The following is a 72089-nucleotide window of genomic DNA, read 5'->3' as shown; positions in this document are numbered from 1 at the left end:
TTTTTAATTAGTTCATGATATCATTCTATATACTTTTCTCTCCTTTTTGTAAACAAGTCTATGTTTTTAATATCTACATTTGTTGTTGTACATACATAGAATTCAGCACTTCTACCCACTATATAATATTTCATAGTATATGTCCATTGTGTTTCATTTATTAATCCACCACCTGATGAAAACTAAGGCTGCTTCCAATAATTTGTTACCATAAATAACAGTATGATATATCTATACTCATATGTATTTTCATAAAGTCTTTGTATGGATGTACACTTCCATTTCTTTTAGGTAAATAACTAGAAATGGAATGACTGGATCCTATGGTAAACATATATGTAACTTTCTTAGAAACTGCCAAACTGATAGATAACAGGTAATATCATTTTACATTCTCACCAGTAGTATATGAGAGTGACTTTGAATCTACAACAAAATTTTAAATTAATTCAGGAAGAATTAAATTATCTGATCATTAAATCAGTTCATTCATGAACATGGTATATCTTTACTTCTGAATTTCTTTTACATCCTTGACTAGAGTCCAAAATTTTTTACTATATTAAATATCCTAGACTAATTAAACATATGGGCATTTATTGTCCATTCTTTGAGTGTATTCTATAGAGGAAATTGTTGCCCCATGAGGATACATTTAGATTTTTTGAAATAAGATTTAATCAGAGTTAAATATACCAAATAAAGTTGGTGACAGGCTATTCAAATACATATTTGGAGGACAGCACAATTTTGGATGACATATTTTCTAAATGGAGCATGATGCAGAAAGAGAATATGGATTTCAGATTTGACAGACATGGGTTCTGATCCTAGTTCAACTGCATTATATGGGTTAAGAGCTATTTAACCTTTATTAACTCTGGGATAATAATACAGGAAAGAATATTGTTAGGAAAAGTGAAATAATATTTGGAAACAACTTGATGCATAGTTGGCATTCAAAATGTATTTTATTGAATTAATATGATTAACATAATTACTTTTAAATTATATCTAATGTTTATATGTTAAATTTTTTAAAATTAAATTTTATTATTTTTTAGATGTATGAAAGATGTCACTAGATTGTAAACATATTTCCACATAATAGACCTTGAGACATTGGTAGTTTGTATTAACACATTAATTTCCCTTGTATAAATGGGTTTATTTAAAAGACTAACACTAAATTTATCCTAAAAAGTAATGAGATATCTTAAATCTACTGTCTGTGCTATTAATGCTTAGCAAACCTCCATATATTTGCAATGATAATTCTCAGCCTTGTCTTTGTCCAAGTGATTGCTGATGACAGCATAGTAAATCATCAAGCTTTTTCCACTTGGCTGAATTGAACTATCCTCATGGAGCCAGTTTTTCATTTATTGTAGAAATTAATGGTTCTTGGCAAAAGAATAATTAAAAAACATATGAGGGGGAGAGGATTAAAGATGGTGAGCATGAGAGGTGAGACAGGGGCTTCCCCCTAAAACTGCATATAATACAAAAATATAATTAATACAACTAATTCTGAAAGAGCAACAGGAAAGATGGCTGTGCCAGACTGCATGCACGTGGAGAAAACAGACCTCACGGAACAGGGTAACATAACAAAGCCATGGTCCAGCAGGACCCAAGCACCCAAGCCCCTCCCTGACCCCAGCTCACTGGTGGGAGGAAGAGGAATGGACCAGGGAGGGAGTGGAAGCCTGGGACTGCTGAACATCTAGCTCTGGAGATCTGCTCTTGGAACAAAAACCTACATTTCATAGTGCTCTCATGATTAGGGGATTTGGAAAGCTAAGACAGGCAGAATACCTGGAGAGACAGAGATTCCAGCTGCTTGTGGAAAACAGGGATCCATATATCCAGCTGCTTTGGGACAAAAGAAATGCAGGCAGTCTGAAAGACTTCCTAACAGCAAGAGGGCTGCTAAAGGGGCAAGGATTGCACAGAGCTCACTGCTCAGGAGAAAGGACAGGCAGGCAAAACTGTCCAGGTGCACTTTGCCCAGCAGGTAGGGAACATTCACAATCTTCAGGTGCTCCAGCCCCCTGGCTGGCTATGCAGCTCCTAGCCCCCCATCCCCCAGATACACAGCCTGCTATGACTTCCTCCTGGCTAGACCCACCTGGCTTACAAACCAGCAAACCTATCTTGGCATTAGGCCAGCCAGAGGGAAGCCCCACCTACAGCAGCTATAAAGGCAAGCATAGAGGCTTATACCTGTGTGCTCGGCCCACTGGTTATGGCACTGGAGACAGTCATAGCAGCCGGAAAGCAGGAAACAGCTCTTTCCTTCCTCCAAGCACCAACACTGCTCTCCTGGGGCTGAGCAGCTCCAGAGAGTAGAGCTTCTGGGCAATAGAGGGGCCACATACAAATATCAAACGTCAAAGGAGTCTGGTTGAAAGCAAAGTTATGAATACACCAGAGAAAGAGTCCATTGACCTCATGAAACTTCTGGAAATATATTTCAAAATAAAAATTATTAACATGCTCATGGGGGTACAGAAAAATATTCAAGAACTCAGAACTGAATTATTACGGTCAAAGATGCAATCATTACAGACACAGTATCAGAAATGAAACATACAATAGAACATTTTTAAAGCAGGTTAGATATGATGAAGGAGATGATAAATAAAATAGAAATTAGAGAACAGGAATACAAAGAAGCTGAGGCACAGAGAGGAAAAAGGACCTCTAAGAATGAAACAATATTGAGAGAACTGTGTGACCAATCCAAATGGAACAATATTTGCATTATAGGGGTACCAGAAGAAGAAGAGAGAGAAAAAGGGATAGAAAGTGTCTTTGAGGAGGTAATTGCTGAAAACTTTCCCAATTTGGGGAAGGAGATAGTCTCTCAGGCCATGGAGGTGCACAGATCTCCCAACACAAGGGAACCAAGGAAGACAACAACAAGACATATACTAATTAAAATGGCAAAGATCGAGGATAAGGACAGAGTGTTAAAAGCATCCAGAGAGAGAAATAAGATCACATACAAAGGAACACCTATCAGGCTATCATCAGACTTCTCAGCAGAAACCTTACAGGCCAAAAGGGAGTGGCATGATATATTTAATGCAATGAAGCAGAAGGACCTTGTACCAAGAATACTCTACCTGGAAAGATTACCATTTAAATTTGAAGGAGGAATTAAACAATTTCCAGATAAGCAAAAGTTGAGAGAATTTACCTTGCACAAATTGCTCTACAGTGTATTTCGGAGGGACTGCTATAGATGGAAGTGTTCCCAAGATTTAATAGCTGTCACCAGAGGTAATAAAACCACAGTAAAGAAAGTAGAACAGTTATTTACTAAGCAAATGCAAATTTAAATTAGCTACCCCCAAAGTCAATCAAGAGATAGACAAAGAGTACAGAATATGATACCTAAAATATAAAGAATGGAGGAGGAAGAAAAAGGAGGAGAAAAAAAGAACCTTTAGATTGTGTTTGTAATAGCATACTAAGTGAATTAAATTAGGCTCTTAGATAGTAAGTAAGTTAACCTTGAACCTTTGGTAACCATGAATCTAAAGCCTGCAATGGCAATAAGTACATACCTATTGATAATCACCATAAAATGTAAATGGTCTGAATGCACCCATCAAAATACATAGTCACTGAATGGATAAGAAAACAAGACCCATCTATATGCTGCCAACAGGAGACTCATTTCAAACCCAAAGACATATACAGACTGAAAGTAAGGGGATAGAAAAATATATTTCGTGCAACTAAAAGGGAGAAAAAAGCAGGAGTTGCAGAACTTGTATCAGACAAAATAGACTTCAAAACAAAGAAAGTCACAAAAGACAAAGAAGGACATTACATAATGATAAAGGGTCAATCCAACAAAAAGATATAACCATTATAAGTATTTATGCACCCAACACAGAAGCACTGACATATGTTAAACAAATACCAACAGAATTAAAAGGGGAGGTAGAATGCAATGCATTCATTCTAGGAGACTTCAACACTCCACTCACTCCAAAGGACAGATTAACCAGACAGAAAATAAGTAAGGACACAGAGGCACTGAACAACACATTAGAACAGGTGGACCTAATGTACATCTACAGAAAACTTCATCCAAAAGAGCAGAATACACATTCTTCTTTAGTGCACATGGAACATTTTCAAGGATAGATCGTAAACTAGGCCACAAAAAGAGCCTCAGTAAATTAAAAAAGACTTAAATTGTGCCAACCAGCTTCTCAGATCACAAGGGTATGAAACTAGAAAAAAAGTAAGCAAAGAAAATGAAAAATCCCACAAACACATGGAGGCTTCACAACATGCTCCTGAATAACCAATGGATCAATGATCAAATAAAAACAGAGATCAAGCAATATATGGACACAAATGACAATAATAATTCAACACCCCAAAATCTGTGGGAAGCAGTGAAGGCTGTGCAAAGAGGAAAGTATATTGCAATACAGGTTTACCTCAGGAAAGAAGAACAATCCCATATGAACAGTCTAAATTCACAATTAATGAAACTAGAAAAAGAAGAACAAATGAGGCCCAATGTCAGTAGAAGGAGGGACATAATAAAGATTAGAGCAGAAATAAATAAAATCGAGAAGAATAAAATAATAGAAAAAAATCAATGAAAGCAAGAGCTGGTTCTTTGAGAAAATAAACAAAATAGATAAAACCCTAGAAGACTTATCAAGAATAAAAGAGTCTACACACATAAACAAAATCAGAAATGAGAAAGGAAAAATCACAACAGACACCACAGAAATACAAAGAATTATTAGAGAATACTATAAAAAATTATACGCTAACAAACTGGATAACATAAAAGAAATGGACAACTTTCTAGAAAAATAGAACATTCCAAGGCTGACCCAGAAAGAAACAGAACATCTGAACAGACCAATTACCAGCAATGAAATTGAATTGGTAATCAAAATACTACCAAAGAACAAAACTCCTGGACCAGATGGCTTCAATGCTGAATTTTATCAAACATTTAGTGAAGACCTATTACCCAACCTCCTTAAAATTTTCAAAAAAGTAGAAGAAGAGGGAATGCCTCCAAATTCATTTTCTATGAGGCCAGCATCACTCTAATACTGAAACCAGGTAATGACCCCACAAAAAAAGAAAATTACAGACCAATATCCCTGATGAACATAGATGCAAAAATACTCAACAGAACATTAGCAAACCAAATTCAAAAATACATCAAAAAGATCATCCATCATGATCAAGTAGGATTTATTCCAGGGGTGCAAAGATGGTACACTATTTGAAAATCCATTAACGTTATACACAACATCAACAAAAAGAAGGACAAAAACCACATGATCATCTCCATAGATGCACCAAAAGCATTCGAAAAAATTTAACATCCATTAATGATAAAAACTCTCAACAAAATGGGTATAGAGGGCAAGTACCTCAACATAATAAAGGCCATATATGACACACCCACAGCCAACATCACATTTAACAGCAAGAAGCTGAAAGCTTTTCCTTTAAGATTGGGAAAAAGACAAGGATGCCCACTCTCCCCACTTTTATTCAACATATTCCTGGAGGTCCTAGCCACAGCAATTGGACAACACAAAGAAATAAAAGGCATCCAGATTGGCAAGGAAGAAGTTAAACTGTCCCTGTTTGCAGATGACATGATAATGTACACAAAAAATGCTAAAGAATCCACTCCAAAACTACCAGGTCTAATATCTGAATTCAGCAAAGTTGTGGGATACAAAATTAATACACAGAAACCTGTTGCATTCCTATACACTAATGTGGACTAGCAAAAAGATAAATCAGGAAAACAATTCCATTCACAGTTGCATAAAAAAGAATAAAATACCTAGGAATAAACCTAACCAAGGAAGTGAAAGACCTATACTCTGAAAACTACAATACACTCACGAAAGAAATTAAAGAAGATACCAATAAATGGAAACACATCCCATGCTCATGGATAGGAAGAATTAATATTTTCAGAATGGTCATTCTGCCTAAAGCAATCTACAGATTCAATGCAATTCCTGTCAAAATACCAAAAGCATTCATCAATGAACTAGAGCAAATTGTTCTAAAATTCATATGGAACCACATAAGACCCTGAATAGCCAAAGCAATCCTGAGAAGTAAAAATAACGCTGGGGGTGGGGGTGATGCTCCCTAACTTCAAGCTCTACTACAAAGCCATAATAATCAAGAGAATTTGGTACTAGCACAAAAAAAGACCAATGGAACAGACTAGAGAGCTCTGATATAAACCCAACAATACATGGTCAATTAATATATGATAAAGGAGCCATGAACATACAATGGGGTAATGTCAGTTTCTTCAACAACTGGTTTTGGCAAAAATGGACAGCTACATTGAAGAGATTGAAAATGGATTATTGTTTAATCCCATACACAAAAGTAAACTTGAAATGGATCAAAGACTGAATGTAAGTCATGAAACCATAAAACTCTTAGAAGGCAACATAGGCAAAAATCTCCTGAATATAAACATGAGCAACTGCTTCCTGAATGCATCTCCTTTAGAAGGGGAAACAAAAGCAAAAATGAACACATGGGACTACATCAAACTAAAAAGCTTCTGTATGGCAAAGGACACCATCAACAGAACAAAAAGGCATCCTACAGTATGGGAGAGTATATTTGTAAATGACATATCTGATAAGGGGTTAACATCCAAAATATATAAAGAACTCACATGCTTCAACATCCAAAAAGTAAATAACCTGATTAAAAAATGGGTTGAGGGTATGAAGACACACTTCTCCAAAGAAGAAATTCAGATGGCCAAGAGACACATGAAAAGATGCTCCTCATTGCTAATTATCAGGGAAATGCAAATTAAAACCACAATGAGATATCACCTCACACCAGTAAGGATGGCCAGCTTCAAAAAGACTAAGAACAACAAATGCTGGTGAGGATGTGGAGAAAGGGTAACCCTCCTACACTGCTGGTGGGAATGTAAGCTAGTTCAACCATTGTAGAAAGCAATATGGAGATTCCTCAAAAAACTAAAAATAGAAATACCATTTGACCCAGGAATCCTACTCCTTGGAATTTACCCAAAGGATATAAGTTCTCAGATTCAAAAAGACATATGCACCCCTATATTTATTGCAGAACTATTTATAATAGCCAAGATATGGAAGCAGCCTAAGTGTCTATCAGTAGATGTATGAATAAAGATGTGGTACATACACACAATGGAATACTATTCAGCCGTAAGAAAGAAACTAATAATACCATTTGCAATAACGTGGATGAAGCTGGAGGATATTATGCTCTGTGAAATAAGCCAGGTGGAGAAAAATAAGTGCCAAATGATTTCCCTCATTTGTGCATTATTATAATGAAGCAAAACTGAAGGAATAAAACAGCAGCAGACTCACAGACTCCAAGAATGGACTAGCGGTTACCAAAGGGGAGGGGTTGGGGAGTGCGGGTGGGGAGGGAGGGAGAAGGGAATTGAGGGGTACTATGTTTATTGCACATGGTGTGAGGGGTCATGGGGAAAACAGTGTAGCACAGAGAAGGCAAATAGGGATTCTGTGGCATCTTACTACACTGAGGGACAGTGACTGCAATGGGGTATGGGTGGGGACTTGATAATATGGGTAAATGTAGTAACCACGTTGTTTTTTCATGTGAAACCTTCACAAGAGTGTATATCAATGATACCTTAATAAAAAATTAAAAACTAAACAACCTAAAACAGGCATAGTCTTAGGGGGGCTATCAGATGAGAAATCGGAGATCAACAGAGCTGAGGCTTAGAACCTCAACCCCACTGTTTTGAGAGAAATCTTCTGCATCCGTGGATGTTTTGTTGCCCTTGTCTAGCTTGGATTAATACTTAGTCTACAGGCACACACCTGATCATCTACATTTGCCCTCTTACAGCACTAAACTATGTTTTCTACCTTTATCTTGCATCTACCTACCACTTCAGCATTTTATTAAAAATAATAATAGTAATAATAATAAAGGGAGAAATGTGGGATCCACATATAAATCAAGTATAAAAATCAGACGAATATTCATATTTGACCTGATTGTTTATAGTTCATGATGCGTGATCAAAACCGAAAGTTTCTGTGATGACTGCCCTTGCACTGTTCACCATGTAAGAACTTATTCACTATGTAAGAACTTGTTCACCATGTAAAAACTTGTTCGTTATGCTTCAGAAGATTGGAGACTGTTGAGAATTAAGCTTAGGGTTGATTAATGATTGTGCATTGAGTCACCTGTACAGAATTTTATTGTTGTTAACAACAATATGATGAATAAATATGAGAGATGCCCTCTCAAAAAAAAAATTAAAAACTAAAACTAAAACATATGAGGACATTGTTGGAGATCATTGAATCTTGATTGGTTTTACTCTAGCTCAGTATACTTATTCCCCTTCCCTCAAACCCCTACTTCTGTCAATTGATTGGTTGCTTTGGAATAAATATAATATTTGTGGTGATAATAAGAATGGCTGACATTTGTTGAGCTCCTCTTATGTGCCAGACACTTTCCATACATCATGTCATTTAATTACTGGAAAACCCTATGTAGTAGGTACTACTAGTGTCTCCATTTTCCAGAACAAACAACTGAGGAATAAGAAGATGCAACAGTTTATTCAATGTCAGGAAATTTGTATCGGGGCCTACATTTAGAATAACAATAACTGGCATTTACTGAGAGTTTACTACACGCCAGAGACTAAGTGCATTCTATACGTGACCTTATTTTTATCATCTCAATGGCTCTATGACACAGGCACTATCATTTAACAAATGAAGAGATTGCAGCAGAGAACAGTTAAATAACTTGACCACATCACACAGCCACTAAGTGAAGGAGAGGGGATCAGGCTAGCTCCAGAACTTGTGCTCCTTAATATACTACCCCTTAATCTTCTCTCTCAACCAGACAAAAGTTTTACCAACTACTTAGTGCATGCACTGTAGACTGGGGAACAGTGAAGAAACAAAGTTTTGTTTTCTTAATTCTATGAACTTACTGACTTATCAGAGAAGTAAAATGAAGACAAATGAAACCATTAGTGGAAAGGGAGAATGCTGAACTCTAGGTTAGAAACTAGAAAGAATGGTTGAGAGAAGGGGAGGAGGCTATGGATTGGATGGTTCTGTGACATGTCAATGAACCAGGAGTGGCTGGGGCTGGACCTTTAAGTACTATGAGTGATGAGGAGGAAGGAAGAGAGAGAACATTCTGGAATGTGGAATAACCTATGAACTCTCCATATACAATCTGTTTCTAATTTCAGGGTTAAAATTCATTTATCTTGATATTTTTCCTCATTAGGGAAAAAAATCAGCCTTTCAATATCTTGCTATAGTCCTTTCTCATAAGATTAAATTAACTCTGTAGAGTTTTTCAAAAATCTTCCAATTCTTTATTCCATCAGAGTAAAAATGTTTCATGTCCAATGACATTAACTAGAAAAGCTAATTTCCTTTGCCTTTAATTTTGACAATACTTTCCTTTACATAAATAATGACAGGAAGAATAAAAATTCCTTGTGACACTTCAAATATAAATTTGATTAAAATGACATCTTTTTATGAACACAGTACATTTATATGTTTTGGATCAAAGACTTCTTTTGGCAAAATGAAAGAATTAGCAGGTTGGTTTAATGGTTGGGTTAAACAGTCATCTGTTTTTAAAAGCATATAATAGAAGATGGTTTTTCCTTTAATAACATTTAACTGGAAGACAGATCGATTTAATAACATATTCACTCAGCATATCCAGAACTAATGATCTTATTCCTCAAACCAGTTTCTTCTCCCGCACACCCTATCTCAGGTAGTTGCATATCCAGCCACCACTTCCTGAAGGTGAACCTGTCCTTCCTTCCTCATTCCACTCCCATCAACCACTGGGGCTGGTTGATTTTCTCAGATTATCTCAAATATCTCTCAAATGGACAGGTAAGATTCCTCAAGGGAGGAACAACCTAAGACAGGCACAGTCGCAGGGGGGGCCATCAGGTGAGAAATTGGGGATCAACAGAGCTGAGGCTTAGAACCTCACCCCCCCTGTTTTGAGAGAAATCTTCTGCATCCATGGATTTTTGTTGCCCTTGTCTAGCTTGGATTGATACTTAGTCTATAGGCACACACCTGATCATCTACATTTGCCCTCTTACAGCACTAAACTATGTTTTCTACCTTTATCTTGCATCTACCTACTACTTCAGCATTTTATTTAAAAAAATAATAATAATTATAAGGGAGAAATGTGGGATTCACATATAAATCAAGTATAAAAATCCAACAAATAATTATATTTGACCTGACTGTTTATAGTTCATGATGCGTGATCAAAACCGAAAGTTTCTGTGATGATTGCCCTTGCACTGTTCACCATGTAAGAACTTATTCACTATGTAAGAACTTGTTCACCATGTAAGAACTTGTTCATTATGCTTCAGAAGATTGGAGACTGTTGAGAATTAGGCTTGGGGTTGATTAATGATTGTGCATTGAGTCCCCTATACAGAATTTTATTGTTGTTAACAACCATATGATCAATAAATATGAGAGATGCCCTCTCAAAAAAAAAAGAATCTCTCAAATGCCTATAGACCCCAGATGGGTCAAATAATACAGGCTGGAAGGGATGTGGCCAGGAAGGGAAGAGCATGACTGTCTAAAGAAGAAAGCATGTGCTCCTTAACTGTCAGGGAGGGATGTGATAAGAGAATGTGGCTCCCTAGTGTGGGTTGTGGGTTTCTGAAGAAGAGTTGGAAATTTATATTTTATATAAAGTCTCTGGATTTTAAAATGTTTGCATTATTAAGCAAAACATTTGTGACAAGGTTGGATTTGCAAGCTCTCAGCTTGTGATGTTTTTTCTAATACTATCCATGTTTTCCATTCTCACTGCTCCTGCTCCAATTTAGGTCTGTACCATCTACCATCTTTCTTCTAAAATATTACAGCAGCTCCGTAAATGTTCTCCTTGACTTCTATCTTATTCCCATAAATCACCTTTCATCCTAGCTCCTGAGTAAAAAATTTAAAGCACAAATTTGTTTATATCACTTAACTATTAAAAACGCAAAGTAAGTCATCCTTGATGATTGCCATTGCTGTCAGGTTAATTGCAGACGGTCTGGCCTGTCTGGGCCTTCCAGGCCCAATGTAATGTGGGCCTTACCAACCTTCCTATACACTGTCCCTGTGGTTTCTCCAGTCAAAGCCTTGGTTCCAGCACACTGGAACATAAAATTTCAGCACACTTGAACTTGTCAAGATTCTCAGAACATGTAAGTTGTTCTTGTGTATTCCACATTTTGTCCCTTAGCAAACAGTATTTCTCTTAAGTCCTGCTTATCCTGCTTGATTCAAGTATAATTTTCCCTGTGGAGCTCAGTTCAGGGTATAGTGTGTGCTCAAAAAATGATTATTGAATGAATGACCAGAGAATAATTTCTCCGATCAGGCTCCATATCAGCCATTACCACTCTAGTAAAATTTACTCTTTTTTCATGTTTGTTTATATACTGTTAGGTGAGCACCTGCCACTCTCTGATTATGGTTAGAAGTACAGTATGCATGTCTGCTTCCTGTACTGAATCATGACCTTTCTCTATTTACAGACTGTAGCACAAGGCTTTACATATGATAATCAGCAAAGAGATACTGGGAGTATCATGATCTGGTTTATGCTCTAAGTGTTCACTCAACATCCTTGTGAAGGATGGAATGTAGAAACAAAGATGGAGGCAGCAAGACTGGGTACAAGGATGCTCTGGTGAGAGATGAGAGTGACTTGGGCAAAAGTGGTAGAATGAAGAGGCCAAGAAGTGCCCAGAATCACACTATATGTTAGCAGTAGAGCTAATAGAACTGGTTGATGGGTTGGAGAGGTTCTGAGGGGAAAAGGGGAATCAAGGATGACTCCTGGGCTTTTGGCCTGAGCAGCTAGATGGATTATGGTGCCGTTTATCAAGATGAAGGAGACTTGGTAACAGAGAATTAGGGAAGAGGGATAAGAATTGATAGTTCTTTTTGGTCTATGTGAAAGATGCAGTGATAATTAGACAAGTAGAGTTGTCAACGAGCATTAGATATATGAATCTAGAGCTTAAGATATTGGTCAAGCTGAAAATATGATTTTGAGAGTCATCAGTTTAGACATAATATTGAAAGGCACAGACTTGGTGAGAATACTCAGGGAAAGAATTACAGAGAGGAGATGATACAAGAAATATCTCAGGGCACTCCTAGGTTAGGAATTATGAGATAGCAGGAAAAGCCAGCAAAAAAGACTGACAAGGAGGACCACTGAGGAAATAAGAAAAGCCAACAGCTGCAGGGTTATGGAGGCTATGGCAGAGAATGTTTTGAGTAGGATGGAGTGATAAACAATGTCCAGTATTTTTTAGAGGCAAAGGAAAGGTAAACTGATGTTAACTTTGAAAAGATATAGTTTACTTGTGACCTTGATAAATGCAGTTGCAGTGAAAAATTAGGAATAGAAGCCCAAATGGAATGGATTAAGGAAGGAATAGGAGATGAGGAAGTGGGCCTATGCTGAGAAAAGAAAAAGAAATTGATGTTTTTAGAAATATTTAAGGATAAAACACATTTATAAACTGTCCTATCTACTCTCAAAACATCTTGCTATTCACAAATCTGCACGTAGGAGCTTGTCATTATTTATTTCAAATGTGATTTACTCAATATTTTTCTTGTCCTACAAAACTTGGATGTTTGTAGCCTTGTAAGTCACATGTCTTAGGTCATTTCCAAAAGAACTGACAACAAAGCTTAAGACACAAATGTAATTCTGAAAAATTCTTAGATAATTTTGCTTAGAACAATACATGAGAAATTATTAGTACATAAACTTTAGAAAGACAGTTTGACTAAATATCTTAGGTACTTAAGTAATGACCTTTTTTGTCATTCTGGTATTTTTTCCAGGTAATCTTTATTCTGGTTTTTCTGTTCTTTGGCAGCATTGTTTATATCATAAAGTACAGACACAGCATGACCTTTGCCCCTCCAACCAGATAGTTAGCATTTTCATCTGCCAATCAAACTCGAGGGTCTGCCCTGAAAGTAGAGACAATTGATCGATCATAGTTTGGACATTTGGGCAGGTCAACTAATTTTAGACTCCCAGGCTGGGCTGATGTGAGTGGTGACTGGCAAGGCACTTGTCCGAGGCCCAGCAAGGGATAGGGCTCTCCTTATGGTTAACAACTGCACAAATAGCATCAGGCTGAGTTTGTGAATGTAGTTTCAACAAATTATTTGAAGTATGAGGCTACCTCTTATCTGTATTTATTATTCCAGCTCTTGGCATAACCAGGAAGAAAAACTCTGTTTACTTTAAGCTTTTCCCATTAAAAGATTAGTGATGCTTTCACTTCCCTGCTGCATGTGTACATAACCAGCCATAGGCCTCGTCCAAGACACTGCCTAAGCAAAACCCCCAAACAGCTCCCCGCCCCCGCCCCAGGTGGGGTCTGTATGAAGAGCAAGTCTCCTTGGCTTTACCTTTCCTCCTTCATTCATTTTTGGGGGATAGGGAAGGAATGAGTGAAACCTTACCTTTAAATTGGAATAAATGCACTAGTAAACAAATACAGGAAGTGAAAGTTTGAGCGCTTTGGCAAGCCTTTCCCCTTCCCTGTGAAACGCTTCCCTTGTGAAGAAGCCTACCCAGGACTTCAGAGCAGTACAATGGGACTGTGTGTCTAGGTATCTTTGCAAAGGGCTCTGGGTGGGAATGTTTTTTGCCTTTCAGTGCCTGTACGTCGGACACTGGCAGCAGAGAATGACATGCAGAGAGATTTATTCAGGTTTTATGTGCTTTTGCTTGGCATACTCCCACCTGACTGCTATTGTCTTGGAAGCCAGAGAAATGTTGACATCCCAAGTATTTACTGGGTCCGTGGTTGCCAATAAAGCAGTTTCCTAGTTTTTCAAGTTTTTGTGCCCAGAGTCCCAGTAGTTGAGCTACAACTCACTGTTTCCAGGGTCTCTAAGTGCATGGTGTCCCTGAGGGCAACTGTCCCTTATTCATCTATTCTCAGCCAAGACTAAATTTATAGTTGACTAAAGCAATGTTTAAATAAACTCAAGGTGTTAAGAACACAAAATAGATGAATTTCGACCTTTAAATTTTTTAAGTATCAAAATATGATTGTGACAACTTAAGTACATTTTGAATTTTGAAGTTTCAATTATAAAAATAAATGCTCATTGCAAAATTTTAGAAAATACAGTGTATATCAAGTAAGAAATCTCCCTCTTTGCAGTCCCATTCTCCACTGACACCTTTAGGGTTTATCCTTGCAGAGATTTTATCCTATCTATATAACATCATGCTTGTGACTATATACATACACATATGTACATTCTATTATTTAAAATATAGAATTGAAATATCATGCAAATTTGCTATTTTTATTATGTTTATCATAAGCATTTCTCCATGACACACACAGCATGCAGAGAAAGATAAAAAGCTGTTTGTCCAGTTTTTCAAGGATAGTGCTATGCAAATGTGCAAATGAATGTGAGATGCAGACTTTGGATATTCATTCATTCATTCACAAACATTTATTGAGTCCCTTCTATATGTTAGGCAGAGATGAATCAGCTTGATTTCTCAGTCTGATAATTTTTCTATTCACTTTGTATGATGAAAGATGAGAATTTGGCTCTCTAGTTACTCTCAACATATTACACACACACACACACATTCACACTTCTCCACACATCTTGAAAATAGTTATATAATTTTGGTTTAATCAGAATTAAAATTTTTCATTATTCTGACCATGTCACTATTATAGTTGAGCCCCGTGGTATACTCTGCTTGCCTCTTATTTCTTTCCCCAGTGTTTCTGAGGGGAAGTGTAGCTGGACAGCAAGGCAGCCACTCTGGACTCAGGTTTCTGGATTCATGGCCCATCTCCTCCAGTCACTAACTGGAGTGACCATGGGCAAGAATTGCAACCTCTCTGTGTCTCAGTCTCTTCATAAGATTTGCATTTTCCTGATGATTAATGGTGTTGAACATCTTCTCATGTGTCTGTTGGCCATCTGTATGTCTTTTTTGGAAAAATGTCTACATCACGGGAATTCTGTAAGAAGTGTCTTACTGTATGTAAGATGCTTAGAGCATTGCCTGGCAAATACTGAACATCATGGAAGTATTTGTTATTCTCATCATTATATTCTTGCAAGAAAGGACATAAGGGAAGTAATTTTTTTAACCTTGTGTCTTTATTCGATATCCTCATTTGATTAACAATTTCCCTACATATAGAATCTAGGTTGAAAATTATGTTCTGTCTCTCAGAATTTGAAAGCATTTCTCATGCAGGAGAGGAAATTTGTCATTCAACCTTGCCCTGGCTCTTGGTTGTCTCACAAACCGTTGTGATTTTCTAAGCAGCCTGACTAATACTTGATAGGTCCTAGCTGTTGAGGGTATGCCAAGATCTGTTGGTGTCCAAACGAAGGACTCTCAATCAACACCTAGTTTCTGGCTGACTGGAAGCCAGACCCTGAGATAGTAGCTTTTTTATTGTTGTTGGGGCAGGGGGGCTACATTTTTTTAATTGAGGTACATACAATATAATGCACAAATCTTAATGTACAGATCAATGAATTTTCACATGTGTGTACATTCATGTAACCATTAGCTTGATCAAGATATCAAACATTCTCAGTACTTTTTCCCCTCACCTGCTTCAACCACCCTTTCACCCACTTCCCTTATACTAACCACCAGTCTGTTCTCTGTGTTTGAGTCTCTTTCCACTTGCTTGTTCATTATTTTGTTTTTTAGATTCCATGTATAAGTGAAATCATATGGTATTTGTCTTTCTCTGACCTACTTCACTTAGCATAATACCCTCTAGGACCATCCATACTGTCACAAATTGCAAGATTTCAGTCTTCTTATGGTTGAATAATATTTCATTGTAAAAATGTAACACATCTTTATCCATTCATCTATTGTTGGACATTTAGGTTGTTCCCATTTTTTGGAAATAGTAAATAATGCTTTGATAAACATAGAAGTGTATATATCTTTTCAGATTAGGAATTTTGTTTTCTTCAGGTGAATTCCCTGAAGTGGAATTGGGTCATATTGCTATTACTAATTTTAGTTTTCTGGGGAGCCTCCATACAGCTTTCCATAGTGGCTGCACCAATTTGCAATCCCACCAGCAGAACATAAGGATTCCCTTTTTTTCCACATCCTCACGGACACTTGCTGTTTCTTGTCTTGTTGATACTAACCATTCTGACTGGTGTGAGGTCATATCTCATTGTGGTTTTAATTTGCATTTCCCTGATGATTAATGGTGTTGAACATCTTTTCATGTGTCTGTTGGCTATCTGTATATCTTTTTTGGAAAAATGTCTGTTCAGTTCCTCTGCCCATTTTTAGATTATATTATTTGATTTTTGGTGTTGGGTTGTATGAATTCTTTGTATTTTTTGGATATTAGTCCCTTATCAGATGTATCATTTGCAAATATATTCGCCCATACTATAGGTTGCCTTTTCATTTTGTTGATGGTGTCCTTTGCTGTACAAAAGCTTTTTAATTTGATGTAGTCCCACTTGTTTATCTTTGCTTTTGTTTCCCTTGCCTGGAGAGACATCTAGAAAAAAAGTTACTAATGCTGATGTTTAAGAGTGTACTGACTATGTTTTTCTTCTAGGGGTTTTATAGTTTTAGGTCTTATTTTTATGTCTTTAATCCACCTTGAGTTTATTTTTGTGTATGATGCAACATAATGATTCAGTTTCATTCTTTTGCATGTAGATGTCCAGTTTTCCCAACACTATTTATTAATGAGACTGCCTTTTCCCCATTTTTGTATTCTCACCTCCTTTGAAATAGATGAATTAACCATATAGGAATGGGTTTATTTCTGGCTCTCTGTTCTGTTCCGTTCAGGCAGCAGCTTTTAAAGCATGCAATTAAACACAGTCTTGCAGGAGTACAATTGAAAATCCTCTGGCCTCCAGACGAGGAAATGTAGACATGTTCCCTGGGTGATGGTCACAAAAATTGGGGCCTTAAATGAGTGTATAAGCTCCTTTCTGGGAGGTACTGTCAATCTGTAGCTAGGCTGATAGAGAGCACAAAGATGGTGTCTCTTGGCCCATGTCGGCCGACACCACCGCAGCCTGTAGATATGTGGCAGACCTGAAGCCCACGCCTCAGGCTGAAGCTCCAGGACAAGGATACAGGCCTTCATACAGGAAGCCAGGAGGTGTCCTTCAGTCGGCTGTCTGTGCAGTGCCCAGTGGGTAGTAGTCTCCCAAGAACTGTCTTTCCAATTGTTTCAGACCTTTAGGATCATAAACACAACCTTCCTTGGCCACTAGAGCCAGGCCATCCTGAGTGTCCCTTCCGTGGACTGCATGTGCCTGTAGGCTTTTTAACAAGGTCGACTGAGAGCACAAAAATAGTGCCTGCCAGAGCCTCTGTCCCTGGAGAGAGTCTGCACAGGCCCCTGCTCCTCTGGTAGATGCTTTAAGACCGCAAATGAACTTCCTTCACTTACAGTCCACATGCTTTTCAAACTGCTGCTTTTGCACTGGGTCCAATGGTAAGTGAGTCTGTGTACAAGCCCTTTAAGAGCAGAATCTCAGATCCCAACAATACTTTGGGTCTCCCGGACATAAACCCCACTGGTTTTCAAAGCCAGATGTTTCAGGGGCTCAATTCTCTGGTGCAGGCTCAAAGGTTTGGGGTGCTCGATGTGGGGCACAAACCCCCCATTCCTCAGGAAGAAGGTGGTGAGATGTGAGTTGCTACACCAGGGGAGGGATTCTTGGCCTTACATATCTCTGCTTCTCCAACCTGTCTTGATGTGGCCCTTTTATCCTTTGTTATGAAGGAGAAGTTTTCAGGTCTTTTTCAGAGGGAATTCTTCCATATACAGCTGTAGAATGCAGTGTGCCTATGGGAAGAAGTGAGGTCAGGATTTTCCCACTCTGCCACCTTGAACTGCCTCTCTACAGCATTTCCCTGTTGACTTCCAGGGAGTAGTTTCCTTTTATGAAGTCTGATGATATTCCACATCTTCTTTTTTGTTATATAAACTATTTTCATTTTGGGTTTATTTACTTTTTCTTTGTTTTTTTGCTTTGTTTTGTTTCTCTGGAGTTTTTTAATATCTTCTCACACTATCCAGTTGATCCAATATTTCATGATGATATGCTTGAATATGTTATTGTTTGGGACACTTGGTGGACCCTTTTAAATGTGAAGATCACATCCTTTCATTTGTTAAAGTTTTCTCATATTATTTGTCTGGTTATTTAGTTTCCCTTAATTTTTCTGTGTGCTCTTTCTGGAAGTTCTATTAGTTACATTTTGATCCCCCTGAAGGAAACATTGACTTTTCATATCATTTGGTCCCTGTTTCTCATCTCTTTGTCTTCTTGTTTTAATTTGGAGTTATTTCCTCAACTTCATTTTCCAGCTCTTCTACTGAAATCTTTATTTTAATATGTTTTAAATTTCAAAGAATTTATTCTTCTTGGAATGGCTCTTATTATTTTTTAATGACCTTCTATTGGTTCTCAGCTGAAGTATTTTATCCCACTGACAGTATTAGGATTTAGAATGGTCCCATGTTTGTCCATTCTCTGTTTCCTCCAAGTCTATTTATTTTTGTTTGTCTTCCTGTCTTCCACATGAGAGGCTTCTCCACCTTCTTGGATCAAGGAGAGAACTTGAAATGTCCTCAGTATGGACTCTCTGTCAATCATCCCGTTTTTCAGTTCTGTCCCTGACTATGGCTTCCGCAGATACCTTGAACCTCCAATCCCTGGGCCTGTCTCCATTCAGTGGTATCAATTTCTTTTATCCCCATAGACACATAGGTTTCTTAATTCTCCACTCTGTGAAATCAATTTTCACTCTTCCTTTGAATTTCCTTCTTCAGTTATTTTGATGTCTTTGCTTTCATTTTCTCTGATATTTTTTTGTCCCTGTGGGTTATACCTTGTTTATTTATTTATTTGTTTGTTGCTTTACTCTCATTTCAGTGGCATTTTAGAAGGGAATAGAGATAAGTATTAGGTCTATCATTTTTAACCTGAAGTGCATGATAGTTTTCAATGGACATTAAAAAAATTTCAGGACATTTATTAGATGCCTACTCTATGCCAAACTCTTGGTTAGGAGCTGCTCCTTAAATTTTTAGTGTTTACAATACCAGTTTTCGAGCTCCCTAAGAATTTCTGCTGAGCAATAAATAAATAAATGACTCCTTTTGGCCTGTTAAAGTTACTAAATGTGTTTGGGAAGAAAAAGAATTAAATAGTATTGTAATAAATTTTTCATAAATAAGAAATTTTTGAACTAGTATAATACACAGTTTTTTCCTTTTATGTCTTCATGCTTGTGACTGTGTATATATGCAAGTATGTGTATGTGTACAAGAGTGTGCAGATGTGTGCGAGCATGGGTGTTTCTATGTGAGACTGTGTGTATATGTCTGTAAGCAATGTGTGTGTGAATGTGTGTGTATATGCTTGTGTGACTGTTGTGTGTATGTGTGTGTACACACATGTGTGTGTTCATAGCGCAGACAGAAAACAACTCTGCTGGTGACCCTTAACACCAAGGTCTCCATAATCCCTCCATGCTCCTGTTTCTCCACTAATAAAATTGGAATTACCATTCATCTTGTAGATATCAAAATGCATCATATTATAAAACACTTGGAAATAGCTCTATTAAACATCAAATAAACTGCTGCCTATAAAACTGGGATTATTGAAACATTAGAAGCAAAGGTGTTTTCACTCATGAGGCTTATGTTCCACTCAGGGAGGATTAGTGGGCCTGGATTTGTTCTTGCTTTCAGGAATTACACTGCTTTTCCAACTGAGAACGCAGTCTCCACTTAAAAAATTATGGTCATGAGCTGCCACAGGGTTGCCTTTCTTTTTTGCCCAGAAAGCTGGTGGCAAAAAGGAAAGAGAAAGAAGTTGGAAAGCAGATCATCTTCAATATAAAAGGCCATCCAGGGAGATCATTATAAAATTACATAAAAGTGAATAAATAAAACTTCCTTTAAAAACCTTGCTATGCAGCATCAGGAATGTTCACATAACTAACCGGCCATATAGTCTGCATTCAGAGATATAAGTAAAAGACTTCTTTCAACCCGATATCATAAGGTTTTAGATAGCAAATATGCCATCCTTCAGTCTGAAGTAAAGAAACACTTCATTCAACAGCTAAGCGAGTTGCTATCTGGCCCTCATTATATCTGATTTACAAGGACTGTGCAGGCCTGTGTTGCCCACGTCAGAGACCACCAATACAAAATGCACCAAATGGGATTTTTATCTTTCAGCATGCCTCAGAGTTGTTGCACAAGATACACTTCTCAGTCTGCATATAATCAGTCTAACGTAAACCATTATCTCTGCACAAAAGACAAAGATGAAAGCGCCTGTGCTCAGGATCATACTTCAACATGCCTGACATTCATGGCTCCCTGCATTCCTGCTAAACCCTGGGCCGTGCAAGATGCTCCATGCTGAGACAAAGCTGGGCTGGATGTGAGAGTAAAATGGACACTATCTCATGAGGACTTTGTTGAAAGGCAGGGGCGTGACCATTTCACCAAAAATCAAAGGGTGATTTGTTCCCAAGCTTCCAAATGAACTGGTAAATGCTGGCGTATCAGGAGTGGGATTATCTTTAAAGTGCAAACTCAAAGTGATTACTTTCTGTTCCTTGAAATTAAAGAGATACACATGAAGGTCTCATATTGCCTCATATTGCCTTTGTTGGCTAGCAATATTATTTAGATAGTTGAGAAGATAATTGAATTTATGCCTCTTTTACAAATAACAGGAATGACTCTTTTTTTTGGCAAAGGCCTGAATAGTGGGCAATTCACACTATTTTTTTGCTTTGTATATTTTTACATATTATTTTGCCCTTTAAGGTCCTTATTAAAAAACCATCTTCAGTTTGAATGTTCAACACATATTCTCATCTTTAATTCTTAGAATTAAATTGTCCCTTGAATCACTGCGCTTATTTTTCTCCTAAGGTAAGAAGAGCTTTGATAATTACAGTCAGCATGTCCACTGGATCTAAAGCTCCTAGCTCTCACTTTGTGATGAACGAATAAACGTCTTGATTTCACCAGTAAATGGCAAATGAAGCCTGAGGTTCTAGCAAGGTGTCTGGGAAGCCAGGCCACACATTAGATGCTCCATCAGGCAACTAGCTGGTCCATAAACTGTTGGGACAGGCCTTCTAATTGCACAAATGCACCCTCGTAGACATAAGGGAATCTAGAAAGGTGTGTGGGTGTGGATAAAACTTTATAAATTATCATTTTTTTTGTGAATACAATATATACCTTGTTTTGAGAGAAAGTGATAGCACATAATTTTTAAATCAATTTAGTTTACATTAAGATTGAAAATGGAACAGAAGGGATGGATCACTGCTATGGTTTCTTGGTTTCACAGGTAGCATCTGAGTTAATGTTGATACAGTAAGCTTTCTGGAAAGGATTGTTATAAAGAAAGAGAGAGAATAGATGAAATACATCAAATTCCTACAGATATCTGGAGTGTTAAATCAAAGAACTCAACATAATTGAGATAATCAAATCATTCGAGTAAAACACTTAACACCTTTGAAGACATACTTTTCATTTTTCAAATAATCTGAAAAAGTAGTTTTTCAAATGGCCTTTGGAAATTCTGTGTCAACTCCATTGTCTCTGGGGCATAACATGAAGAATGGACTCACAGCCTGGACAGGAATCTTTGACTTTTGTTTTCAACGACCTAAAAAGTCTTCACTGACCACTCTGTGTAAGTAAAAATGCCACAATATTTATTCCCAAATTGTTAAACTGGTTCTGGCCAGCTTCTATTTTAGGAAATAGCCTGTTGCCAACATAAAGAATTCCCCACATCGTTTCTCTTATAAAGCTATTCTTCATTTCCTGCCCTGTAGTGGGATTGTCCTTTCATTTGTCTTGGTTTTTGCTTTCTGTGCTTTTTAACCCATACAACTGGCTATCTTGTAGTGATGAGGGGGAGACAGTGATTCTTTTACTTTGAGGGCATTTTTCAGACAGTAAGCTGCTGAATTCATTTGTGTATTTTCCAAGAACCAGCATTCTTATACCTCACTCTGTAGCTGCCTAGGAGATACTCCAGAAACGTCATTTATTGGTACAATAAAACTCATGGCTCCAATGTAATTCTTTTCCTATAAAAATAAAGATATGTGGTATGGCAAGACATACTGGGGCAGCAAATGGGTGGATAAAAGGCTCACTGAAACTTCTCCTTCCACCCCGCTACGGACACCAGCAAAGCCAATTTGCTGGAAAATCATCATGGCTGGGTTGGTCAGTGGGACCACACCTTGACTATGACAATTACAACTCAATTCTGGGTTATTTAAATTCCAGTGTTTATTGTTCTGGTAGAGCTAAGAATGAACACAAACTTTGGTCCAGCCCAAAGTGACCAGCCACAGTGAAGCCATGTTCTCCTTTGACTGTTGAAACACAGTGACCAGCCTGATGGGAAACAAGTAGGGAATATAAAACTAAGATAAACGGCAGGCAGCCTTTATCACAGGGTCAGTACTTTCAAACCTGTCCTCAGTACTAAGCTTGCCCCTAACATTTCTGAGGTCCTAGCAAGATTACAAATGGAGGTCCATATACCACATATCTAAATATTTACAATATATAAAACTAATAAACCAATACATGATAAATTCTATCCTCCCACCTTGGCAAGTATACCTTCATGGTGGCATGAAAATCTGAGACTTTGTGGAGTTCATTTATACTATAATGTGAATGGCAGATTTGAGGGAGTGGCTTTTAAAGGGAAGAGGTGGGGCTGTGTCACAAAGTCTTGATAAAGGCTGCTGAGGAGAGATATAGATATGATGGGACAAGTACAGTACAGTGTAACTTTGTCAACTACTAGTTTTGCTGTGGTAATAAATTATTTCATTTGTCTTAAATCCTTAACAGACTGAGTATGGTGGGTACCTTGGTCCTATCATCTTTTTAGGCCCTATATCACTCTCTTCATCGGTGTTGTAATAATTAATTAATACATCCCTCTTGGAATATATTAATGTGCTTAGAAGATATTTTAAAATTAAATATGAATAAGTAGTGCAAGTTGGTGCTCCATGTCAAGGACCTTATCTTCTAGTTGAGGAGAAAATGTTAAAACAGAAGGCAGTGTAGAGGTAAATACTTGTTTCATCATCATTCTGTACATGTGTGATTAAAACTGGGTGACAACAATGGGTACATTTGGGATCTGGGGAGAAGGTCTGTGCGGGCTGCCGTGGCGGGAAAGGCTCCATAGAGGACTTGGGACATAAGCTTGGCCTTACAGGGTGGCACATGGCACATCGTAATAATAGTAGAAGCTATCATTTATTGAATGTATATTTTGTGCCAGGCAGGGTATCAAGCCCTTCAAATGCCTGATTTCATATAAGTTTTTTAATATTCCTCTATGGCAACTATTTGTATCTTCTTTCAAGTGTCGAGGTAACAGAAGCTTTAGCTGTAGAGTCATTAACTATCATCCCAAGATTGGGGCAGACATGGAATTTGAACCCTTGTTTCATGTTGTTTTCAGGAGTAAGTGCTGATAAATAGGAGGATGGAACAGTTTGCTGAATGAATAAGTAATCAAATAATAGCAAAAGGGGAAGGTAAAGCTGGGATAGGGCCTTACAGGGCACCATAACACTAGGCTATGAGAAGACTGGCTTTCAAGCTGCAAAGGGCTTAAAATGGGAAGTTTAGGAAAAGAAGCTTTATTCTCTACAGAAAAAGAAATAAAATGTGGATATTCACTCAACCCCAAACACTGGGGACTCTCCAGCACTCTTGTTACCCCAAGGCTTAGTCTTCCAATCAGATTTGTGGTGTTCATTTCATTACAGTTAAATTCCAAAATGCAGGGCCTCATAAATTCTGCAAGGACCCTGGTGGAGTGCCGTACGGACAGCAGGTAACAACGCCCACTACTGTTCGCTGACCACCATCAGCACCTCACTTTTAGGAAGAACTTTCACAAGTATTCTCTCATTCAACAAATATTAATGACAGCGATAATGACTATTAAGTTTCAAAAAGTACATTCTATTTGTAGCAAATTTGTCATTTTCAAAAGAAAAGTTGTGTTTTTTTTTTCATATTGATTATTGTTTCACTTTTGTTCTCCCTTTTGTGTGACAATTTCACCAGACTGGGTTCCTCTGATTACTCTCCTCATTGCCCTACAGTATGTGTTAATATAAAGTTAAGCGTGGAAAAAATAATCGCACCACAAATCCACAGACAATACCATAAACAAGAAAACATTACTTGTTACCATGACCACTAAGAACCATTCTTCCAAATATACCCTTTTGGACTTACCAAACAATCCTTCTTCCTTTCTTTTATAAAGGTAAAAGACAAACAAACAAACAAAAACTAGAATTTTGAAGGTCTTTTGTGAAGAGGGCATTAAGGAATTTCTCCCTAGGATTCTTGCAGTGTCTTGTGGAACGTACTAATTGCACATAAATGCAAGTAGAACTTCAGGTTACAGGCAGTATTTTATTACACAAGGAGAGAAAAGTGTAGTTGTTTCATTTTCCCAAGTTTGCCCTGTGGCATCTTGTTACAGAGCATCTGGTTATTTCTGTCATTGCATTCCACATTTCTGATGGATGACTTAACACATGTCTACTCTGGACATTTCAAACCTGGAAAAGTAAACTGCAGTGAGTTACCCACCAGCTACCCATCCATCACTGTGGCAAGCAGTTGTGCTTCACAGTACCATCTCCTTCGGAGTACTGCCAGACTGCAATATGGAATAGGCCTGTGGAAAAAAACAACAGAAAACTAAGGTTTTGTATAAGGAACTAGTTGACAATTCTCCTTAATAATCTTGTTACTTCAATATGTCAAGCCCTTTACACATGTACAAATTTAGAAGAGGAATGTGATGTGACTGTTTAAAAAAAAAGAAAAGAAATACTGGCCCTTAAATTTAAAGATTTTGTTACTCTGCAGGATTCATTTTGGTGTGGGTTAATATTGGTTTTTAATAGAGAAAAATCATGACATTGAAATATATCCATCCAGATTGTGAAAGTGATGGAGAGCTGGAGGGTGAACATTAAAGAGTAGGAAGGGAAAAACAGCTTTAGGGAAAGCTTTGGAGAAATCTAGAGAGAAAAAGGGTATTAAAAAAGAAAAATAGATATGCCTTGAATTTTTTTTATCAATATTAATGATATTGAGGATCATGTATTGGTTTAAATGCTTTGCAGGCAATATTCTATTTAGTCCTCACAACAATTCTTTAATGATTGGCTCTCTTTTATAAATAAAAAAAGTCAAGCATAGGGAATTTGCATGATTCCTCTCAACTCCCCCAGTTAGGGAGTGTGCAGATGGAGATGAGCTCAACATGACTGAGGGATGGTGGTTCTAGTCATTTCAACCTGTACATGCTCCTTAGAGGAAGATCAACTTATTTAAAAGAATTGCTCTACTAGAAATGCTCTCCTCAGTTGCTCAAGCAGGCTCACTCATGCCACACGTGGGGTAAATCCCGGATCCACCTTCCTGGGGCTGGGCCTAATGTCTCAGGTCAGGGCAAACAATGCGCAGCCAGCCTGTGCTCCTGAAAGTGGATACCAGGGGGCATGGTGGCTGTTGTTTGCAATCTCCAGAACTCTCAAAACAAATGTGTGTCACCCCCAAATGGCAGAGGACACTTGTCATGGGGTAAAGACAAATTCTTCTATATGAAAAATAGTGCTTTATTAATCTTGAAATTATAGATTTCTCATGTAAATAAAGAATCAAATGCAGTCTTCTCCTCCCTTCTTAGCAGCACCTCTCCCTTCTCCTTATTTGAATAATACTATAGCTGTGCATTTTCCATAGACTAGATCAAAAACTGTAAAAGACTATTTCCTCTAGATGCATTTTCCCCTTATCTTGAGGGGTTTTTGCAATTTGTGAATGTGGGAACCGTATCCACACACTCACAAACCCGCATTTGATCTATCTCTGTATTTCATAAAATTTTTGCTCAGGACAATCTTGTCAAGAAAATTAACATATTAACCCCCTCCTGCCCCAACCCCCTACTTCCTCTTTGCCTCTTCTCATCTTCTACTGCTTCCTCTCCATTTCCACACCAGTTTTAAAGACAAGAAGACAAGGAAGTGAAACAACAAACTAAACTCCTAAGAATTATTGTTGACTTTGAAGTGAGGCGTAAGTTGGAATCTTAGCTCTGCCTTCCTCAACTCTGAGGTCATGGGGAATTTTCTGAACATCAGTTTGCTTACTTGCTAAAGAGGCTGTTGTGAGGAATATTTAAGAAAATGTAAGAGAAGCCTGAACATGTATGTGCCCTGCACAGAGAAGGGACTTCATGAGTGACGGTCCATTATTATAAGGACCTTAGGGGTCCAGCTGCATTTAGACCTCAGCACCTCTACATATGCAGTCTCCAGCTAAATCCCATAGGCTTGTTTTCCTAAACAAAGCAATGCCTTAGGGGAAATGGGTTAATGACAAGTCTTCTAACAGTGCTGCAGCACTAACATTTTTTTCTTCCTACATCTTTTTCCATTTTGTCCTTGACAGTCACCACCTCCCAAGTGATGAGTAGGTAACACATGATCTATGAAAGAGCAGACTCTCCATTTCTCTCACCACTACATTTCTCTGGTGGAGCTGAGAAAAAGCTAGTGTTTTCAGGAAGAGTAATTAATATGGAGACACAGCCACTGCTTTAATCACATGCATATCAATCCACTTTTGAAAGGCCAGAGTTCAATTAATTGATGACACCCTGGAGACATCCAAAGCAGTTAACAGGTCTCCAGAACTTAGTGAAAAAACAAGCTGTCAGATCCGATCTCCCATAAATTCCCATTGTAGGGTTCCGTCTCCTCATTTATCTTTCTACGTCAAATACCCCCTCTGTTTATAAATATTTTGCAAGGAGATAATAAAGAAGCCAAGTATGGATGGGTCACAGAATATTAAAATGAAACATCGAGACATGATACTTTTTATCTGTGACCATCAATGGATACCATTTTGTTTTAAGTCTTACAACATAACCTATTTTTAAGAAAGAGCATGTCTTATTTGGGAGTTTCATCAAGGAACACCCCTTTCACCAGCGTGCATTTTAATGTGTCAGCAAGTCAGTGTTCATGTTCTTAAATGGGACTTGTTGAAAAGCTGTACCACAATAAGCCATATGATGGCCTCAAATGTTACGGAAGAGAAGTAGCCAGAGACGATATAGGGTGGAGTAGTCATGCTAGGATGAGGTTTGTTAACAGCAGTTAAACAAGGAGACCTTCGAGTAAGGTGGCCCTGATACCTTGGTAATCTATATTAGCAAACCGAAACCTAGACCAGAGTCAGTGCACTGGAATCTGAGAAAATGAAACTTAAAAACAATCAATTCAAACAGCCAATGAGCCTTTCTCAAATAAGGCAACTGCTTAACCTATAGACAATCAGATATCCATACTTTGTTTGGCATCATTGTCTCTATAAAAACCTCATCCCAAGCTTCTGTAGGCATGTTTCTAACGCTCTGGTTTGGTGCTGCTTGATTTGGATCAGTATTTGCTCAAATAAACTCTTCAAAGTTCTTACGTGCCTCAGTTTACCTTTTAACAGTTCATTTATGCCAGTTAGTGGGGGTTGTGGGGAGGGAACTGATAAACCGGTGCTGTTCTCTGGCCTGTGACTCAGAAACTGAATCCAAAGCACCTCTGCTGGGACCCTTCCCAACAGCCTCTCTGGGATCCTCCAAAGGGTAGCGGTTATGCTCCTTTTAGGACACAAAGGGCAAAATACAATAGCCATACCTCCCAGTGAGAGAAGCTGAAGGTGGGAATTAGGGAGGAAAAGGACATAAGTTCCAGGGATGAGTTCAGATTGCTTATTTCTTTTCCACTATACTGATCAATAGCTCCAGGCAGCAGCTTTCGCAAGACCCACCACAGTAACCAAAGAAACTTAATGGGATCATCTCCATTTCTGGCCCCAGGGGGAAAGCTGGGGGGCTTTCTTGTTCATCCAACCTGCAGCACAGCCTTCAACCTGCTGCTTTTCTGGTCTCATAAATATTTTGTTTATTAGCCCATGTGATGTTTGCCTGTCTGACCCTCACCTATGATGTAAATAAGTTCCTTGAGGTTAGGATTAATGTCTTTTCTATTTCTGGAATTAACCAAGTGTTCAGAGCCATAAACAATGGCTTGCTATCAGTTTATCTGGCAGCTTTTTTAGGGATTTCCATATAAGTAGCATATTTTATTCTCCAGCTTGTGTTTTAATTCTATGTCTAGTTTATGAGGGACTAATACTCTCCGTAGAATCATTTGGTCTGTCATCAATTTTGGAACCACACTCTCATGTAAACAAAATCAATTTTTCTAATCCCCAATAAAGTAAACTCAAGTACAAAAAAGTTCAATGTGCTTCAGCTTACACTGAAATATATAAATACTTCTTGTCTCATAAAAATCAACACGAGGCATGTTGTAAGCCATTGGATTTGGCATCATTCATTTCAGCATTAGTGTTTCATTTAGACAGATTCCTGAAATATAGAACCACGACAAGGCACCTTATATAAATCAAAGCCATGATGGCACAAAACCATGGAATTGCAAAAGCCAGTAAGAGGTCCATGGGCAGGGGGGAGCCATATGCTGGCTCTCGTAACACCATGAGGGGACCACAGGGTTCTGTTCTATGTGCCTATCCTGGGACCCACCAGAAAAGTGTTTTAGGGCCTAGGTGGAATCCATTAATTTCATTTGTCATCTTTAGAACATACCTTTTGTGAGTTTCACTGAAATAAAACTTATTTCTTCTATTTTTCCTTTATTAGAAATCATGAAAATATTTAACATACCCAGACTCATTTCACATAACAACTGCTAGTTAACCTTTTACTAAAATTACGTTTGGAAGTTTATACCATATTCTACTTCCAAAATTTTTTCTCAGTGTAACAACCCTTTCACACCAAAGCCCACTAAATAAACATGCTAGAAGTCACATACTGACATTGTGATTTCAGGCCAAGACGCAGTCACCAGCTTACTTGACAATAGTAGTTTCTAATCAGAGAATATCATATGGAATAAATTTGATTTGTGTGCCCCGTGTGGATAAACCCAAAATGCTTTACTTTGCAAACATACATCAAATAAGAGCGACAAAAAGGTACTATCTTCTATGATTCTCCCATTCGTTGTGTATGTGAACTATTTCCATGTGTTTCAAAGCTATTCCTCTGTGCTCAGCATTAATTTTGTTCTAAAGATGCATTTCTGTTCTACAACATTTTAGGGCAGTGCGGTAGTTTGTTGCAGTAATTGTGTCCAATTTGTTCAAAACGTCCTTTTGCCCGTACTTCAGGTCGTCTCCTTCCACCACGACAGAGCCTCGCTATGCGGTTTGTTTTGGCCAATGGGACAGTGGCAAAATGTAATGTAACAAGGGGCTTGGGAGGCACCTGTGCACTGGGGCTTGCTGTTTTCTGCTGCTTTTTAGTCTAAGACCAACATGTGAAGAAGCCCAGGCTAGCCTCCTAGAGAACGAGAGATGCTGAAGCAGAGATGAGCCATCCTCGCTAAGACACTCTAGAGCAATGGTCCTCAAAATGTGGTCCCCAGATTAGCAGCCTCGGCATTACCTGTGAACTAGTTACAAATACACATTCTTCAGCCTCACCCCAGTTGTACTGATTGGAAACTCTGGAAGTAAGTGAGGCCCAGCAATCTGTTTTAATGAGAGCTCTAGGTTATCCTAAGACATGCTCAAGTCTGAGAACCATTCCCTAGACCAGCAAGCCTGCCAACTGCCAAATACATGAGTGAGGACATGCTAGACAAGGGGCGGGCAAGGAACACAGCCACACCCATTCGTTTACATGTTGTGCATGACGGCTTTCACACTGCAATGGCCGAGATGAGTAGCTGCAACAGAGACAACATGACATGCAAAGTCTAAAAATATTTACATTTGGCCCTCTGCAGAAAAAGTTTGCCCACCCCTGTCTAAGAACAACCAGCTCCTGCTGAGTCACCAGCTAACAACAGGGATCAGCCAAGCTGGCCTGGGCCATAAAAACAGTCTACAGAATCATGAGAGATAATATGTTTATTTTTTTTAATATTGAAGTTTGGAATGTTTTTGTTTGCATCAAGACATGCAAGATACCAATGAATGCAAAATACATTGCCTTTCTGAAAGTTAATTGCTGACTCCCACCACCTTCCAGAAAATGACTCCCTTGCACTTAATCTCCAGCCTTCCCACCTACAATCAAGTCTTCTCTTTCCATTTTGATGAGTATGATAAACCTACATTGCTTTACATTTTATGATCCAATAGTATTTAGTTCCTTCTAAATGATTGCTACTTATAGAAACTTAATTAATCATTAATTTGATATAGTTTGCTATCCGCAAAAATCTTTGGTACCTTGCATTGAGATGGCACATATGATTTTTCCCATTAAAATCAATGGAAATATTTTTGCAATTTAATGGCTTTTTATTCAGCAGGGTTTGCAGAAATAAATAAAGTTGTTAAAAATATAGAATCTGAGAAGAAATATAAGATGTTAGTGGTTTTGTCTGTGCCGTGGGATTATGTATGCTTTTATTTTTGTATGTTTGTACTTCTCCTATTTTAAAAATAATGAAAGCACGTTATTTTAAAATCAGGAGTACTCCCTACTCTCCACAACAGATATTACTCACTTGTTTTATTTTTTGAACTTACATTAAGTTGTTTCATATGCTATAGTATATTGCCTGTGCAATTTTAAATGACTAATGCCTCCAGATTTTATGTTTACTAATTTATTACTTATTTAATGTGGGGTGTGTATGGTAGGGGAGACCAATTTAAGATATAAAATAGACAATTCCAAGTTAATTTCACCAGAGTAGACACCAGAAAACACTGCCTCTTTGATTTGGCAATTATGCAGGAAAGTGAATGAGATCCCACCCTGCAGAGAAAGTGAAAGAAAATACATTCTCAGGTTGTCGGTAGTCTCTAGCTTCTGTGAAAATGGAAAAGAAGTTTTAATGGCTTTTAATGAAGATAGAAGAGTCATAACAAAATACATTTGGTGCAGGAGGGAAGGTCAGGTCCGACAGTATTGCCAAGATAGAGGTGAATATTTTCCTTTTCTAAGTATCCTTTTAAGTCTAGATTAGACCACCATCTGCCTGGTATGACTCAGATGAAGAGCCTCGCAGAGGCAGCAGGATATACAGAAATGACGTGTTGGACCTTGTGACTTTGCAATTTCGTGGAAATAAACCAGGAATGAGCTTTCACAAGTAAGTTTTCTCCACTTGTTTCAAGTTAAATATAGTTCTCCTGATTATTCAAGGCAGTGTGTGAGCATCTGTGGCTGGAGTGGGGTCCTCCTCACGGTCTAACAAGGCCACTTCTATGTGCAAGCGTTACTGCATAGATCATTGACACATCAACCAGTTTGGCCCAAATGAGCCAGGAATCTAATCAGACAACACCAGCCTATTTCACACAGTCCTGCTAGACCTTGTAAGTTCAAGCAGCAGTAGATGCGGTATATGCAGAGGGGCAGATGAGGTTGAGCAACAGTGCTTATACATTGTTGGAAGCTATGTGAATGCTGGAAGTTACACGAAAACATATTCTCCACCACTGCCCAAAGGTGAGGAATTGAAAAAGAAACCTTAAATTTTCAACTAAAGTAGAAAAAAATATAAGTAATTTGTTCAGAGACTTTTAAGATAAGACCAGCACTTCTGCTGTGGTAAGGTTAGAGGATTTTTATGAGGCAGAAGATCTCATCAGTTTGCTAGTACCCCAGATGGGGATGCCTGGACCTGATTCAGAGAGAAATGCCAGGAATGGGTCCAAATTTCAAGCAGGGGAAATAGCAGGAATTGCTTTCTCCTGACCATATTCAGTGTTTTTAGTATAAATCACTTATCAGCCAGAAGTACTTGTAACTTATGCACTAAGGTATTTTGTGTGTGTGGAAAATAGAGTATCAGGGGAAAAATGAACTAATATCTTTCATAAAGGTCTGGTATTCAAAGTTCTTTTGGACACAACTGCCAATGATTTTCACCACCCAAGATGAGGTGATGGAGCAAGTCTATTAGGCCTAATAGTCTTACATCCTCAGAGCTGAGATGACAGCCGTCACACACATACAAAAACCTCATACTGATACGATAGTCCCTGAGTTATCACTGTGCATGAAAAAAAATAATTCTGAGCTGGAAGGGTTTGGCTTGATTAACAATAATATTTCAGGTTTCATATTAGTGTGCAGTTACCTGGGTCTATTCCAAAAACACCCTAGATATTTTCCTCCTCTTTTTGGAAGTGTTTTCTCAGGATTTCTCTCTGGCAGCCACTTAGGCTAAGAAAGCTTTGGGCTCTTGGGCCACCAGGGGTCCCTCTCTTGGTTGTTCTGACCTACAAACAAGGCTTCTTGCTGAAATAATTTCAACTTTTCCTAAGAACTTAGGCCCATTAGTAAAGTGTCTTGGGATGAACTTTACAAATCTCATCAAACATACCAGAGGGGTGAGTAAATTAGTGCTCACAGGTATCTGCAGAAACAGCCAGTTGCTTCTTGGAGGCCAAATGCTGTGGTTCTGGGTCTCTAACTGAAGGCAGACTCAGACCTGCTCACTGGCTGAGAAAGACGGCGGAAAGCAGATGCGCCTTGACCTCAGACCTGGTGTTCAGGAAGGGCCTCCATGGGGGTGCTGTGGTTCTCGGAAGGTCTTAGCTGATCAGTCCTGGCAGGTGTTAATCCATTCCAGCAAAACAACCCCCAGTGCCAGTGCTCTTTTGAATTGCTTAATGAGAAGCCTACTGTAGCAGGCTTCATAGGAGCACTCTGTTCTTTGAGCTGTAAAGAATACTAGGCCTTATTTCAGGAGGAAGGAAGAAGCAGAGGCTCTGAGGAAGTGGAAGTTCATGCAGATGGGAGGACTTGTTCTAAAAGTAACTCCAAGTCCAGTGCTCTTTGTCCATTATCCATACTGCCTGCATCACGGGTGCAAGGAGACCTTTGGCCCAAGTTAGACATTGAGACCCCATCATCACATAAACTATTTATTAAGTGCCTATTATATGGAAGGCACTTTGCTGACAGAAAATAAGAAGAACAAGTCCCAGGTCTCAAGGAGATCAGGGCATAACGGCTAATTTGCAAGTTTGAAGGGAAGATGGAGTGAGACAAGGCAGGGGAGTCAGTGGCCTCAGTATGTGAAGATGCGTTTCTCTCCAGTAGAGAGAGGGTTCTTTGATCTTGAGTCTCAGAGGTGCCCATATAAGTCATGGTTTTCGTTCTTTGTTTTAGTCTTGATTTCAATGTTAAGAAAAATTCCCTTCTGTAGACTATGACGGCAGAGAGGGTAATTATTGATCTATTTACTGGGCAGTTCTTTGTGTTTGCCAATTCAGACTTGAATGGCTCTAGAACAGGAAAACTGAACAAGGGAGCCGTATAGAAATCAAATCACCTGACTTAATTTTCAGGAAATCTGTTGTTAGAATATTCAAGTGTATTGGCTTATGCAAAACATTTCCTCTGTTTTTAATGATTTAATGATTCTTCAGATGCACTGAGCTGTTTTTATTCCCAGTGACATACTGTACTGCACTGGGCTACTCTGAGTCCCATCTAGACCAAGTCAAGGAGGGCTCCATATGAATGGACTAGTTATTTGTTACAAATTGAAAATGGCTCTTTTATATAAAGAGGAGCCTTTTATAATATTCCCCTCTGCCAGGGCTACCATGTAGAGCCAAGCCAGCTGTACATGGGACAATTCTACAGGTATCTCTAGAGGTGTACAATATTGCAACCCTGTAAACCATTCATAAAATTGAAATGGCTGTAATGACTCCTAATGAGCAAACACATCATAATAAATCAGACAGTGGTCTTCCCAGACTTTCTATCTCCTGATTCTCCTCTGCTTTAATCTGTATGTATTATACAGAGTGACTGGGAAAGGACAAGGTGATGTACTATACAGGTATATCAGATAGGATTTGATCAGAGAAGTAGGACAACTCTGAGTGATAGAGCACATGGGATTCATTACAGGGCTTAGATCTCCCACCAGGATGGGAGCTGCTGAAGAACTCTATGGAAGACTGTTGCCTCTGTATCTTGCATGGGCCTGAGGTCAGTGCAGACCAGCAGGGCCAAACGTTGGGGAAAAACTAGCCGTGAAGTGGAGGAGAGCAAGGACAAACCAGCACCTCCCCAGGCAAACTGGAAACTGCATCTTTCCCTCACCACCTCCAGCGTCTATGCCCGGGACACTTGAAGAAGCAGCCAGTGTCTTCTCTGTGAGCTGCGAACACTGCAGGCCCAAGTCTTGGAGAAACTGGAGGAGGGGATCCAGCAGGAGGAGCTGCGGGCCTGGCTGCTGCCCTGTGACGATCAAGTGAGCAGCACACCAGTGACGACAGGGGCATCTACACAGCCCCTGGCGCTCTGCCATCCTTCAGACTGTACCAGCTGCTTCACTGCTCTAAATATCATGCAAATTTCTGTGCAGACCCTCCTTAACGAAGAGCCATATTGGAGAGGAATTTGGGGAAATGTAGTTCCAGCTTAGCTAAATTGACCTACACAAAACAACCATACTAGACTTGGACATTCTGGTGACACACAGTGACTCACTTTATATTTTTGTTAGAGAACTGAAAGCTATGTGACACACATATAAATATCTAAACTTGCTGTTCTCACTAAATGAGTCAGTCGTAGTGAAAGAATACTGATTTGAATAGATATGGAAAATGATACAGTTTTATTTCAAAAGGTACTATCCTATTCACCTCCAAAATGGAGCCAGAGCTTATGTTCCTTAGATTCATGATTCTATCTTAAAATCAAATTATTAAACTAAGCTCAAAAATTCATCTTGACCACTCCTTTGTTACCTTCACTGAGCTAGATTATGCTCCACTCGTTTATTCAGGAAACACATACTGATCTACCATTGGTCCACATTCTAAGGTGATCAGAATCCCATCCCATCCTCCCCTGACAGGTCAGCCAGTCATTACAGCCCCGCTTGAGATGTGCTCAACTTCAAGTGCAGCACCAAGTGCTGTAGCAATGTCTGCGAGAGCTGCTCTGGAGAGACGAATGTGAATGTAAATCAAGCATTTGTCAAAACGGAATTTTTATTTCGAGAGGACCCTGAAAGGTACGTCAGTGAAGCCACAATGTGTGTGAACTTGAAACTCTTACTAATTTCAACTTCCTTTCTCTGATTTCAAAAGGGGAGAGATTCATTACCTCCACTGGAAACAGCAAAGAAAATTTACAAAAGAACATTTGTGATTTCCTTATAGATACTAATCAGTACAAAAGAACAGAGTTTGAAATATCACTCTTTAGGAAGTCATAGTTGATATTCTGAATCAGATCATTTTTTAAAGTGATGATGAGAAAAATTACCTAGTGGTTGTAATAAAAATAGGTTTAGACCAACTGACTGTTTAAAGCCAACCCTCACAAAGTGTTGCATAATTTGGGGACCATCTCAGGTCTAGAATCTGGTCTCCTGCTTGGCAATTCAAAGGCCTATGTTTTGTTATTTCTGTGGTAGTGATCAGGCTCAAAGAATTGATTTATGTCCCAAAGACATAGAAAATTGATTCATAAACCCAATATTAAGTTAAAAATCTAAAGGTCTTTTAATGATCTTCAGATGAGAATAAGTGGAGTTAGATATTCTTTGGAGATATTTGCATCAAGATTGATAAATTATGCTTCTTTACTGTAAAAGTAATTGTTTTTATCTAAAATTTTTGATGGGCCATTTGGGAGCAGAGCCCCCTTCCTCCCACTCCCAACCTCCATCCTCAGCTGGGAATCACAGAAGAGAACTATAAGCAGGCCTGTTGATTCTGTGCAGGGATGGTGGCAGGGTTCTATCCTGCTTGTACGCTCAGTTATATGACAGTAAATTGGAGGTGAAGGACTTTGTATTGAATGACTGGGAGGGAGTTTGAAGAGAGCAGAGAAATTTTAAAGTAGTCTATAATGAGACTATAGAAAAGGGAGAGCGAGCTGACCAGGGATAATGACGGGAGGGTGGATGAGGATGGCTGGTGGTCATGAAGTTGTCCGTCTTCCTTAAGAACTACTTGATGTCTGTGTATGGGTGTCCAGAGAAGGCAGGCAGTTGAATTCACTCAGGGTTGGGCTCTGCTAGCCCAGCAGGTGCAAAGGGATAAAGGTTGAGAGGGTGTCCTCCTACACATCCCTGGTTAACTTTAGCTGCTTAACTCTGAGCAGCTATCAGCATCTCAACAAACATTGAACTTCAAAATGAAGCATCTTTTTCTCTCTAACCCCAGGATAAATTTTAAATGTCCTTTCCTAAAATACCAAAGAATGGAAAACTAAATGTGAAGATTTCTGGCTTATCTTTAAGGTTGCTTGTTTCCAAGACACTTGGATTTTGGAGAAAATTGTTCTCATATGCAACACTTCACAGTACTTCTAGCCATTTTGGACTTGGACCTTTCCTAGTGTTTGAAGAAAACTGCATCCATGTAAAAACTTACAAAAATTTGCAAATTACTTGATGAAGTCCAGGTTAAGAACCTATTAGGCATTTTAATGATATTAGTTGGTATTTTTGCCATCTAACATTATTGCCTTTCCAACAGCATGCTGATTTCATTTTGGAGAATAATGTCTCTCCCATTTTGGGTTCTCTTGGTGCGGAGGTAAAGCAAGGTACCCTCTGTTCTCCTAAACACACTGGACTCACACGATCCAAGCCAGAGCAGTCGGTTATTTTCTTCCTGGATGCTCAATCATCAGTCAAGTTACAGAAATGACAGAGAAAAAGATGGTAGATTAAATGGCTAAAAAGCATTCATTTCTGATGATTAGTAAAGGAAAGTTGTCCATGTGAGATGGTTGAGCAGCTCCTTTGAATAAATGCCAGAGCCATCCTGTAATTGTACTAGTTCCTATCCTATTGTTGAGCCTATGCTTTGGCCTTTTAAACCCCCTTGTGCACTATTCACTCTCTCTGCAATAAACTGTTTTTTATATTTGTCCAATTTATTTATTATTGCTTGCCATTAAAGAACCCTAGGAGAATCCAGCCCAATTCAGAATTCTGTACCTTAGCAATGCAACTTTCATGGAGGACAAGGCTGTGATGATCGATTTTCATTCAGAGGAATAATTTCTGGTTAGTTGGAACATCTGGCAAGAACTTAGTCTTCCTCAATTTGGCTTTTTGATAAGAACATCTCGTACGTACCTATTTATATATTCTTCTTGCAAAGGTGCATGTAGTCTTTGATGTTCTAGTCCCAAAACAACAGATTTCTCTATTTTATTTTATATCATTACCTGATATAAACATTTTAGGATTTGAACACAAGCTTTGGCAATGATTCTGATAAAGTTCCAACTCTGGAAAAAATGGGTTGGGAAGACTTTTTTCCTACAAGTGCAGGAAGGACTCTTGATGTATCACCAGCCAATGGTCAATTAAATAATTATTAATGCCTTTTGAGTTGGATTCTCTAATCTGGGTTCAAGGTGGATACTAAACTCACGGCTTTGAGTCTAATGGTATACAAGATTGGAATAGCAAGATATAAAGTAAAGATGGTGAAAGCATAGAAAAGACCTCTTCAATGTCTTCAGTTGCCTTCTATTAACCTTTCTGGTTTGACAGATACTAGAGGATCATTAGAAGGCTGAAATGAGCTGTGATTCTCATGCATGAGAAATGTGTCCCCAGGATGGCAAGACTCTTGGGAAGACAAAAAGGGATTAGAAAAATAACTCAACAAGAATATAGGCACACTCATATTTATAAAATATTGCTGTCAAATTCATTCAGTCTTAATAATTAACTTGGCAGGTATAACCCCTACAGGACAGACTCAAAGTTAGTCCACCTTATATTAAGAAATGGTTGCCCTTTGTCTTTTCTAAATTACAGAATCAAAAGTTTGCCGGATAACCCATTACATTCTATGCCAAGTTTCCTACAAACAAACCACAGACCTGATTTTTCCAACTGGTATCATTTGTGAAGGGTAAGTAGACTTTTGACCTTTTAAGTTTCTTGAATGATTCAAATGAATGTGTTTTTTGATCAAAAGCCACCACTATTTTTTTCCTTGTAAGCATATGGGACATAAAATAATAAAAACTAGTTCAAAACCCTACTTTTCAGCTTTTCTATTTCTAGATTTAGCTAAAATATTCTTATGTTTGCATTTCCACCTTGCAGTTTTCAAGTGTATTCATTACTTTTCAAAGACAGCATCTGTGTTGGTTGTTTTCTGAGGATATGGAGGACATAGCTAGAATCTCATCAAGAAATCGACTCTCAGTCCCACCAAAAGATGGATAACTTATGAGAAATCCAGACTAGGATGCATAGTTTCTTATGTTTCTAGCATAGAAACTGTCATATTCTGATCTGTTCCTAATGTGTAATGAATGTTTCAAGATACTTTGTTGAGAATGAGAAAGAAGAGGAAGTTTGAAAAAAAAAAGCGTGTTGTGTAATTTTTGGAATAAAAGAAATAACATTAAGTAGGAAGAATTATGAATGAGAAACATCACTCATTTCCTCATCCAACAGTTACTGAATGCCTATCTTGTACCAAGCAGTCCCTCCAAAGAGGAATTCAACACATAAAAGTAAATGGGCAATGAAAACTATCATTGTGTTAGGGGAAAACCAGTGCTATGGGAGCTCAAAGAACGGACAGTACTCAGGTATTTTTAGCTAAGACATGAGCACTTCCATCAAGTAGGGGCTTTCTGAGTCCACTTTATGGGAAAATGCAGGGAGCAGGTTGCATTAAAAAGCTGTGGAAATGAAGTTCAAGGGGGAACTTCCAGGGAAGGAACAGTGGGAAGGACATGGGAGGTAAAGAAGCAGGTGAGGTCAAAGGGGATAAGGAGAGATTCTCAAGCTTTCCTATTCAGGGGAATCTGGGAGCTCATTTAAAATGCAGCTTCCCAGATCCTGCTCCTAAAAATTCTGATGCAGGGGGTTTGGGACAGTGTCAGAAAAGCTGCACTCTAAAGAAACATCTAAGTGATTCTTATTTAGGTATTGTCTCTGACCTCACTTTGAAAAACACTTTGTGTCATCGAAAGCCCCTGTCCCCTCTGTTTGGTCTCTGCTTGCCCGCTCCATTCAGATCTTCCCAATGATCACATTTACACACCTTTCCCGCCATGGAAATGAACTCGCATTTCATAAATTTCTCCTAAAAAGATGCTTTCATTTAAAAAAAACCTTCAAACACTTTGAAGACGTGATGTGTTCGTGATTGTGGCTGCTGCCTAGCAACCCTGTCTGCCTTTGCCACCTTGCCCTGTCCTTGGAGGGCAGGCTCTAGACACCAGGCTCCATGGATCCCAGATGCGGGCTACTCCCGGGGCAATGTAGCTGTTACTGGCAGGATAGCAAGTGTGACCTTTGTCTCAGAGAGTCCATTTCTCAGCTCACATGTCCTCTTCCCCAAGTACCTTCTGTGACCCCTCTGGAGCATGTGACAATCTCTCTGTAAGCAAAGTAGGTTAGCGTCCCGGCTTTGATTGAAACTTGACCAGTGGAAAACATCGTATGAAGCAGTAGCTCCCCACAGCAAGGGTAGACCCTAAAGTATGATTTATAGCAACGCCACTCTCTTCTGCAGTTTACAGACCTCTTTCCCGGAACAGTGAGTTAAACATGGCTTATTAACACTGGCAATTTTAGCACTTCCCGCCTCACGTCGTAATAGTAAATTCTTTAAGTTTTCATATTAAGGAACAGGCAGAAGGTATTGACAGTCTGCAGAATCTTGCTGCAGGCCTTCCCAGGGCTGCCCACTAATTCTCTCCTTCAGTAAACCTGGTGAAGCCTAAGATTCAGACATGTTTTATTTATTTTTATTTATTTTATTTTTTTGAGAGGGCATCTCTCACATTCATTGATCAAATAGTTGTTAACAACAATAAAATTCTGTATAGGGGGGTCAATGCTCAATGCACAATCATTAATCCACCCCAAGCCTAATTCTCATCAGTCTCCGATCTTCTGAAGCATAACGAACAATTTCTTACATGGTGAACAAATTCTTACATAGTGAATAAGTTCTTACATGGCGAACAGTACAAGGGCAGTCATCACAGAAACTTTCAGTTTTGATCATGCATTATGAACTATAAACAAACAGCTCAAATATGAATATTCATTTGATTTTTATACCTGATTTATATGTGAATCCCACATTTCTCCATTATTATTATTATTATTACTATTATTATTATTATTATTATTATTTTAAATAAAATGCTGAAGTGGTAGGTAGATGCAAGATAAAGGTAGAAAAATAGTTTAGTGCTGTAAGAAAGCAAATGTAGATGATCGGGTGTGTGCCTGTAGACTAAGTATTAATCCAAGCTAGACAAGGGCAACAAAACACCATGGATGCAGAAGATTTCTCTCAAAACAGGGGTTGAGGTTCTAAGCCTCACCTCTGTTGATCCCCAATTTCTCACCTGACGGTCCCCTGCAACTGTGCCTGCCTTAGGTTGTTCCTCCCTTGAGGAATCTTACCCATCTCTGGCTAACCAGTCATCTTCCAGGGCCATACAGGGAAATGTAAAGTTGGTAAGTGAGAGAGAAGCCATATTGTTTGAAAAGGTCAGCTTTTTACTTCTTTGCAGACTTATGCCCTGTGGCTTTTATGCCCAGCATTTGTCTTGAGGTATCTTTACCACTTGGAGGAATTATGATACTCAGTGAATTCGATATGAGGCACAAATTCTATTTAAGGGTTTTAATTAGGAAGGAAGAAGAAAAGCTATAGAGGTAGCATATGGAAGAAAACATGGGAGGATTGATTATTTCTTTGACATATCTTCTTGTAGAGTAACTTAAGCATGTATAGGTTTTAAACTACTAATTAAATTGCACACACACATTAACATAATAGGAATACAGTTACATAACCAAAGCAGATCTATAATTACCAGCCATCTCCAGTGAAACCAGGAAAACCGGTTAGGCATCCTAGGCATTTGTGAAAATTAATCTATGATATGATGGATATTGTCCAACTGTACTTGAACAGTCTGAGAGAAATCAGACAAATTAAAACAACCTATTCCTGGGAACTGTTCACATCCCATATGTTCTTTTAACAGTAGATAGTCTGTAGTCTCAAGATTTTGGAGTGCTGCAACTTGCACTTCTCCTAATTCTTGGTTGAGTTACAACAGTATAGATCCAGTCAAATTTGTTGTTTTACTGTATGCACAGGCCAGCTTAGATATCTCCTTCTTCATTCCATGGCAAGTCCAGGAACTGGTGGGATGAATGCAGCTACAAATGCAGCATCGCCTGGATCTTTGTTGAGGTTTTTTGATGATCATCTTCTGGTATGAGTCTTCCAGAGAGTGCTGATGTTGGAAGTTCTTCATATCGTATCTTAGTTCATTTTCTGGGTAGCCAAATTAGGCTTTGATCCTCTGTATAAACACAAACAGACCCTTTGCCCACACTTTGATATGCCCTTTATACCATTATGAAGAACTTATTGGAGGTCACCACACAGGAACTGCTTTTTTTTTTTAAGAGAAAGGAATATTATCAGAAAAATATACTTCCATAGCTGATCATCTGACACCCTTTAAATGATCAAAATTAAGGATATTTAAAGCATGCATTAATCGTTGATTTACAGTTAGTTTTATCCTATCAGGGAGTAATCCCCCTTTCCTTTCTTTTTTTTTTGTTATCATTAATCTGCAATTACATGAAGAATATTATGTTTACTAGGCTCTCCCCTATACCAGGTCCCCCCTATAAACCCCTTTCCAGTCACTGTCCATCAGTGTAGCAAATGCTGTAGAATCACTACTTGTCTTCTCCGTGTTGTACAGCCCTCCCCTTTCTCCCACCCACCCATTATGCATGCTAATCATAATAGCCCCTTTCTTCTTCCCTTGCCTTATCCCTCCCTACTCACCCATCCTCCCCAGTCCCTTTCCCTTTGGTACCATTCTTGGGTTCTGTGATTCTGCTGCTGTTTTGTTTCTTCAGTTTTTCCTTTGTTCTTATAATCCACAGATGAGTGAAATCATTTGGTATTTCTCTTTCTCTGCTGGGCTTATTTCACTGAGCATAATACCCTCTAGCTCCATCCATGTTGTTGCAAATGGTAGGATTTGTTTTCTTCTTATGGCTGAGCAATATTCCATTGTGTATATGTACCACATCTTCTTTATCCAATCATCTACTGATGGACAGACTTAGGTTGCTTCCAATTCTTGGCTATTGTAAATAGTGCTGCGATAAACATAGGGGTGCATCTGGGTCAAATGGTGTCTGTTTTGAGCATTTTGAGGAACCTCCATACTGCTTTCCACAATGGTTGAACTAATTTACATTCCCACCAGCAGTGTAAGAGGGTCCCCCTTTCTCCACAGCCTCGCCAACATTTGTTGTTGTTTGTCTTTTGGATGGCAGCCATCCTTACTGGTGTGAGGTGATACCTCATTGCAGTTTTAATTTGCATTTCTCTGATAAGTAGCGATGTGGAGCTTCTTTTCATGTGTCTGTTGGCCATCTGTATTTCTTTTTTGGAGAACTATCTGTTCAGTTCCTCTGCCCATTTTTTAATTGGATTATTTGTTTTTTGTTTGTTGAGTCGTGTGAGCTCTTTATATATTTTGGACGTCAAGCCTTTATTGGATCTGTCATTTAAAAATATATTCTCCCATACTGTAGGGTTCCTTTTTGTTCTATTGATGGTGTCTTTTGCTGTACAGAAGCTTTTCAGCTTAATATAGTCCCACTTGTTCATTTTTGCTGTTGTTTTCCTTGCCCGGGGAGATATGTTCAAGAAGAGGTCACTCATGTTTATGTCTAAGAGGTCTTTGCCTATGTTTTTTTCCAAGAGTTTAATGGTTTCATGACTTACATTCAGGTCTTTGATCCATTTAGAATTTACTTTTGTGTATGGGGTTAGACAATGGTCCAGTTTATTCTCCTACATGTAGCTGTGCAGTTTTGCCAGCACCATCTGTTGAAGAGAGTCATTTCCCCATTGTATGTCCATGGCTCCTTTATCAAATATTAATTGACCATATATGTTTGGGTTAATGTCTGGAGTCTCTAATCTGTTCCACTGGTCTGTGGCTCTGTTCTTGTGCCAGTACGAAATTGTCTTGATTACTACGGCTTTGTAGTAGAGCTTGAAGTTGGGGAGTAAGATCCCCCCTACTTTATTCTTCTTTCTCAGGATTGCTTTGGCTATTCGGGGTCTTTGGTGTTTCCATATGAATTTTTGAATTATTTGTTCCAGTTTGTTGAAGAATGTTGCTGGTAATTTGATAGGGATTGCATCAAATCTGTATATTGCTTTGGGCAGGATGGCCATTTTGATGATATTAATTCTTCCTAGCCATGAGCATGGAATGAGTTTCCATTTGTTAGTGTCCTTTTTAATTTCTCTTAAGAGTGACTTGTAGTTTTCTGGGTATAGGTCTTTCACTTCTTTGGTTAGGTTTATTCCTAGGTATTTTATTCTTTTTGATGCAATTGTGAATGGAATTGTTTTCCTGATTTCTCTTTCTATTGGTTCATTGTTAGTGTATAGGAAAGCTACAGATTTCTGTGTGTTAATTTTGTATCCTGCAACTTTGCTGTATTCCAATATCAGTTCTAGTAGTTTTGGAGTGGAGTCTTTAGGGTTTTTTATGTACAATATCATGTCATCTGCAAATAGTGACAGTTTAACTTCTTCTTTACCAATCAGGATTCCTTGTATTTCTTTGTTTTGTCTGATTGCCATGGCTAGGAACTCCAGTAATATGTTAAATAACATTGGGGAGAGTGGGCATCCCTTTCTAGTTCCCTATCCAGAGGAAAAGCTTTCAGCTTCTCACTGTTCAGTATAATGTGGGCTGTGGGTTTATCATATATGGCCTTTATTATGTTGAGGTACTTGCCCTCTATTCCCATTTTGCTGAGAGTTTTTATCATGAATGGATGTTGAATTTTGTCAAATGCTTTTTCAGCATCTATGGAGATGATCATGTGGTTTTTGTCTTTCTTTTTGTTGATGTGGTGGATGATGTTGATGGATTTTCGAATGTTGTACCATCCTTGCATCCCTGGGATGAATCCCACTTGGTCATGGTGTATGATCCTTTTGATATTCTGTTGAATTCTGTTTGCTAATATTTTATTGAGTATTTTTGCATCTACATTCATCAGGGATATTGGTCTGTAATTTTCTTTTTTGGTGGGGTCTTTGCCTGGTTTTGGTATTAGGGTGATGTTGGCTTCATAGAATGAGTTTGGGAGTATTCCCTCCTCTTCTATTTTTTGGAAAACTTTAAGGAGAATGGGTATTATGTCTTCTCTGTGTGTCTGATAAAATTCCGAGGTGAATCTGTCCGGCCCCGGGGTTTTGTTCTTGGGTAGTTTTTTGATTACCATTTCAATTTCTTTGCTCGTAATTGGTTTGTTTAACTTTTGTGTTTCTTCCTTGGTCAGTCTTGGAAGGTTGTATTTTTCTAGGAAGTTGTCCATTTCTTCTAGGTTTTCCAGTTTGTTGGCATATAGGTTTTCACAGTAGTGTTTAATAATTCTTTGTATTTCTGTGGAGTCTCTCGCGATTTTTCCATTCTCATTTCTGATTCTGTTGATTTGTGTTGATTTTCTTTTTCTCTTAATAAGTTTGGCTAGAGGCTTATCTATTTTGTTTATTTTCTCAAAGAACCAGCTCTTGGTTTCATTGATTTTTGCCATTGTTTTATTCTTCTCAATTTTGTTTATTTCTTCTCTGATCGTTATTATGTCCTTCCTTCTGCTGACTTTAGGCCTCATTTGTTCTTCTTTTTCCAGTTTCGATAATTGTGATGTTAGACTATTCATTTGGGATTGTTCTTACTTCTTCAAGTGTGCCTGGATCACCATATACTTTCCTCTTAAGACTGCTTTTGCTGCGTCCCACAGAAGTTGGGGCTTTGTGTTGTTGTTGTCATTTGTTTCTATATATTCCTTGATCTCTATTTTAATTTGTTTGTTAATCCATTGATTATTTAGGAGCATGTTGTTAAGCCTCCATGTGTTTGTGAGCCTTTTTGTTTTCTTTGTAGAATTTATTTCTAGTTTCATACCTTTGTGGTCTGAAAAATAGGTTGGTAGAATTTCAATATTTTGGAATTTACTGAGGCTCTTTTTGTGGGCTAGTATGTGGTCTATTCTAGAGAATGTTCCATGTGCACTTGAGAAGAATGTATATCCTGTTGCTTTTGGATGTAGAGTTCTATAGATGTCTATTAGGTCCATCTGTTCTACTGTGTTGTTCAGTGCCTCCATGTCCTTATTCATTTTCTGCCCAGTGGATCTATCCTTTGGGGCGAGTTGTGTGTTGAAGTCTCCTAAAATGAATGCATTGCAGTCTGTTTCCCTCTTTAGTTCTGTTAGTATTTGTTTCACAAATGCTGGTGCTCCTGTGTTGGGTGCATATATATTTAGAATGGTTATATCCTCTTGTTGGACTGAGCCCTTTATCATTATGTAGTGTGCTTCTTTATCTCTTGTTACTTTCTTTGTTTTGAAGTCTATTTTGTCTGATATTAGTACTGCAACTCCTGCTTTCTTCTCGCTGTTGTTTGCCTGAAATATGTTTTTCCATTCCTTGACTTTTAGTCTGTGCATGTCTTTGGGTTTGAGGTGAGTTTCTTGTAAGCAGCATATAGATGGGTCTTGCTTTTTTATCTATTCTATTACTCTGTGTCTTTTGATTGGTGCATTAAGTCCATTTACATTTAGTACGACTATTGAGAGATATGTACTTATTGCCATTGCAGGCTATAAATTCGTGGTTACCAAAGGTTCAAGGTTAGCCTCTTTAGTATCTTACTGCCTAACTTAGCTCGCTTATTGAGCTGTTATATACACTGTCTGGAGATTCTTTTCTTCTCTCCCTTATTATTCCTCCTCCTCCATTCTTCATATGTTGTGTGTTTTGTTCTGTGCTCTTTTTAGGAGTGCTCCCAACTAGAGCAGTCCCTGTAAGATTCCCTGTAGAGGTGGTTTGTGGGAAGCAAATTCCCTCAGCTTTTGCTTGTCTGGGAATTGTTTAATCCCTCCATCATATTTAAATGATAATCGTGCCGGATACTGTATCCTTGGTTCAAGGCCCTTCTGTTTCATTGCATTAAATATATCATGCCATTCTCTTCTGGCCTGTAGAGTTTCTGTTGAGAAGTCTGATGATAGCCTGATGGGTTTTCCTTTATCGGTGACCTTTTTCTCTCTAGCTGCCTTTAAAACTCTTTCCTTGTCCTTGATCTTTGCCATTTTAATTATTATGTGTCTTGGTGTTGTCCTCCTTGTATCCTTTCTGTTGGGGGTTCTGTGTATTTCTGTGGTCTGTTCGATTATTTCCTCCCCCAGTTTGGGGAATTTTTCAGCAATTATTTCTTCAAAGACACTTTCTATCCCTTTTCCTCTCTCTTCTTCTTCTGGTACCCCTATAATATGGATATTGTTCCTTTTGGATTTGTCACACAGTTCTCTTAATATTGTTTCATTCCTGGAGATCTTTTTATCTCTCTCTATGTCAGCTTCTATGCGTTCCTGTTCTCTGGTTTCTATTCCATCAATGGACTCTTGCATCTTATCCATTCTGCTTATAAATCCTTCTAGAGTTTGTTTTACTTCTGTAATATCGTTCCTGGCATCTGTGATCTCCCTCCGGATTCATCCCATTGCTCTTGCATATTTCTCTGCATCTCCGTCAGCATGTTTATGATTTTTATTTTGAATTCTTTTTCAGGAAGACTGGTTAGGTCTGTCTCCTTCTCTGGTGTTGCCTCTGTGATCTTAGTTTGCCTGAAATTTTGCCTTTTTATGGTGATAGAAATAGTTTGCAGAGCTGGAACGAGTGAAGGCTGGAAGAACTTCCCTTCTTGTTGGTTTGCAGCCTTCCTCTCCTGGGAGAACAGCGACCTCTAGTGGATTGTGCTGGGAAGCTGCACGCAGAGAGGGCTTCTGCTTGCTGCCTGGCTGCTATGGAGTTTATCTCTGCTGTTGCTGTGGGCCTGGCTTGGACTGCTGCTCCAAAATGGTGGAGCCGCATTGGATGGGGGGTGGCTTCCGTAAGGGGCCTCCATGCTCCCTGCTGCCCAGGGGGTTAGAGTGTCCAGAGATCCCCAGATTCCCTACCTCTGGAGTAAGTGTCCTGCCCTGCCCCTTTAAGACTTCCAAAAAGCACTTGCCAAAGGAAAACAACAGCAACAGCAACAACAAAATTAAATAAATATTAAAAAAACAAAACAAAAAACACTCGCTTTTCTTTGTTCTCTGGTGCTGGCCTCTGGTACCCGCTCACCAGTCTTGCTGGCCTGTTTCACTCGTATCCAGGACCCCACACATGCACTGTGTCTGCGCTCTGGTGTGGATGGCTGGGGCTGGGTGTTCAGCAGTCCTGGGCTCCCTCTCCCTCCTGGCTCTGACTCCTCTCCTCCTGCTGGGAGCCTGGCGGAGGGGCGCTCTGGTCCCATGGGGCTGGGGCTTGTATCTTACCCCCTTCATGAGGCACTGGGTTCTTGCAGGTGTGGATGTGGTCTGGATGTTGTCCTGTGTCCTCTGGTCTCTATTCTAGGAAGAGTTGTCTTTGTTATATTTTCATAGATATATGTGGTTTTGGGAGGAGATTTCTGCTGCTCTACTCATGCTGCCATCTTGGCCCCCTCAGACATGTTTTAAAGCTGCTGCTTATTAATTGTGTTTTGAATGAATCAAATTTGCATTGCAAGAGACTTAATTTTTTTTAATTATAAGCCATTATAAACACACACATAGATGTAATGAGAATTATATAATAAACCCTCTTAGATCCATTAACCAAATTCAAGAATTATCAAGATTTTTTCATTTTCTTGTTTTTTTTCTATTTTCTTCCTAAAGCAGTTGAAAACAAATCCCACATCTAATGTTATTTTATTCTTACATATGTTAAACATATATCTTTTAAAGTGATCTAACTATAATATTTGTATCATCTTTAACAAGAAATCATTGGTATCATCTAGTGCATGGTTCACAGTTACATTTCCTTAAATGTCTCAAAATGCCATTTCCAATTGGTTAGTTTAAATCAGGATCATAATAAGATACACTAATTAAGAACTTCATTTTGAGTAATGATTCTAGAGTTGGGTTTATGAAGGTAGCCAATCTAATCATAAGGTTATGTTTTTCTGGAACAAGCACAGAGCAGTGCACTGATTCTTTCCACCCTTGACTTTCCTCTCTCCTCCTCAAACCTTGGGATCAAGAAAGGAAACTTCTTGTATATCATGTCTGTAAGGTTTAATTTTAAAGACAAGATTAACATGAAGCCAAATGAAACTACCTTCACAGGGATTCCCTGAACCTCACTTGCAGTTTTATGTTGAAAATGGAAGGAGCTGACATGCAAGAGAATGAAACTGGATTACTGTCTAACCCCATACACAAAAGTAAACTCGAAATGGATCAAAGGCCTGAATGTAAGTCATGAAACCATAAAACTCTTAGAAGACAACACAGGCAAAAATCTCCAGAATATAAACATGAGTAACTGCTTCCTGAACATGTCTCCTCAAGCAAGGGAAACAAAAGCATAAATGAATACCGGGGACTACATCAAACTAAAAAGTTTCTGTACAGCAAAGGACACCATCAACAGAACAAAAAGGCATCCTACAGTATGGGAGAATATATTTGTAAATGACATATCCAACAAAGGGTTAACATCCAAAATATATAAAGAGCTCACATGTCTCAACACCCAAAAAGCAAATAACCTGATTAACAAATGGGCAGAGGATATGAAGGACAGTTCTCCAAAGAAGAAATTCAGATGTCCAACAGGCACATAAAAAGATGCTCCATATCACTACTTATCAGGGAAATGCAAATAAAAATCACAATGAGATATCACCTCACACCAGTTAGGATGGCCACTATCAAAAAGACTAACAACAACAAATGCTGGCGAGGATGTAGAGAAAGGGGAAGCCTCCTACACTGCTGGTGGGAATGTAAGCTAGTTCAACCATTGTGGAAAGTAATATGGAGGTTCCTTAAAAACTAAAAATAGAAATACCATTTGACCCAGGAATTCCACCCCTAGGAATTTATCCAAAGAATATAATTGCTCAGATTCAAAAAGACATATGGACTCCTATGTTTATTGCAGCACTATTTACAATAGCCAAGAAATGGAAGCAACCTAAATGTCCATCAGTACATGAATGGATAAAGAAGATGTGGTACATATACACAGTAGAATACTACTCAGCCATATGAAAAAAACAAATCTTACTATTTGCAACAACATGGATGGAGCTGGAGGGTATTATGCTCAGTGAAGTAAGCCAGGCAGAGAAAGACAAATATCAAATGATTTCCCTCATTTGTGGAGTATTACAATGAAGCAAAACTGAAGGAACAAAACAGCAACAGACTCACAGACTCCAAGAAGGGACTAGAGGTTACCAGAGGGGAGGGGTGGGAGAAGGTGGATTGGGAGGGAGGGAGAAGGGGATTGAGGGGTATTATGATTGGCACACATGGCATGGGGGTCATGGGGAAGACAGTGTAGCACAGAGAAGGCAAATAGTGAATGTGTGGCATCTTACTACACTGATAGACAGTGACTGCAATGGAGTATGGAGTAGATGCGATAATGTGGGTGAACGTGGTAACCACATTGTTTTTTTCACGTGAAACTTTAAAAAGAGAGTATATTAATGATACCTTAATAAAAATAGTTTTTAAATCTTAAAAAAATAAAAGAAAAGAAAATTGAAGAAACTGGGTTGGAAGTCTGTGGTCAGCTTTGTATCCTGTAAAGGATCCTAGCGGTGATTCCCCATACTCCTCCCTGAATCACATCTCTGCAAAGTATCTTAATGGGACAATTAGAACCTGATGTTATCTTTGTTAGGCTGCACTCTCCAGAATACCCCAGGACTTGCTATCCTATTCAGACATTGCTAGTTAAGGCCAGTGTCAGGGTGACACAGTGCGAAGATTTTGGAGTCATTTATCCCTGATTCACATAGTTCCTCTGTCCTCAGTAATGTGTTGGTGTTTTTGAACTTCAGTTCAATGTCTTTGAATGTCAATGTCCATATCGGTAAAGTGGTTATAACACTGCCTATATTAGAGGTTAATTTGTGAGGATAAAATGGGATAACATACAACAAACCTTATATAAGCTGCATCATGAACACTTAAGTGCTACTTTCTTCCTCTGCCACCCATTCCCTCTAAATTGCTAAAGAAATAGGAAGCCTTTGACTGCTTAAAAAATGTGTAAAAAAAAATTTGTAGTTTTTAACCTATGTTGGAGTCCTTTCTTGGAGGCATCTCACTTCTCTAGTTCCTTCCTGGCTGAATTACCCTAACTTGGCAAAACTGACATTAAACGGGATGGCTGTTACTGGTTTGAGGAGATAATAAATGTAGACGTGTGGATGGTTTAGAGACAATTTACATGCTGGTTTAGCAGACAAGCCTCCCGAGGCCTCTTTATATCCACACTGGCCAACTGCAGCTTAATCTGACAAGGATAATGTGCAGAATGTAAATATCACCATTTGTTTCATGTCATCTCAGATCAGACACTAATTTGCAAGTGCAATTTATCATGTCTAAAGAAAACCAAAATGACAGCCCTTACCAGTATTTGGTATTTTTGTGTTAACAGTAGTTCATTTATGATTGTTATTGTTTCAGGCAGAAAATGTGTCTCAGTATGTTCTGCTGACAGTGTGGGCTTTTATATCACAAACTTCTTCGAGCCTTTTCCATCCTCTCACTTGTTGCATGCTGTTACCTAGGCTAGTTTTTTTTATTGTGTGCTCTCGTCACCACACTTTTCATGCAGCTGAAGGAAATAATTTGATAATATTCCAAGTTTTGGGATATGTTTTTGAAGTACACTAACTGACTAACATGAACACTCTGGGCTGCATTTGATCTAAAGTGCATTTTGTCTTTTTTCATTCAGGGTCTCCATCACAAAGGAAATACCTAGAGCAGCAAAATTCCTGAAAACCTGGTGCAAGGCAAATACAAGATGAATTTAGGCTGGCCAATTTGTAACAGTCAAGTTCAAGGACTTTCCAACCAGTAGGTCAAGAAGCTACCATATCTAAACTGTGCAATTTTTAAGGACCACAGAATACTAAGCCTGTCCCCAAATAAAAACCATCTATCTATGCAAAAGAAGAGAGTTCACCATGTTTGTTATATTATTGAGTGGGTTCCTGTTAGTTCACCATTTGTTATTCTTTCTTCTCCCTGTTCATGACTCTTCTAAGGTTGGCAGAAGATTCTATTTTGGCAAGTTGATAATCCCTTTTATCTTTGCACTGCAGTTCATTGCACAGCAAGCTGTAGAAAGATCAATATGTCCTTGTGTGACTGCTGGTAATTTAGATGGATGCCAGGAAAGAGGGAGGGCAGCAAATTGCTACTGACCCTGGCAGTCCATGTGTTAGAGAGACCTGCCAATCCCTGTAAAACATTCACAACATTTCAGAAGAACTACAGGATCTTTCTGTCTCCTTTCTCACATGGAAAAATAGGGAGATTCATGTGTCTGCAGCTGTGAGAAATAGGATTTTGTTTATCTTTAATTGAAAACAATGTTCCCCCACAGAATTTGCACCAGGTCCTGTGCAGCTCTCAGTGGTGAAGGGCACAGGAGATAAGAATAGAAAGAGTTTGGGAGGGGCCCAGGCCTGCAGATAACACTTTTGTCATCTTGATTGGAAAAGCTTGTGCAGCTGCTTGGATTCAGTAAAGCTAAATTTATAAGATTTCCTTGACCTTTGCTTAAACTGTGTTTCAGACAGACTATTTTTGTTACAGCCTGATGAGCTAGAAGAAACATACAAATTAATCACAGTGTATAAATCATTAAAAAGTACAAGATAACTGATGTAGAGTTCTGAGCTGAGAGTTAGCACCTGGTTGATGGCAACAATGTAAACATTGTTCAAGAGGCCAGAAGTTGGACTTTATGTATTTTGTGCTAGTTTCTTAACTGCTGTGGGCTAAGGTTGTTTCAGACATGCATTTGAAAGACTCACAAGTATTAACACAACATGCATGAAGCTCTTGTGAGTCCCTGCATGAAAAGGCTTAGGTTTGGAGTGGGGCTGAATTTTATTTATGAATGTCAGTGTCCACTGAGGCTTTCCTTACAGCTTTGTAGCGGTTCTTGAAATCAAGTAGGCACCACCATCCTGAACAAATACAAAATCCTCCATGTAACTCCACAGGGCAAAGGATCCAGAAATTGTGGTAAGATGAAAATTATAGTGAAGTAGATAATGATTACAGCTTTACATTTCTACTAAACGTAACTGAAATCCAGTCTCTTTGTTAGCCTTAGAGGGGGAGCTTGTTGTAATGGATATAATCTGAAATTCAAACACTCAAAAGTATTTGGGATTTGTGCCATTGATTATGTATTCAGCCTTGCTATATTGTCAGAAGATGTATGTTCCATAGTCTTTCTGATAAGGCATTATTTTTCATATATACATCTCCATTATGTAAAAATAAAGCTAAACTCAAACCTCTGAAGTATGAATTTTCCCTTAAAATAAACTTTATTATATTCCAATCACCATTTTGTAGATTCCAATCACTTAACATTTTATAGGCTTCTTTCATAGTTTCTTAATTCCCACAACAAACAAATATTGCGTGTACCTCAGTTCCCTCATCTGTAAATAGAAATAAAAATAATATATACCTTACTGAGTTTTGAGTTTTAAATGGACTAAAATTTGTACAACACTTAGAAAAATGTCTACAACATAGTAAGCACTATATATGTTAGTAGTTATTATTATTATTATTTATTCTTTACCAGCACAATTGCTAGGGGTAGGGATTGGATGCAGATATTAAGAACCATAAATCATGAATACTTTTTCTGTGATCTAGCTAGAGAGGGATACCAACAAATGTCAAATAAGTAAGGATCAAGACCTGGAACCAGGCAATTATTATAAGATGAGGGGCAACTCCTGGGAGAGAGGAATTACACTGAGTTGGTGTATTTGAAGGAAGGTCCCTTGGAAGAAAGACAAGTCTATCTGAGGGCTAGGCTGGGATGAAGAGTCAAGGACAGGAAGGTTGCATACCTGGCAGCACGAGATCAAAAACTTTTTATCAAGGCTGAATGAGGCATTTTTAGGGTTGGAGAGAAGCCTTAGTTGAGTGGGGGACAGCACTGGGTGTGGGAATGTGGGTCAGGCTGGGAAATAACAGGAGGAGATTATTTGGATTATTTGGATAGGCATGTTGCGAGACTTTGTGTGCCACATTGAGGAATTTGGATTTGAGCCTAATGGCATAGAGAGCTTTGAGAATGTTGAGAAAGGAAGTGACCACACAATAGTAGTCTTTTAAGAAAGCTATTGTGTGAATCAGAGACCTTAGAGAAAACTGCAAAGATGGATACATAAATCAAGGCACAAAGGGATTTGGATTTTAGAGATGATATTCTGGGATTAACAGCAACATATTTTCTAAAAATTGCTTAGGCTTATGTCTTTGAGGCTACACTGTAAGTTAGACAAATTACCATCCATATCTTAGTGAAGAACTTTTAATAGAGCTTATATGATGAAGTCAGACTTAATTCATTAAATACTTACCAAATACCTGCCATGTTCCAGGTTGTATGTTGTGGCCAGTGATGAAATAGAATCCAGAATATTTACAAACTCTAAGAAAAATTATGATTAGAGTATTTGGGAAATGCTTGTACAAAGAGTGATTGAATAAAAGAATGAATGAATAGACCACCTTATTTATAATGTTTTAGAGTGATTTCATATAAAAAATAATAAAGTATACCTTTAGACTCCTAATCCAACATGTGCACTCTGTTCTTAGTTCTAGCCAGTTCAAACCACCATAGGTCAAGTGTATCTGAACAGCTTCTTGGAGAATATATTATTTTTCTATTGCTGTTATAACATATTACTACAAACTTTGTGGCTCAAGACAGCACACATGTACCAACCTACAGTTTTGTTAGGGCAGAGGTCTGATATGGCTCTCACGGGGCTGAAAACCAGGTGTTACCTCATCTGTGTTCCTTTCTGGAGGCTCCAGGGAAGAATCCATTTCTTTGCTCATTCGGGTTGGGGGCAGAATTCAATTCCTTGTGGCTGTAGGACTGAGGATGTACAATCTGGCTGTCCACTGAGGGTTGTGAACAGCTTCTAGAGGCTGTGCCTTCCTTGGCTCAGGGCCCTTTTCCTTCTTTTTCAAAATGGTGGGTTGAGACACCTCACACTTTCGCTCTCTCCTGCCTCTTCTTCCAATGCATCTCTCTGATTGACTCTCTGGTTGATTAATGCTTCTCAATTTAAGGGTTCATGTGATTATACTGGGCCCACTCAGATAATCCAAAATAATCTTACTTTATGGTCATCTGATTAGTGACCTTAATCACATCTAAGTCCCTTTAGACTCCCACCTGTTTACAGTTTCTGGAGATTAGGGTTGAGGTATCATTAGGGAATCATTATTCTGCCTTCAACAGAGCAAAATGAAGCACAACATTAATGGTTAAATTTAAGAGTCCCAAATACTTCTTTTCATTCAGGATTGCTGAAGGCAAGTTTCTTAACTTCATCTCCTTTTCTCTATATACTATATCACATTTGAGGGAGAAAAATGGCAAAAGCACATATTGTAAGAAATACCACCTTATTTAAATATTGACACTATGAATCAGGCAGAATGCCCTTGTGAGGAGGTCTGCATTTCCAGGTGATGTATTTGTTTATCACAAATGATATTTTCTGCCAAATTCATGGCTTTTTACTGGCCAGTGTGGAGATATACAAAGAGCCCTTATTCTCAAGTTGACAAGGTGTTAGATGTATGCAGTTAATTGAGCAAATAAATCACTGCAGTTCAAAGAAGTCCTTCTTACTATGTGCTACCATAATGGACTTACAGACTGCTGTGGAGAATTGATATCTCTCATCTAAGAAGTCAGGGATTAATTCGTGGCAATTGGGCATTGAGGAACAGGCAGAGTTTCAATAGGCAGAGAAGGAAAGAGGCTTTTTTGTTGGAGGAAGGTGAGCCAAATGAAGTTCAGAGCTGGGGAACTACTGTGTATCCTTAAGTACTTGGAATTCCTGCAGATTGAAAAAAAGGGTAGATAAAAAGGTTTACAGGAATAAAAAATGAAGTGTTACACAGATTGGAAAATATACCACAAAGGGCCCATTTGTCAGAAACAAGACTTTGGACTTTTTCCCACAGAGAGTGGAGGACACCAAGAGCACCTGAGCAGAGGAACGGCAAGGTCAGTGCTGGGCATCAGGAAGGGAACTACGTCTGCAAAGGTAAAATGGGGAGGAGGAAGGGTCTGGGAGGGGGGCCCGCCAGGGAACATGTATAACGGGGTAGGAGAGAGATCATGAATGGCTTCCTAACCAGAGGGCAGAAGGCAGATGGTATAAATTCAAATAAAAGAGAAAGTGAGATGGACCTAGGGGGACATGGAATAAAAAAGAATGTGGTAGCTGTTAGGGGTGAAACAGAGTGAGAGAAAAGCTAAGTCCAGGAGAGTTCTCAGGGTTAGGGTTTAGAGCCTGGACAGGAGGCTCCGCGGGTGTAGGCGTGCCATGCAGTGACCCAAGGAAGTCGGGAGGGGGAGGAGATTCCATCTGTATTTATAACGCCGCTCCTCACCGGCAGGCACCTTTGGGGAGGAGCAGTCGGGATGTAAGCCTCACTTGAAGAAGGATTTTTTGTTGCTGTTGGGGAAGCATTCTGAGTACAGTGTAATTTAACAAGAGGGGGAAGCCCGTACGGAATACTGACAATGGTATGGCAAGTCACTTAAAACCAGTTTAAATGAAATGGGAGATTTTAGCTCCTTAATTGTGTTTATCTTTTAAAACATCATTTTAAATTTCCAAAAAGGATACATACATTTTTTTTTTTTTGGTTTCAGACTAGAAATTCTTGTAGTAGGAATCATATGTATGTGAATGTCCAGCATGTACACTATTTGTTAAATAGCTTGAGTTGTGCATAGGTTTACCCTTATGCATAGGTTTACCCTAAGGGTAAAATGCCCAGCCCCGAATATTAACTGACAAGGCTACAGATCTGCCCCCGGGTCCCAGCCGAGAGGGCAGGGAGAGGGAGCCCTGTCCTAATCACTGCCGTGAGGCCAGGGGCCTCCCCGGAGCCAGCGGGGCCTGAGGAGAGCGCTGGCGCTGCGCTGCAGACGCTCTTCTGAAGGGTAGCATGAGAGGAATGTGCTGCGAACCCCCATCTACTGTGTATCTGGGAGGGTCTGGCAGATAGTGTGAGCTTGACAGTGAATTCTAACCCCGAAAACTGATGAGATGCCAGCGTTTCCCTGCAGGAGCTGCCGGGGTATCTCTTCTTACTTTACAGGGGAGTGACTGGTATTTGAGCGCTGATAACAGCAGTCTTGGTGGTGGGGCTGGGTCAGGGAGGACATTCCAGGCGAGCCAGTGGGTGAGAGAAGAGCCGGGCCTGCATGAGGACAGAGGTGCAGAACCTTGCTCCAGCTGTCATCGTGCAGACAGGAGGGCAAGGCACAAGTGGCGTTGGTAGGAACGTTCTCTGGAGGAAGACCAAGCGCTCATAAGCTTATGTTTAAATGGGAGGTGAACTGAAGAAGGGAGTATGTTTGGTCTCTGGCCTAGAATCATACTAACCTATGCTGAGGAATTTTTCATGTCACTGATGGGCAGCTGGAGCAGGGAGTCCAGGCTACAGAAATTCTGTCTGAAAACAGTTACCTTTTGAAAATCAGGTCTACATTCAATTGATTCCAGTAGGACAGCCGAAAGGACGCTTTCTCAGGACACTGTTGAATGCTGTGTGTACTCCCATGCGGCTGTGTCGCCTGCAGGTGTGGCTTCTGTCCCCGCTAACTAAAAACCATAGAACAATCCACAGGGACTAATCCTTAATTAGACCAAAAAAATCAAATTAAAAGGCTGCTTATGTTTTTATCTTTGGGTTAAATTGAACCCAGATATGCATGGGAAGGAACACCAAGACAGAAGACTATGCAGACTGTTGTATGAAAACACAGCAAGTATATTTGGTGAATGTCTTTCTAAATTCTACCTTCATTTGTCGCCTTTATAAGAATTTAAAGGAGACACAAAGCTGTTAGGCCAGCAACAAGGGATGCAGTAGCACTGTGGATACAAACAGCCGAAAAAGGAAAAGCAAAGACTGGGGGCTGAGTAAGACAGAGCACAGGGCTCAGAGGGCTTCAAACTGGCCAGGTGGGACCACGACAGTTCAGGATTCAAGAAATGGCCCAAAGACTGAACAAATTTTAATCTTGTGTCATCATAAAGGCCTTAATGATGGAAAATCAGTTTTATTAATGCTACATGCTGGAGGGCTGCACATTTATTATCTTTCTGAGTAATACTACAACGTGTCGTCTGATGACACCACAGTGCTCTTGGACAAGACGTCCAGCTGATCAGGGAGTCCCCGGAGTCTGCACAGTCCCTCACCACTGCCCTTTCCAATGCCCCCTAGGAGGCCTGCAACATTCTAGTGACTTGGGTAGGTATTTATTATTTTTCCTCATCACTTTATAGAGTTTCCTGCCATCTTTTGCTATTAATTTTTTGGCTGAAAGTGTCTGAATTTCATTGGCAGAGGGCTTGGTAGGTGTCAAACACCCATGCTTTACATAAGCACCGGATGGGCCTGTGGCGCTTCCTTCTCCAAAACACCTCGGAGAGAGAGAGAGGCACTTATTTTTAAATGCCAGCCCTTAAGTTTAGAGACAGTGTTCTTTCCCTGAAATAATTATGAAGACAAAGAGGCGAAGTCAAATTCCTTATTTATAGCATAAAAACTACATTTTTATTATACTCATTAATTTTCTCATGTTGATAACATTCAAGTCCACAGTTTCCTGAATTTCCTGCAATTTGTACCCATTTCTCAGAGAGGCTTGGTAAACATTCTCTTGTTTGCTGTGAAGCTCAAACCCAAGGCCAAACATGGTTTATCCACTCATCAGGCTTGGCACCTTGTTAGTTCTTTCAATCTCCCCATGGCAGTATAACACACCAACAGTGACATTTCTTAGGCAATTACTCTCTTTCTAGGACTATATTCGATTAGAAATGCTTGTATTGGAGCAAACACCGAGGACAGAGATTTAGTTCAGTCACTTGCCCAGATAAAGGGAAGGATTATGGCGATGTCTTGGTTTGTACTTGTGATGTCCCTATATCAAGTGTATTTGTAATGTTTTCTTCTCAAAAATATGGAAGATGTATTATATGCATTTGCCTGCTTTACTAAAGAAAGTGAGAAGAAAAAATAGGAAAATTAAAAATATTCTTAGCAGGACAAATGATTGATTGTGGGTTGGTATGTCTTTATTGCTGAATTAATTGTAAAATAATTATAGTGATAATTTCTATTGTATGTTAAGCATCTATCCTCTGCCAAGTATCATGCTTAGGGGCTTTGTGTGCATGTCATCTATAGACTGTATATATTTTATATATACATATATATGTATATATACATATTGAGTATCTATTTAATTCTAACAATGATAATGAACAGGTAGCAATATTATTTTCATTCTCTATATAAGGACACTTGAGTTTGCGAAAAGATCTGACCAAGTAAGTGGCACAGCTGGCCTTTGAACCAGCACCCATGCAAGTCCAGAGCCTGCCGTCTTGCACCCTAGTTTGGCTGCTTTAGAAGCAAGTTACTTAGAAGAACATATAAAGCAATATATATGAATAAGTGAGTATATGTGCTTTCTGGTCAAAATGAATTTGGAAACTCACTAGCAGGTAGGGTATCTTTTTATAAGAAATTGTCAACTTGTTTCTTTCCTTTGCAACCAGGAAGGTGTTCAAGAAATAAACATTTCTTTTCATCCCACATTTGGATTCCTTCCTTATAGTTCCAGGCAGTGTCATTTCCTGTTCCTATGATCTGAAGAGGGGCAGGTAGACAGCTGGGTGACTAGAGGAATAATCAGTGGATGCAGTGGCTGCTGTGCTTCAGGTGACCCTGCATAGTGGCAGAGAATCTCAGGGTAAACATCCTGCCCCAGGTGCAGTGGAGGTAATTCTCCATCTCCTTCTGCAAATTTTACTGAGAAGGTAAATTGACTTTGCCTGGGAGTGTAGGTGTCACCTTCCATGAGAGAATGCAGAACCAGAGGGCCATGCTCTCTTTGATTCTTGTTTACAGAGAAGGGCCTTCCTTATTTGTTTAGAACAGATATATTTCTAAAAAGTTGAGTAGAATTACATTTGAGTTTATTGATCTTTATCTAAAATGCAGTGTGCTGCTGCACTGTTTCCATTTGTTTTCTTAGTATTGTAAGTAGTAAAATTGGAGGAACTTAATATTTATAGATATTAAGATTTAAGTTAATTTAAGGCATAGAGTCAAGTCACACTCTGGTAATTGCTTTTATGTAAACCTTTTGTAAGATGAATAACCTCTATTATTTTTTAAAGCTCATTTTTCACTTAGAAGATTTCTTAAAACAGAACACATCTGCTTTAAGCTGCTAGACCACATATTGACTAACACATACTCACAGACCAACTGTGAAGCTGGTGAAGCTGGACATTTATTCATTCTCCCTAGTCCTCGGTTTCCTCATCTGTAAAGAAATAGGATATATAAGTCACAGGATTGTTGAGAGGACTTGATATACTACAATGTGGCAGAAAAGACCCATTATAAGAGCCCGATTAGTGATGTTTTTTAAAAGCAATCAGTTTGAAATCCAGAAAGCACTGTCTGAGAAAACAGAGTTCTTTGATTTGGGTCTTAATCCCAACACCAACTATTTCTATGACCTCTGTTATTTCATCTCGAAAATAGTAATGACAATTTATTTGTCTAAACTTTTAAGGACTAGACCAAAATATCTTCATATGTTTGTTCTAGGTCTAAAATAAATACGAATGCAAAAAACAAAGTTTAATTCAATTGAATAGTTTGACTTAGAAGCGAATAATGATGAATCCCTTGACTAAATCTGCTACTTGTATCTTAACTGGTTTAGTGTTCTTGTAGTTATCACTGCCATTACGGAGACAGGACAGGCTGACTTCACACACACTCATACACGTGGGAACCCTCTTCTGTTCTTTGCCAGTGACATTTTTCCTAAGACCTTCATTTCTTTCAAATACATCATATTTCTTTCTGTTTCTTGTCTTTTTCCACCCCCCACCAATAGGGCTGACTTAAAAAATGAGTTCAGCATCTCAACAAATTTTGGGGTTGTGATGCGTTCCGTGCCCTGGCTCATTTGTTAGAAGCCCTGATTTCTTCTCATCATGCCTCCCCTCCTGATAGATTTGCCCTCCTAATACTCTTCAACCCGACGGGCTTACCTTATCTCCCTGGACTCTTTTGCTTCTCTTATCTTTATCCTGTTAGCCTGAACTGATGTAATTTGTTTTCCTTGGGTTTCTCTCCTGCAAAGACACGGAACACTCACACTGAATATTTCTCACCTCTTGCATTAATCTTTGTCAGCTGAGTCTCAATCTAATAACACACTTTTCATGAGAGTTCATAGCCAAGTGAAGGCTTTTTTTTACAGTCCTGGATTTTCATTTCTCTTGGCACAGTGTCATATTATACTCTATGTACCTAATTCCAGAAAATTTGTTTTAGATGTTGCTTCTCATATTCTGATATGCAGTTAGTCCTGGTGTCAGGTTTTGGCTGAGTTGTTCACCTCAGCTTTAAGCAAATATTCTCCCTGGAGATTTTACCTGTACTTTATTGACCTGGGGGGACCCATTGGATGTATAGCTCCTGGTCTACCCCATAGTCTGGTTTTAAAGGGCAGGTCACTGGTCTCTATGGTCTTCAGTAAAATGTCCGACTGCATATATCATTATTTTCCAGATCAAGACTTAAACATCCTTAAAGAGGACAGTCAGGTTCTAAGAGCAATTCTGAATTTTATTTGTAAGGTTGCATAGATAATCTCAAACATCCTTGCTCTTTTGGAAATCATTTCAAGTCACTGTGAGGTGGGAACCTTGCATTGTAATCTCAGACTATGCATATTTTTATGTATCTTTGATGAATAACATTGGTGAATATAGTTAATTGTATTTACCATATTTAGTTTGGTTGAAAATTTTTTTTCCAAACCCATGAGCTGAGATGAGGGGTAGCAGATAAATGATTAAAGGAGCCTTTGGGAATTGATGGACTAGATGTTCCCAGAGGTCCCCGTTGGTCCTTTGCTTCACGAGTCTGTGGCTCACTGGGGGCAGGCTGGAATGTGTCTGCGGAGGAAGCTGTCTCTCAGGATTCGGGTTCTGCAGCTGAGTGGCAGGATGGAAGGTGGGAGGTTTTTCTCTGAGAAAGGGTGAATTGTCATCCTTTCCCTTCCCAGCAGGCTTGATCTTGCACAGGCTGGTGCATCCTTGGGGGTTTATTTAATGCTCTGGAGTTAAATATGAAGCAAATGTTGCTTCAAGCACAATCTCACCTTGTCTTTTCTTTCTTTTTAGTTTTCAGACTACCAGGGAAGTGACCCAGGGAGAATGTTTTCTCTCCAGAGGTTCTGTTTCCTGGGGTGGCAAGACTTTGGTAAGTTACAAGGTAACCACAGAGTCTGACGTGAGTTACAACCATGGGATTAAGTGCCATGTGGTTTCTCAGAAAATCTCAAAATGTTAGGTAAAATCCAGGGACTCATCTGGAGAACAAGGTACCGTAGGTTTTACAAAACAGCCTGTAAGAATCTTCTCACCTTGTAGTCAGAGAAGAAGACAGTGCAAAGAGAGTCATGTTTCCCGTTTTTTTAATTGTTAAGAAATTAGGATAAATGATCAGCTAACAGTTAGCTGGTGACCTATTTATAACATATATTTCCAACATAAAGCCAAGATTCTAAATGTTAATTATATGATAAAGCAATTCATTGTGTCAACATGAAAATTATGTTTTATGACATAATTGCCAAGCATATCCCTGAAAATTAAAGGGAGTATGTGGCAATGTTATAGTGAATAGAAACAAAAATTTAGAGTAAAAAGGTAATTATTCATTTAAATACCTATTGCTGGTTAACATAGAAGTTAAGAGTAAGGAAAGCCCTATAAAGAGAATGCCTGGGTATAAAGCCCAGCTTCATGAACTACTACTTGTATGACTTTGGGCAAGTTGCCTATCATCCTGCACCTTAGTTTCCTCATGTGGTAAATGGGGAAATTACTAGCAATAGTGCCCATTTCATAGATTTGTTAGATGAAATGATCAATGCATATAAAGCGCTTAGAACAGTTCCTGGCACAGAGTACTAATTCAGTAAACAGAGCTATGCTAAGACCATGCACATCTTTGAACAATCAGAGAAAATACTGAAGATACACTGATGAAATAAAAAGTTCTTAGGAATAATTGAAGAAAAATGACCTGTTTCTGTGGGCAACACCAGCCTCCCTAAGGCAAATATAGTAGAAAATTCTTTGAAAATGTTGAACAACCAATATTTTTTTAGATTAGCCAACACGGTTGACTTATTATAGAGAGAGATTTTAATACTGAATCAAATTTGGAATCACTTAGCTTTTTCCCACAATAAGTAGCATATAAAATAACAACATATGACAGACATGTATGAAATACCAATAATCAGAGTAAAACTAAAACCTGATGTTACTGAGCCAAAAATAAACAGGCTAAGAAAATTCATAAATATGAGTGTTTTCATGTGCAGACTTAATTTCCCTACAATGATTTTTGCAGGCTATGAACATGCCTGTTTTAATTAGAGGGACATTGTATGTGTTTATAATCATCTTTCTAGTTATTCATGCAAAGGGAATTAGTGGTCACTGTAGCTTAATGCCCAGAATTACAATTTGTCCTGCGTGTTTCTATTACTGTTTTGCATCTCTAAAAACAGTATCCCTTGAATCATGGTGATCCTCTCCATTTAATATTTGTATCTGATAGATAGGTAATATTCATTCATTCATTCATTCAAAATGTGAACAGTCACTGTGTGCCAAGAACATGGGAATATGGAAAATATATTTGTGATGAGAACAGACATTCTTTGCCCTTGTGGGTCTTACAGGTAAACAGGAAGACACACATATCAAAATTTTATAAGTAATCAGATAATTATAATACAGATATGTGTGGTGATGGTGTCCAGGTGTTATGAGGTTTATATTCATGGAGGACGGGAAAGGCGTCACTGAAGAAGTGACATTAATTTGAACCCTGAAAGAGAATGAGGAGTTACTGAAGTAAAGGGTGCAAAGAGGGTGGGAGAGGAGGAGAGAAAAGCATTTCAGGAACAGGAATAGCATGTGTGAAGGGGCTGAAGTGAGAAGGACCCACAAGCTATATGGCAGGATGTAGTGAACTGTGGGACACTGTGTTTAGAATTCCAAATGGCTCTAGAAGCAATGGAAGCTATGATGAGTTCAAAGTGGAACTGTCATTATCAGGCAATACAGGTCACTTTAGCTGTTGAAGAAAGATTAGAGGACATGATGCTAAGTGAAATAGGGGAAAGAAGGGAAGAGGCTGTTCTACAGACCAAAAACAAGATGTGGATTGACTGAACATGGAAAGAGACAAAAAGAAAGGGAAACATCAGGTCCATCTAGCTTTCTTCATGAGAGTCTCAGGGGTGGCACTACCATTGACTGAGGCGGAGAATGTTGGTGCCACCAAGAAGAAGGTTTGGAGGGATGATCAGGGATTCCATATGCTGGCAAGATGCCCCAGTGGAGCTGTACTGTGGGCAGCTGAATATGGGTCTAGATAACCAGAGAGGTTAATGAAAGGCCAGGTAGGATAAGGTCTGAAATGTCCACTTAGAATTCGTTACTTAGAAAGTACTTACAGACCTGACCAGAGAAGTTTACTGGAAATGGTGGCTTGACAAAATGGATTAGGTATCATAATTGAAATGATTTATGACTCTATTATTTGTGTAACAAGATGCAATTTTTAAAGAATAAGAGAGGAAAACTAAATTCTCTTTTCTATAGTTCCTATTTTCAAAGTCTGGGGCAAATGCTTATATTTCTTATCTATCTCTTTTTAAAACACATTTTCATTCCAGCCAGGTAATTTTGCGGGTAATTCTAAAACTTTAAAGGTGCAGTCTAGAATGATCTAAACTACTTTAACATTTTATTCCATGAAATGCATGGCTATTGTATTGCTGCCCTGATGGTTCTTAATGTGGAAGTTTCACCTTCCAGATTTTGAGGGCCACGTTATTGGATTCCATTTATTTCCTGGGGTTTCAAACTCTATGCAGATCCAGGCATGTGCCTAAATGGTTTAAGTAAGCATACTTAGGCATGTCGTGGGAACTGTGGTGCTAGTACTATTTGATGCCCATCTAAAGGGTCGAGGAATTTTCAGCGTTAGTTGCTGACATGCTGAAATGTGGACCTCCCCCCTGTTGCCAGATCCCTCAATCGTAAAAGAAGAGCCAGATATCTCTTATTTTCCTATGAACTTTCCTGATTTAAAAATTACTTTACAACTAAATATATTTTTTAAACCATCACAGTCAAAAAAGAAGAAAATAAAACCACCCATGTCTGCTGGAGTGATCTGGTTTATGGACAGTCAGTTCCCTGCTCTAGTATTTCCACCCACCTTCTCATTTACTGTTCTCGAGGGGTCGGTTACTCACCGGCACGATCACCCTACACCCACTGGTGGGCACCATGCAGCGATCAGTCTCAGAATGGTCGAAGGTTTTGATAACTGTGTGAAACAACCCTTGTCACATTCCTCTGCAATCAGAACTTCTCCTCTGTTGAAAATGCCTCAGAGATGATGAAACCTAAGTGCCCGAACAAGTCATCTGTCTTGAGACTATCAGAATGAGTCCCCGACTGCTCAGGCTCAGCGGCACTCGGCTGCGGGCCGGAGGCTCCGTGAGCGGGGAAAGGTCTCCCAGTCCTGGGGCGTTGAGTGTTGAGGCATTTCTTAAGAAAGCCGATAAAACAAATGGTGGCTTTTTTTTTCATAATATTTTCAGACTAAAAAATTAATCATATGGCCAATTCTTGCCTTAGGCCAATTTGGAAAAATTGCTTTTGCCTTTCCCCCTTCTGTCCTTCTCTCCTACAAATTCTGGCTATGGTTCTCTTCACGTTAGGAAAGTCTTGATAAAACTGTATTTTACAGGCTACCAGCACTTGACTGGTATTCCAGAGGGTCAAGGAGTAAGTAGGTGTTTGATTAAATGCGTGTCTGAAAGTATTGGAAGCCTTTGAAATACAGTGTCGGAGGGTGGGCCTCCTGCTTCTGGGGAAGTTTGTTGTAAGACCACGTGCTTTCTCCTTTCATCAGCTTGCTTTAGTGGCTTGATAGCATTTCTAGAAGTTCATTTAGGGGAAACAGGAGTGAGGTTTCCAGCAAAATCAAGGCTGGTTTTCCTGCCGTTGGGAAGGCGATGCCTTGAGGACGTGAGGATCAGAGAGCAGAGCAGCAGAGAGGCGCCGGAGCCATCATCCCCGAGGCTAGTAAAACTGAAGTCTGAAAAATATATTTTTTTGGAAATGCTCACAACTTAGTCACTCTGTTAAAACACAATTGACGTAACCTTCTTTCCTTTAAGGCCTCTCCTAAAACAACAGTTAAATACATGAGTAAGGCCGAAGGCTCCTCCCCAGTTCGTTGGGCATGATGGGGTGATCGCCCAGACCATCGTTAAACTGTTCCCATTTTAATGATTGATTCTAAAAGGCTCAAGGTGAATCCAGAACTTCTTCGGACAAGTCTTTGAATCATCTGTCCACCCAAAGCACAATTTTACCAGCAGTAGTGATATATTTTTAAAAGGGGAAGCAATGATTTTTCTCTTAAACAAAAAACTCAGCTTGGAGTCAGAAGATCTGGGTTGGAAATCTGCCTCTACGCCTTGCTAGCTGTGTGTCCTTGGGCTCCTTATCCATCTTTATGAGTCTGTTTTCTTCCTTATATAATTAGGATCCAGTTGGAATAATAATTCCTAACTGACAGGATTGTTATTATTAATAACACCAGAATTAAATGAGGTAATAATTGTTTAAGTACCTAGTACAAGGCTCAGTGTTCGATAAATGCACATTCATTGATTCGTTCACTTATTGTGCCAAGCAAACAATATTTCTCAGTGTAAGTTGGCATCATTTGATCTTAATGAATAGAGTAAGTTACCACAAAAAGATGATTATTTACTATACTTTGCTTTTAAAATCTATTTTAGCACATGAGTATGCTTCCTTAAGAGTTACCCTTCTTCTTGATGCACCAGGCTCCCGCCTTCCATTTGCTCCAAGTGTTTTTTTTTTAATATTAAAACTACAGATAAATACCATATTACTTTTTACATTCCCTGGAGATGTATTCTCTTTAATGATACACCTTTTGTCATTTTCAGGGAGTTCAGCCTTCTGTAGGGTCTCCCTCTCCTCTGACCTCTTGTGAATGAGCTGTACCATTGTTCATGGAATAGGCAGCGTCCTAGAGGCTGGTTTCTTTTCTTTGAAAGATGTTCAGGGATGCTGGTGGCTCACTTTTCTTCAAGAGTGTATGTAGTCCAACGTTTCATTTTCCTGATAGGCATATATTGTTTCTCTGTAACTTAGGTGGTTGTTCTAAACCTACCCTAGTTGTTGAGTGTTCAATTTAATCCCTGTTAATTATTTTGATCACATTTAGTTGAATTTTAGACACATAGGATTCCTTGACTCACCTTTCTACTCATATTTTCTGTCTCATCTGATTGTTTTTTGCTACCTCTTGTCTCTCGTTCTGATTGGAAATTACCCCTTTGTGGCCCTATTTTCTTCTTTGTTCCCACATCTCCAAATGGAGACAGAGAGGAAGGTGCCCCTATTCCCCACCTCAAACAGTGACAGGACGAGATACACCTCACTCCTCTTGCCCTCACTCTTCGGGAGTCATTTTGCTGGTGTTGAATTCAGAAATCAGAGGTCAAGGCTATGATAGTGAGCTTTAGAGTTCTTTAGGGGTTTTTGTTTGTTTGCTTGTTTTTTAATCTTCAAAATCCCCTCTTAATCATCACCTTTTACTTTTATTTTTGTTGTTTTGAAAGTTCTTGGAGACATTTACATGGATTCCAATTCTATGTAACTTTTTGGCTGTGGAAGATCTAAAAAATGAATACAAAAGAGTGACTATTTTAAAAGTTAGGGATGGCTTCTCAAATGTAAAGGTAAAGAAGAAATATCCTTTTTGTCTTTATTTCATGGTTCATTTCCATCCAGGGATTCTCTGATGTATGATGACATGTCAAAGACACATCACAGGTAAGTCCAAACACCATTCATGAAGCAAGAGGAAGAAGAGCTGGGCCACAGTTTTCTCCTCTTTCCCTCCCCTGTAGAAGAAACTACCTATAATTTTATGTTTGTTAGAGACTATTTTTTCCTTATCTTTACTTTGAGACCATGGCATAAATAATGCAGTGTTTTTGAAAAGACACTTTGCTATCTAAGCTTTTAGGAACCAGGGAAGTACACAAACATTTCTTGAGAACCAATTATGTACAAGGCATTGAACTATGGAGAATACGAAGATAGGGGATCCTGCCTCAAAGCAACCTAGGGTGTTCCCAGGAAGGTGTGCAATGCAATGCATAAAACTCCCACCCAAGGCAGTGGGTAACACATGCTATCTGAATTCTGTGAGGGTTGCTACGGGCGCGATATATTGCCCCTGGCTGGAGAGGTTATTATAGGCTTCTAGGAGGAAAGAGAGCTGAAGCTGGGTAAGAGTTTGGTGGGCTGAGATAAACAGATATCCCAGGTAAAATAACAGCATTGTCTGAGCAGAAATGAATGAATGAATGAATGAATGAATAACAAAATGAATAATTTTGAAATAGCTAAGAAAACAAATTTCACATGATGTAAGGGGGAAATTTAGTGTTGCTGCTACAATTTAAAATTTAAATGAAATTTGTACTCAGCCGTGATAAAAATAGTTCATACTACAAAATGCAAAAAAAGCGGATGTCAGATAATGTGGTCCAGATGATCAGCAGGGGCTTCAACCATCTGTGGTCTTTGGACAAGAAGAGCTCAAAAATCAATGCAAAAAACTCTGAAATTTAGCCAAATTCCCCTTAAAATGCCTGCTATCTCTAGGTTGTTCTGGGGTTGAAGGAGTTTTTTATTCTGGACATTTTATCACAAGATAATTTACCCTGAGGGAGATATATCTGGTGAGAGAAGATCTGTGTCAGCCCTGGCAATTTTCTTTGAAACTGAGAACACTCCTCCGCTGAGTCTCCAGGCAACATTCCCATCAGCAGTGCTTCCACCTGGGCATCAGGATGAATCTGCACCACAAGGGTGGAGACATCCATCAGACTCACCACCACCATGCACTGAAAGCAGTCCAGGTGCCAGGCACTGTGCTAGCACACGTTTGCCCCTCATGGTGATGCTAGGAAGCTGCTTCCATGCTCATTCTACACATTAACAAGTGGATGAGAAAGGCTAGTGTGGATAAAATCAAGGTTCCTGTGGCCAGGATTCTCACCTGGCCCTGGCCGGCTAGCTCACTACACATGTGTGGGCAATACGTTGTTACTGACTCTATATAAAGAGTTCTGCCCAGTGATCTGGGTGACACGGTGGCAGGGCTGCAAGGCTGCAGGAGAGCAGAGCAGAGGCTGGAGTGGTGGCAGCACCGAGGACAGAGGCTGGGATGGCTGTGTAGGTAGAAAGGCCCAGAGGTAGAGATCGGCTTCCTGCGTGCAGACTTGCTCTGAGTCTGGGTTTCTAGTGACTGACCTGCCACCGTGGAAATAAAGTTGGGAATAATCCTTTCACCCCAAGAATGTTCTACTGTCATTTCTTTGGTCACATTGAATCCATAGTGAACCGGCACAGGGCTGAAACCCAATGGCAAAACAGGAAACCTGTCTAGGGTCTTAACAGATTCAAGCTCAGGCTGAAATCCATAAACCTCATGTTCTTTTTCATTTTGATAATTCTACATAGCTCATTAATTGAGTTATTTACACTTGCTAAAGAAAGGTCTTATTATTAATCAAACAAGTAAATCAACCAATAAATACATAAAAAGCACAACAATTTCATTTTCTTTATATGATCTTTCCTGAAATTCTTTCATCAGGAAGTTCTTTCCCTGAGTGAAGTATGGAGAGATGTTGACTCTCTTAACCAAAACACACTTGCGTGCATGCTGTCATAAGGCAGGGCCTGAAACAGTGCATCAGGGAGGAGTTTATTTTCTTTCTTTGCTGGTGTCTGCAGTAATACCTGAGAAAATGACCCACACCTTCCCCCAGAGCTTTGGAAATTCCCTAGGCAGGTTGGAAAATAGGCCAGGTTTTATTTGCAAACATTTTAATTTGAGATTTATTCTCTAAACCCTTTCATGAATTATCCCAGGATTCTAAAATGAAGGAGAAAGAAGAAAAAGAGGGAGAAAAAGAGAAAAAGGAGGATGGAAGAAGACGATGGGGAAGAAAACACAATCATATTGATTTGTGTCATCTGAGGAATTTTGTAATTCCTTGGTTTTGTCAATAAATATTTTCCATGCAATTCTTTTTCCTTTTATAATGTCTCATTATTAAGAAAGAAATTTGCAATAAAATGTTAATTTTCCCCTGACATTTATCAACCCAATCTTTGTCTGCAGGGGTGTGAAGCACATCTTGCTTATATCATCATCATCTCACTACTGTTTAATAAATGATCTTGGGTGGTTTACTAAACTTAAGCATCAAACGTTAAATGTAATTCAAACTGATGAATCCTGGTTTTCAGCTCAATATATTGATAATAATATATAGGAGACAAATACAGACAATGCTGAATTCCAAGAGTTTTACTTGATCTTGAGTCTTAGAGCTTTTCTACAATCACAGTTTTTCTCTTCTCGTGAAAACATGCGTAGTCATTGACAGCTGTTGATATTTCCTTCCATTTTAAATATTAAAGTCACATTTATGCCATTGATGTATGCAACTATCATTTATAAAATGTTGGCTTCAGATCCGATATATTTGATGCATTTGGTGGGGGAAAGTAAACATTACGTGCATCATTCAACATTTGGAACTCATGACCAGCAGATACCCTGCATTCATTTTGGCATTTGCGTGATGGACTTCACCTTGCTGCATGAAGACAAGAAGAGTTGTCTTTCATAAGGCGGCATTCAAATACTCCCCACTTTAACCAAATGTTCAAATATATAACCTAATATTAAGTTATCTGAATTCATAACAATACTCATGTTTAAAAAAAGGAAACAACCAAAAGTAAAGACTACTAAGGCATTGCTTAATCTGATAGGAAATTACCCAACTAGCTGACAGAATTAGAGAAAAAGTACCACTTCTTCTAAGCCCTGTACAAATAGTACTTGAACATCCAAAGAGAAGTGAGGTGCTGAGAACTTCACAAGCTTTAGGAAGTTAGCTGAATAGTTTCCTTTGCAAGTGCTGGATAGTAAAACCCCAAAACCTGAAGACACCGAGGACGATAATGTTCCAGATGTTAGAGCAAATTTTGATGAGAACTCAAAGAATGAAGCTAACTAAAATATTTTCTGGTTTTTGGAAGCAGGCATGGACTAGATTTAACAAATCAACTATGTGGTTATATTAATAATGCTATTTGTTCAGTATTTTTTAGTTATTTGATTTTGCATTTTGCACTTCCTCCTAAAACCTATTCTTTTGGTCAAAATATGATGTATTAATGCACTTTGAAGGGCTTTGGGTTTTGATTTTTTTTGTTGGAGTAGTTTTAGTGTGTGTATGTGTATGTATATGTGCCTATAGTGGAGAGCAAATTGGAAAATAGAACAAGATACACTTCATGTCAATAACAAATTGTTTAATTCTTACATGTGCACTTAACAGGTATCTTAGCTCTTTCACCAACATCAGGTAACTGTGGGTCATAAGCAAAGTATGTTGGTTGAGCAAGCTGAAACCACCAAAAGGTATTTCCATGGACTTGAAAAAACATTTTTTAAGGGAACATTCAGAAATACAGCTCACTTGGACCAGATCTTTTTGATTTTCAGTTTCCTTTTTCCCAAATCATGGAATAAACTCTTTGATGGAACATACCAGGTTTTCACAGGCTAATGAAAAAGTCACATATACTTTTTATTTTTAATTTTGAGGCAAAAGCCCTGGTTCTGTTGTTCGAAGAAGACAAGAGCCTTGCAATTAAGTTCATTAATGTAGGTTAGTGTCTGGTTTCCTTTATTCCATTGCTTCTAGAGGAAGATCGATCTCTGTCCTCATCTAGTAATAATATCAGTTTGTAACGAACACATAACCCTTTGATGTATTTCTTTGTAGGATTTGCTTCAAAAAACTTTTGATGCTTTGCTCTATCTCCTCCTATTAGTGCTTTTATCTAAACCCAAAAAGTCACCCACCAAAGCACACACTCTGAAGTCCCACCGGGCTCCATCAGTCCAGTAGGGAGGGCTGACATGGCATATTAGTCTTAAATCTAAAACATATGTTTGGAAAATGCCTAGTTTCCTGGCAATAATTAAGAATGCTACTTGGCAGATTGGCAGTCACATAAAACAATCATTAGCAAACCTTATATTTATTATGTTCCCATTTTATGGAAATGAAACCCACATTACAAATAGGCATAGGCAATGGGACCCAAAATGATGCGCAGGTAGAATCAATTATGTCGAAGATGAAAAGAACATTGATAGTTTTTTTCCAATTAACTTTTCTTATCCCAAAAAGGGTC

The 72089-nt window shown here is 38.9% G+C and overlaps 1 long non-coding RNA gene across 8 annotated transcripts; it reads left to right on the top strand.

The window, feature by feature from the left end:
* The first annotated feature begins 31356 nt into the window (after positions 1-31356).
* On the top strand, positions 31357-70013 carry LOC140845757 (uncharacterized). Of its 8 annotated transcripts, none has more exons than XR_012124638.1 (8): positions 31363-31488; positions 35230-35388; positions 38164-38260; positions 51257-51378; positions 55555-55597; positions 61836-61914; positions 67584-67625; positions 69741-70013. It is a non-coding gene; the product is annotated as an uncharacterized lncRNA (long non-coding RNA). The 8 variants fall into 8 exon arrangements; XR_012124639.1 differs by having other exon boundaries at positions 55555-55637; XR_012124640.1 differs by lacking the exon at positions 67584-67625.
* The last annotated feature ends 2076 nt before the right edge of the window (positions 70014-72089 follow it).

Source organism: Manis javanica, chromosome 13 (genome assembly GCF_040802235.1).
Source record: "Manis javanica isolate MJ-LG chromosome 13, MJ_LKY, whole genome shotgun sequence".
Classification (NCBI taxonomy): Eukaryota; Metazoa; Chordata; class Mammalia; order Pholidota; family Manidae; genus Manis; species Manis javanica.
This window is presented reverse-complemented; position numbering and strand designations above follow the sequence as displayed.